Source organism: Triticum urartu, chromosome 4A (assembly GCF_056163025.1).
Source record: "Triticum urartu cultivar PI428250 chromosome 4A, HENAU_Tu73, whole genome shotgun sequence".
Classification (NCBI taxonomy): domain Eukaryota; kingdom Viridiplantae; phylum Streptophyta; class Magnoliopsida; order Poales; family Poaceae; genus Triticum; species Triticum urartu.
Genome location: NC_141876.1, coordinates 590550380 through 590622468, shown reverse-complemented (window position 1 = coordinate 590622468; position 72089 = coordinate 590550380). Strand labels below are relative to the sequence as shown.

The 72089-nt window shown below is 44.3% G+C and overlaps 3 protein-coding genes and 2 pseudogenes across 9 annotated transcripts; 2 read left to right on the top strand and 3 right to left on the bottom strand.

Annotated features, from left to right (window-relative positions):
• Nucleotides 1-31837: 31837 nt before the first annotated feature.
• Nucleotides 31838-34762, bottom strand: LOC147976936 (uncharacterized; annotated as a pseudogene).
• A 2055-nt stretch (nucleotides 34763-36817) lies between these two features.
• Nucleotides 36818-38834, top strand: LOC125554937 (uncharacterized; annotated as a pseudogene).
• Nucleotides 38835-40019: 1185 nt separating this feature from the next.
• On the bottom strand, nucleotides 40020-46682 carry LOC125553028 (uncharacterized). 6 transcript variants are annotated; one of them, XM_087519101.1, is made up of 13 exons: nucleotides 46550-46682; nucleotides 46062-46463; nucleotides 45591-45704; nucleotides 44602-44646; nucleotides 44131-44517; nucleotides 43577-43690; nucleotides 42741-42818; nucleotides 42279-42429; nucleotides 42131-42204; nucleotides 41196-41289; nucleotides 40887-41077; nucleotides 40724-40798; nucleotides 40020-40463 (listed from the first exon to the last, which is right to left on the bottom strand). In XM_087519101.1, exons 1-13 carry the CDS (start codon nucleotides 46589-46591, stop codon nucleotides 40437-40439), a joined length of 1794 nt encoding a protein of 597 aa, XP_087375227.1. In that variant the 5' UTR covers nucleotides 46592-46682; the 3' UTR covers nucleotides 40020-40436. The 6 variants fall into 6 exon arrangements, 5 of the variants coding, with proteins under 5 accessions (XP_087375227.1, XP_087375228.1, XP_087375229.1 ...); XM_087519102.1 differs by having other exon boundaries at nucleotides 43577-43687; XM_087519103.1 differs by having other exon boundaries at nucleotides 45591-45701.
• A 3574-nt stretch (nucleotides 46683-50256) lies between these two features.
• Nucleotides 50257-51053, top strand: LOC125553039 (uncharacterized). Its single transcript, XM_048716787.2, has one exon. It carries the CDS (start codon nucleotides 50351-50353, stop codon nucleotides 50621-50623), a length of 273 nt encoding a protein of 90 aa, XP_048572744.1. The 5' UTR covers nucleotides 50257-50350; the 3' UTR covers nucleotides 50624-51053.
• Nucleotides 51054-53264: 2211 nt separating this feature from the next.
• Nucleotides 53265-55961, bottom strand: LOC125553037 (B3 domain-containing protein Os06g0194400-like). 2 transcript variants are annotated; one of them, XM_048716785.2, is made up of 5 exons: nucleotides 55695-55956; nucleotides 55323-55589; nucleotides 54997-55218; nucleotides 54231-54342; nucleotides 53265-53588 (listed from the first exon to the last, which is right to left on the bottom strand). In XM_048716785.2, exons 1-4 carry the CDS (start codon nucleotides 55839-55841, stop codon nucleotides 54271-54273), a joined length of 708 nt encoding a protein of 235 aa, XP_048572742.1. In that variant the 5' UTR covers nucleotides 55842-55956; the 3' UTR covers nucleotides 53265-53588; nucleotides 54231-54270. The 2 variants fall into 2 exon arrangements, with proteins under 2 accessions (XP_048572742.1, XP_087375226.1); XM_087519100.1 differs by having other exon boundaries at nucleotides 55323-55961.
• Between the last annotated feature and the right edge of the window lie 16128 nt (nucleotides 55962-72089).

Here is a 72089-nt window from a genome sequence, read left to right as displayed (position 1 = left end):
AGGGGAATCCATCGCCATCATAATCATCAACCATCCTCCATCACCAATTTCATGATGCTCACCGCCGTGCCTGAGTAATTCCATCGTAGGCTTGCTGGACGGTGATGGGTTGGATGGGATCTATCATGTAATCGAGTTAGTTTTGTTAGGGTTTGATCCCTAGTGTCCACTATGTTCTGAGATTGATATTGCCATGACTTTGCTATGCTTAATGCTTGTCACTAGGGCTCGAGTGCCATGATTTCAGATCTGAACCTATTATGTTTTCATCAATATATGAGTGTTCTTGATCCTATCTTGCAAGTCTATAGTCACCTATTATGTGTTATGATCCGTTAACCCCGAAGTGACAATAATCGGGATACTTACCGGTGATGACCGTAGTTTGAGGAGTTCATGTATTCACTATGTGTTAATGCTTTGTTCCGGTTCTCTATTAAAAGGAGGCCTTAAGATCCCTTAGTTTCCGTAAGGACCCCGCTGCCACGGGAGGGTAGGACAAAAGATGTCAGGCAAGTTCTTTTCCATAAGCATGTATGACTATATTCGGAATACATGCCTACATTATATCAATGAACTGGAGCTAGTTCTGTGTCACCCTAGGTTATGACTGTTACATGATGAACCACATCCGGCATAATTCTCCATCACCGATCCATTGCCTACGAGCTTTCCATATATTGTTCTTCACTTATTTACTTTTTTGTTGCTATTGCTATCATCACTACAAAATACCAAAAACATTACTTTTACTACTATTACCTTTTGCTACCGTTACCACTACTATCATATTACTTTGCTACTAAACACTTTGCTGCAGATATTAAGTTTCCATGTGTGGTTGAATTGACAACTCAGCTGCTAATACTTGAGAATATTATTTGGTTCCCCTTGTGATGAATCAATAAATTTGGGTTGAATACTCTACCCTCGAAAATTGTTGCGATCCCCTATACTTGTGGGTTATCAAGACTATTTTCTGGCGCCATTGCCGGGGAGCATAGCTCTACTCTTTGAGTCACTTGGGATATATATCTGCTTATCATTATGAAGAACTTGAGAGATCCAAAAACCAAGATCTATCCCTCAACTACGAGGGGAGGTAAGGAACTGCCATCTAGCTCTGCACTTGATTCACCTTCTATTTTGAGTAAGCTTGTGACACCTACACCTACTTCTGCTATTCGTTCTGATATGTTGCATGTTATTGATGATGCCACTTCTGCTATGCATGATACTTATGATGAAACTACCTCTATGCCTGATACTACTATGCCACTTCGTGAATTTCTTGATGAACAACTTGCTAGGGCTAGAGAAATTGAAAATATTGAATCTGATGATACTGATGAAAGTGATGATGAAGAATCACTTGTTATTCCTATGGGTTATGTTTTTGATCAAGAAGCTTCTTTAGCTATTTTAGCTTGCAAAAGTAGAAATGAACTCAAAAGGTTATTAGCTAAATGGAGTAAGCAATCTCTAAATGCTAGAATGAAACCTGACCCTTTTTTTGCTACTTCACCTATCTTTGTTACTGATAAGGATTATGAATTCTCTGTTGATCCTGATATAATTACTTTGGTTGAATCTGATCCTTTTCATGGTTATGAATCTGAAACTATTGTGGCACATCTTACTAAATTAAATGATATAGCCACCCTGTTCACTAAAGATGAGAGAACTCGTTACTTTTACATCCTTAAAATATTTCCATTCTCATTAAAGGGTGATGCTAAGATATGGTTTAATTCTCTTGATCCTGGTTGTGTGCGTAGTCCCCAGGATATGATTTATTACTTCTCTGCTAAATATTTCCCTGCTCATAAGAAACAAGTTGCTTTAAGGAATATATATAATTTTGTGCAAATTGAAGAAGAGAGTCTCCCACAAGCTTGGGGGAGGCTTCTCCAATTACTTAATGCCTTGCCTGATCATCCTCTTAAGAAAAATGAAATACTTGATATCTTTTATAATGGACTAACCGATACTTCCAGAGATTACCTGGATAGTTGTGCTGGTTCTGTTTTCAGGGAAAGAACACTGGATGAAGCTGAAATTCTATTGAATAATATGTTGACAAATGAAAATAATTGGACACCTCCGGAGCCAATTCCTAAACCAACTCCGAAGAAGAGGGGTATTCTATTTCTCAGTCCTGAAGATATGCAAGAGGCAAAGAAATCTATGAAAAAAAGGTATTAAAGCTGAAGATGTTAAGAATTTACCTCCTATTGAAGAAATACACGGTCTTAATTTACCGCCTCTTGAAGAAACATATAATCTTAATCCATTACCTATTGAAGAACTACATGGTCTTGATAACCCGACACATGTAGTAAAGGTAAATTCTCTCTATAGATATGATAAAGCTGAAACCCCATTTACTAAGTTTGCTAGCCCATGCTTAGATGAGTTTGATAAATTTATGGCTAAGCAAGAAGATTTTAATGCTTATTTTGGTAGACAATTGAAATACAATTCAAATATGCTCGAACACTTGGGTGATTATATGGCTAATGTCAAAGGTGAACTTAAACTTATTAGTAAACATGCTTCTATGGTTACCACTCAAGTAGAATAAGTACTTAAAGCTCAAAATGACTTGCCAATGAATTGAAAATAATAATAATAATGATAATGCTATTAGATTTATGACTAGAGGTGGTAGAATGACTCAGGAACCTTTGTATCTTGAAGGCCATCCTAAGATAATTGAGCAAGATTCTCAGAGAAATAATATAGATGCACCTAGTCCTTCTAAAAGGAAGAAAAAGAAAAATGATAGGACTTTGCATGCTTCTAGTGATCCTACTGTTGAAACACCTGAGAATACAAATGATATTTCTATTTCTGATGCTGAAACACAATCTGGTAATGAACCTGAAACCAGTGATGATGCTAATAATAATGTTCATGATGATGCTCAACCTAGTAATGATAATGATATAGAAATTGAACCTGCTGTTGATCTTGATAACCCACAATCAAAGAATCAACGTTATGATAAAAAAGACTTTGTTGCTAGGAAACATGGTAAAGAAAGAGAGCCTTGGGTTCAGAAACCCATGCCTTTTCCTCCCAAACCATCCAAGAAAAAGGATGATGAGGATTTTGAGAGCTTTGCTGAAATGATTAGACATATATTTTTGCGTATGCGATTAACTGATATGCTCAAAACCAATCCTTATGCTGAGTATATGAAAGATATTATTACAAATAAAAGAAAGATACCGGAAGCTGAAATTTCCACCATGCTTGCTAATTATACTTTTAAGGGTGGAATACCAAAGAAACTTGGAGATCCAGGAGTACCCACTATACCATGCTCCATTAAAAGAAACTATGTTAAAACTGCTTTATGTGATCTTGGAGCCGGTGTTAGTGTTATGCCTCTCTCTTTATATCGTAGATTTGATTTGAATAAGTTGACACCTACTGAAATATCTTTGCAAATGGCTGATAAATCAACTGCTATACCTGTCGGTATTTGTGAGGATGTGCCTGTTGTAGTTGCAAATGTTACTATTTTAACGGACTCTGTTATTCTTGATATTCCCGAGGACGATAGTATGTATATTATTCTTGGAAGACCCTTTTTGAATACTGCAGGAGATGTTATTGATTGCACTAAAGGCAATGTCACTTTTCATGTTAATGGTAATGAGCACACGGTACACTTTCCGAGGAAACAACCTCAAGTTCATAGTATCAACTCTATTGGAAAAATTCCATCGATTATATTTGGAGGTTTTGAATTTCCTCTTCCTACTGTTAAGAAGAAATATGATATTCTTATTATTGGGGATGTGCATATCCCCGTTGAGGTAACATAGTGTTATTCGAAATTTCTCCGGTTCCATGTTATTTGGAATGAGTTCGTTAACAAGACTTGATCAACCTTGTTAGTGGATTCCTTTTCATGATCATGAGATGGATGAAACTAGAAGGCACAACCTTCTGTACCCCACTTTTACTTTCTGTTATTTATATTAAATAAAATAAAAACAAATATTTTTCTGTCTGTTATCTGATTATCTGTGCAATATAAAAATACCTCGAAAATAAAAGTTCACCAAATGCCCTGAAATTTAAATATGATTTTTTTCTAGAATATTTGAGAATATTGGGCACTGAGAACACGGCGGGGGGGGGGGGGGGGGGGTCAACCACCTGCCCACGAGGGTGGAGGGCGCGCCCTACCCCTGGGTGCGCCCCCTGCCTCATGGGCCCACGGTGGCCCTCCTCCACTTATCCTTTCACCCACACACTCCTTCTTCCTCCCCCAAACACGAATATATAGCTCAAGCATGAGTTCTAGCTCATTTTGCTGCCATTTTCGATCTCCTTGCTCAAAGCACCTCTCAAAAAACTGCTTGGGAAGATTGTTCCTTGGTATGTGACTCCTCCATTGGTCCAATTAGTTTTTGTTCTAGTGCTTTATTCATTGCAAATTTTTGCTGCTTAGGTGACCCTGTTCTTGAGCTTGCATGTCAAATTTATATGGTTCCAAGAAGTTTTGATGCATGATATAGGCCCTAGGCACTTGTAGGAGTAGTTGCTATCAATATTATTGAGTTTGGTTTACTTTTATTTTGAAGTTACTAAAAATTTTCAAAAAATTTCAGAGGAAGAAATATGCTTAGGAAAATGTTCCAAGGTGGTTCTTCAAGGAAGCAAGGACCCAGGCTTGCAATGCGTGATGCTGATGACGAGCCACCAAGACACACTCCAGTGCGTCCTTGTGAATGGCCTTCTGAGAAATTTATGGATCGAGCGGGAATTAAAGAAGAATTACGCATATTTGCGTAACGCTGATCTTGTGAGCTTCGAGGAAGAGAAGTGCAGCCAGTATCACAATCTCACTAGTTCCTTTGTGAGGAGGTTTGAATTTTCAACTTCACATAATTCTCCAACTGTCCTGTTTGATCTTTATGACAATTCATATACTATGGACTTAGAGGATTTTACCACTGCTTGCAAACTTCCACAATGGGGTAGTATAAGGGACCCTCGCAAATCTAAATTTAGAGATTTTCTTGCTAGTATAACTGTGGGGGAATCTAGAGATATAACACAAGCCACCATAGGGAGCATTCACTTTCCTGCTATACATTATTTTGCTCTCTTCATAGGTAGATGCATTAATGGTAAAGATGAGGCATGTCACATGTGTGTCCCTGACCTCAGTATTCTTCGGAGTGCTGTGTTAGGAGACAAATCTTATAATTTGGGAGCCATTGTTGCACGTAGGTTGCATCTTAATAGATTTAATGGAGATTTCTTTGGTGGAATTTATGCAACCCGCGTAGCTAATTTTCTTGGTATAGCCATACGCGAAGATGATATTGAATTACCTCCTGCTTATCTAAATTTTAATGGTATGGTTCACCACCAGTTTGTCGAGAGGAATGAATCAACTCTCCAGTATCGACTAATCTTTGACAGACGTCGTGCTGTCCATATTACTCTCCCTGCTCCTGCCTTCTTTGATCATCAGGCAAAAGGAAGATATACTATTACCAGAGAGGAGGCAGATGAGTACGAGAGGAGAGCGGAGGCCGCTCGTCGCCACGCTGCAGCTCAGCAGGCGATAGCCGCTGCATCTCAGTACGACCCCAACTATTATTATGGATATCTGCCAAGCCAGCCGTGGCCATAGACCAACTTAGGCCAAAAGCCTAAGCTTGGGGGAGCACGTATTTCCCACCGACATTACATTTATGCTCACACACTCATTGCTAGATGTCGGTGCTCATACTTTTTCATTGTATCATCCATGCTAGTTTATTTTCCTTTTTATGCCTTCTTCTTGTGTGTTTAATAAACCTTAAGAAAAACCAAAAAAAAATAGTTGTAGCTTTTAATTAGTTTACTTTCCAAGCTTGTAGTAGTAATTAAAAAGAAAACCCAAAAAGATTTCTCCTTCTTCTTTTGCTTGTTGGGAGCTTTCCCGTGTAAATAGTTTTATTTCTTTTCTTTCCTTTGGGGGTTAATAGGAGAAGACCATAATTAAATTGTTGAAGTGGCTCTTATATGCATTACTATTGATCTGACAAAAGAGCCCATATTGCCTTGTCTTCTCCTGTTTATTGAATGCCTGCAGATTCCAGCTTAGTCCAATGCACGTGCACTATTATTATTATTCACATCGTTCGGTCGTGCAAGTGAAAGGCAATTATGATGATATATGATGCACTGGCTGAGATGAGAAAAGCTGGTATGAACTCGACCTCTTTTATTTTTGTAAATATGATTAGTTCATCATTCCCGATTCAGCCTATTATGAATAAACATGTTTAAAATGACAACTAGAGATCATAGTTTCTTGTGCCATGCTTGATTAGCTATGAGTTATAATGGTTTACCTTGTGTGCCAACATGCTATTGAGATAGTTATGATATGGTATGATAGGGTGGTATTCTCCTCTGAATGATTTAAGTGACTTGACTTGGCGCATGTTCACGCATGTAGTTGAAACAAAATCAACAGAGCCTTCACGATATTTATGTTCATGGTGGATTATATCCTACTCATGCTTGCATTCAGTGTTGATTAATTTTAATGCATGTTCATGATTGTTGTCGCTCTCTAGCTGGTCGCTTCCTAGTCTTTTGCTAGCCTTCACCTGTACTAAGCGGGAATACTGCTTGTGCATCCAATCCCTTAAACCCCAAAGTTATTCCACACGAGTCCACTATACCTACCTATATACGGTATCTACCTGCCGTTCCAAGTAAATTTGTATGTGCCAAACTCTAAACCTTCAAATAAATATCCTGTTTTGTATGCTCGAATAGCTCATGTATCAACTAGGGTTGTCTGTATCTTCCATGTTAGGCGGGTTATTCTCAAGAGGAGTGGACTCCGCTCCTCACTCACGAGATAAATGGCTGGTCACCGGGATGCCCGGTCTCATGCTTTATGCAAACTAAATCAAAATAATTGCAAACAAAACTCCCCCTAGGACTCTTGTTAGTTGGAGGCACTCATTGTTTCGAGCAAGCCATGGATTGATGCTTGTTGGTGGAAGGGGGAGTATAAAATTTACCATTCTGTTTGGGAACCGCCTATAATGTGTGTAGCATGGAACATATTGCCATCTCTTGGTTGTTATGTTGACAATGAAAGTATACCGCTCAAAATATTATTCACCTCTGTTTCAAAACCGAGCTTTGGCACCTCTACAAATCCCTGCTTCCCTCTGCGAAGGGCCTATCTATTTACTTTTATGCTGAGTCATCTGAAGAAAATATGCCCTAGAGGCAATAATAAAGTTATTATTTATTTCCTTATATCATGGTAAATGTTTATTATTCATGCTAGAATTGTATTAACCGGAAACATAATACATGTGTGAATACATAGACAAACAGAATGTCACTAGTATGCCTCTACTTGACTAGCTCGTTGATCAAAGATGGTTATGTTTCCTAACCATAGACATGAGTTGTCATTTAATTAACGGGATCACATCATTAGGAGAATGATGTGATTGACTTGACCCATTCCGTTAGCTTAGCACACGATCGTTTAGTTTGTTGCTATTGCTTTCTTCATGACTTATACATATGTTCCTATGACTATGAGATTATGCAACTCCCGTTTACCGGAGGAACACTTTGTGTGCTACCAAATGTCACAACGTAACTGGGTGATTATAAAGGTGCTCTACAGGTGTCTCTGAAGGTACTTGTTGGGTTGGCGTATTTTTAGATTAGGATTTGTCACTCTGATTGTCGGAGAGGTATCTCTGGGCCCTCTCGGTAATGCACATCACCTAAGCCTTGCAAGCATTGCAACTAATGAGTTAGTTGTGAGATGATGTATTACGGAACGAGTAAAGAGACTTGCTGGTAACGAGATTGAACTAGGTATTGAGATGCCGACGATCGAATCTCGGGCAAGTAAAATACCGATGACAAAGGGAACAACGTATGTTGTTATGCGGTCTGACCGATAAAGATCTTCGTAGAATACGTAGGAGCCAATATGAGCATCCAGGTTCCGCTATTGGTTATTGACCGGAGACGTGTCTCGGTCATGTCTACATAGTTCTCGAACCCGTAGGGTCCGCACGCTTAACGCTATGATGACAGTTATATTATGATTTTATATGCTTTGATGTACCGAAGGAGTTCGGAGTCCCAGATGAGATCGGGGACATGACGAGGAGTCTCGAAATGGTCGAGACGTAAAGATCGATGTATTGGACGGCTATATTCAGACATCGGAAAGGTTCCGAGTGATTCGGGTATTTTCGGGAGTACCGGGGAGTTACGGGAATTCGTATTGGGCCTTAATGGGCCATACGGGAAAGGAGAGAAAGGCCTCGAAGGGTGGCCGCACCCCTCCCCATGGGCTGGTCCGAATTGGACTAGGGAGGGGGGCGCCTCCTTCCATCCTTCTCCTTTTCCCTTCCCTTTCCTTCCCTCCTACTCCTACTACTTGGAAGGGTTCCTAGTTCTACTAGGAAAGGGGGAATCCTACTCCCAGTGGGAGTAGGACTCCCCTAGGGCACGCCATAGAGAGGGCCAGCCCTCCCCCTCCTCCACTCCTTTATATACGGGGGCAGGGGGCACCCCAAAGACACAACAATTGATCTCTTGATCTCTTAGCCGTGTGCGGTGCCCCCTCCACCATAATCCGCCTCGGTCATATCGTAGCGGTGCTTAGGCGAAGCCCTGCGTCGGTAGAACATCATCATCGTCACCACGCCGTCGTGCTGACGAAACTCTCCCTCAACACTCGGCTGGATTGGAGTTCGAGGGATGTCATCGAGTTGAACGTGTGCAGAACTCGGAGGTGCCGTGCGTTCGGTACTTGATCGGTCGGATCGTGAAGACGTACGACTACATCAACCGCGTTGTGCTAACGCTTCCGCTTTCGGTCTATGAGGGTACGTGGACAACACTCTCCCCTCTCGTTGTTGTGCATCACCATGATCTTGTTGGAAATATGCCCTAGAGGCAATAATAAATTAGTTATTATTATATATTTCATTGTTCATGATAATCGTTTATTATCCATGCTAGAATTGTATCGATAGGAAACTCAGATACATGTGTGGATACATAGACAACACCATGTCCCTAGTAAGCCTCTAGTTGACTAGCTCGTTGATCAATAGATGGTTACGGTTTCCTAACCATGGACATAGGAGAATGATGTGATGGACAAGACCCAATCCTAAGCCTAGCACAAAGATCGTGTAGTTCGTTTGCTAAAGCTTTCTAATGTCAAGTATCATTTCCTTAGACCATGAGATTGTGCAACTCCCGGATACCGTAGGAGTGCTTTGGGTGTGCCAAACGTCACAACGTAACTGGGTGGCTATAAAGGTACACTACAGGTATCTCCGAAAGTGTCTGTTGGGTTGGCACGAATCGAGACTGGGATTTGTCATTCCGTGTAAACGGAGAGGTATCTCTGGGCCCACTCGGTAGGACATCATCATAATGTGCACAATGTGACCAAGGAGTTGATCACAGGATGATGTGTTACGGAACGAGTAAAGAGACTTGCCGGTAACGACATTGAACAAGGTATCGGGATACCGACGATCGAATCTCGGGCAAGTATCGTACCGCTAGACAAAGGGAATTGAATACGGGATTGATTAAGTCCTTGACATCGTGGTTCATCCGATGAGATCATCGTGGAACATGTGGGAGCCAACATGGGTATCCATATCCCGCTGTTGGTTATTGACCGGAGAGTTGTCTCGGTCATGTCTGCATGGTTCCCGAACCCGTAGGGTGTACACACTTAAGGTTCGATGACGCTAGGGTTATAGGGAATAGATATACGTGGTTACCGAATGTTGTTCGGAGTCCCGGATGAGATCGCGGACATCACGAGGAGTTCCGGAACGGTCCGGAGGTAAAGATTTATATATGGGAAGTCCTATTTTGGTCACCGGAAAAGTTTCGGATGCTATCGGTAACGTACCGGGACCACCGGGAGGGTCCCAGGGGTCCACCAGGTGGGGCTACCTGCCCCAGAGGGCTGCGTGGGCCAAGTGTGAACGGGGACCAGCCCCAGGTGGGCTGGTGCGCCCCCCCCCCACCAGGGCCCAAGGCAAAGAGAGAAGGGAAAAGGGGGAAACCCTAGGCTCAGATGGGCCTAAGGCCCACCTAGTGGTGCGCCCTCCCCCCTCTCTCCCCCCTTGGCCGCCCCTAGATGGGATCTAGGGCTGGCCGCCACCCCTAGGGGTGGAAACCTAGGTGGGGGCACAGCCCCTCCCTTTCCCCTATATATAGTGGGGGTTTTGGGCTGCCATACACACGAGAACATCTCCTTCTTGGCGCAGCCCTACCCCTCTCCCTCCTCGTCTCTTGCGGTGCTTGGTGAAGCCCTGCTGGAGTACCACGCTCCTCCACCACCACCACGCCATTGTGCTGCTGCTGGATGGAGTCTTCCCAACCTCTCCATCTCCCCTTGCTAGATCAAGGCGTAGGAGACGTCACCGGGCTGTACGTGTGTTGAACACGGAGGTGCCGTCCGTTCGGCACTAGGATCATCGGTGATTTGGATCACGACGAGTACGACTCCATCAACCCCGTTCACTTGAACGCTTCCGCTTAGCGATCTACATGGGGTATGTAGATGCACTCTCCTTCCCCTCGTTGCTAGATTACTCCATAGATTGATCTTGGTGATGCGTAGAAAATTTTGAATTGCTGCTACGTTCCCCAACAGATCTTGCGTGTGCGTAGGAATTTTTTTGAAATTGCTACGTTCCCCAACAGTGGCATCCGAGCCAGGTTTTATGCGTAGATGTCATATGCACGAGTAGAACACAAGTGAGTTGTGGGCGATATAAGTCATACTGCTTACCAGCATGTCATACTTTGGTTTGGCGGTATTGTTGGATGAAGCGGCCCGGACCGACATTACGCGTACGCTTACGCGAGACTGGTTTTACCGCCGTGCTATGCACACAGGTGACTAGCAGGTGTCAGTTTCTCCAACTTTAGTTGAACCGAATGTGGCTACGCCCGGTCCTTGCGAAGGTTAAAACAGCACCAACTTGACAAACTATCGTTGTGGTTTTGATGCGTAGGTAAGAACGATTCTTGCTAAGCCCGTAGCAGCCACGTAAAACTTGCAACAACAAAGTAGAGGACGTCTAACTTGTTTTTGCAGGGCATGTTGTGATGTGATATGGTCAAGACATGATGCTATATAGATGCACTCTCCTTCCCCTCGTTGCTAGATTACTCCATAGATTGATCTTGGTGATGCGTACAAAATTTTGAATTTCTGCTACGTTCCCCAACAGTGGCATCATGAGCTAGGTCTATGCGTAGTTTCTATGCACGAGTAGAACACAAAGCAGTTGTGGGCGTGGATATTGTCAATTTGCTTGCCATTACTAGTCTTATCTTGATTCGGCGGCATCGTGGGATGAAGTGGCCCAGACCGACCTTACACGTACTCTTACGTGAGACTGGTTCCACCGACTGACATGCACTAGTTGCATAAGGTGGCTAGCGGGTGTCTGTCTCTCCCACTTTAGTCGGATCAGATTCGATGAAAAGGGTCCTTATGAAGGGTAAATAGAAATTGGCATATCACGTTGTGGTTTTGGCGTAGGTAGGAAACATTCTTGCTAGAAACCTATAGCAGCCACGTAAAAACTTGCAACAACAATTAGAGGACGTCTAACTTGTTTTTGCAGCATATGCCTTGTGATGTGATATGGCCAAAAGGATGTGATGAATGATATATGTGATGTATGAGATTGATCATGTTCTTGTAATAGGAATCACGACTTGCATGTCGATGAGTATGACAACCGGCAGGAGCCATAAGAGTTGTCTTTATTTATTTATGACCTGCGTCTCAACATAAACGTCATGTAATTACTTCACTTTATTACTAAAGCGTTAGCCATAGTAGTAGAAGTAATAGATGACGAGACAACTTCAAGAAGACACGATGATGGAGATCATGGTGTCATGCCGGTGACAACGATGATCATGGAGCCCCGAATATGGAGATCGAGAGGAGCAAAATGATATTGGCCATATCATGTCGCTATTTGATTGCATGTGATGTTTATCATGTTTTACATCTTATTTGCTTAGAACGACGGTAGCTTAAATAAGATGATCCCTCACTAAAATTTCAAGAAAGTGTTCCCCCTAACTGTGCACCGTTGCGAAGGTTCGTTGTTTCGAAGCACCACGTGATGATCGGGTGTGAGATTCTAACGTTCGAATACAACGGGTGTAAGCCAGATTTACACACGCAATACACTTAGGTTGACTTGACGAGCCTAGCATGTACAGACATGGCCTCGGAACACGGAAGACCGAAAGGTCGAGCATGAGTCGTATAGAAGATACGATCAACATGAGATGTTCACCGTTGATCACTAGTCTGTCTCACGTGATGATCGGACACGGCCTAGTCGATTCGGATCATGTTTCACTTAGATGACTAGAGGGATGTCTATCTGAGTGGGAGTTCATTAAATAATTTGATTAGATGAACTCAATTATCATGAACATAGTCTAAATTGTATTTGCAAATATGTTGTAGATAAACAGCTCACGTTGTAGCTCCCTGTTTCAATACGTTCCTAGAGAAAAATTAAGTTGAAAGATATTGTAAGCAATGATGCGGACTAGATCCGTAGTCCGAGGAGTGTCCTCACTGCTACACAGAAGGCTTACGTCTTTGATGCACCGCTCGATGTGCAAACCCCTACAACGTCGTCTGTGGATGTTGTGAACACCTGACAGACACGTCCTCATGACTACTTGATAGTTTAGTGCACCATACTTTACGGCTTAGAATCGGCATTCGAATGACGTTTTGAACGCCATAAGACATATGAGATGTTCAAAGAGCTGAAATTGGGATTTCAGGCTCATGCCCGTGTTGAGAGTTATGAGACCTCTGACAAGTTCTTTTGCAAACAAGATGGAGGAGAATCGCTCAGCTAGTGAGCATGTGCTCAGAATGTCTGGGTGCTACAATCACTTAAATCAAGTGGGAGTTAAACTTCTAGATAAGATAGTGATTGATAGAGTTCTCTAGCCACTATCACTAAGCTACTAGATCTTTGTGATGAACTATGACATGCAAGGGATGGAGTTGATCCTGGAGCTGTTCGCGGTGCTTAAGACCGTAAAGGGTAGAAATCAAGAAGGAGCATCAAGTGTTGATGGTTTAACAAGACCACTGGTTTCAAGAAGGGCAAGGGCTAGAAGGGAAACTTCATGGATGGCAAACCAGTTGCCGCTCCAGTGAAGGAACCCAAGGTTGAACCCAAACCCGAGACTAAGTGCTTCTATTGTAAAGGGAACGGTCACTGGTAGCGGAATTACCCCAAATGCATGGTAGATAAGAAGGCTGGCAACTTCAACAAAATTTATACGTGTTATTAATGTGTACCTCACTAGTACTCCTGGTAGCACCTGGGTATTGGATACCGGTTCAGTTACTATTATTGGTGACTTGAAGCAAAAGCTACGGACTAAACGGAGACTGGCTGAGGGCGAGGTGACGATGTGTGTTGGAAGTGTTTCCAAAGTTGATGAGATAACCATCGCACGCTCCATCTGCCTTCGGGATTAGTATTGAACCTAGATAAATGTTATCAGGTGTCTACGTTGAGCATGAATATGATTAGATCATGTTCATTGCAATACGGTTATTCATTTAAGTTAGGGAATAATGGTTATTCTGATTACATGAATAATACCTTTCATGGTCATGCACCCTATGTGAATGGTTCATTGAATCTCGGTCGTGGTGATACACATGTTCATGCCAAAAGATGTAGAGTTAATAATGATAGTACCACTTTCTCGTGGCACTGCCGCTTAGGTCATATTGGCGTAAGATGCATGAAGAAACTCCATGTCGATGGATGTTTGGAGTCACTTGATTTTGAATCGCTTGACACATGTGAGCCATGCCTCATGGGCAGGATGACTAAGACCCCGTTATCAGGTACAATGAAACGGGCAAGTGACTTGTTGGAAATCATACATGCTGATGCGTGTGATCCAATGAGAATTGAAGCGTGCGGTGGATATCACTATTTTCTCATCTTCACTGATGATTTGGGTAGATATAGGTATATCTACTTAATGAAGCACAAGTCTGAAACGTTTGAAAAGTTCAAGCGATTTCAGAGTGAAGTTAAGAATCATCATAACAATAAGATCATGTTCCTACGATCTGATCAAGAGGGGATTTTCTGAGTTATGAGTTTGGCAATCACTTAAGACATTGTGGAATTGTTTCACAGTTGAAGCCACCTGGAACACCACTGGGTAATGGTGTGTCCGGACGTCGTAATCGAACCCTATGAGATATGGTGCGATCTATGATGTCTCTTACCGATTTACCATTTTCATTTTGAGGTTATGCGTTAGAGACAGCTACATTCACTTTAGATAGGACACCATCTAAACTCCGTTGAGACGACGTCATATGAACATTGGTTTGGCAAGAAACCAAAGTTGTCGTTTCTTAATGTTTGGGGCTGCGATGCTTAAGGCTTCAACCGGAGAAGCTAGAACCCAAACCGGACAAACACATCTTCATAGGATACCCAAAGGTGACAGTTGGGTATACCTTCTATCTCAGATCCGAGGGCAAATTGTTTGTCGCTAAGAACGGGTCCTTTCTCGAGAAGGAGTTTCTCTCGAAAGAATTGAGTGGGAGGAAGATAGAACTTGATGTGGTTGTCGAACCTTTATTTCAACCAGAGAATGATGCAACACAGAAAGATGTTTTCTGTGGCACCTACGTCTGTTGAATAGGAAGTTAATGATAGTGATCATGAAGCTTCGGATCAAGTTGCTATCGAACCTCGTAGGTCGACAAGGATATGTACTACTCCTAAGTGGTACGGTAATCCTGTCTTAGACATCATGTTGTTAGACAACAATGAACCTACGATCTATGGAGAAGCGATGGTGGGCCCGTATTCCGACAAATGGTTAGAAGCCATGAAATCCGAGATAGGATTCATATATCAGAACAAACTATGGACTTTGGTGGACTTGCCCGATGATCGGCAAGCCATTGAGATAAATGGATCTTTAAGAAGAAGACGGACGTGGGCGGTAATGTTACCGTCTATGAAGCTCGACTTGTGGGAAAGAGTCCTTTCACAAGTTCAAGGAGTTGACTACGATGAGAATTTCTCACCCGTAGCGATGCTTAAGTCCGTCGGAATCATAGCATTAGCTGTATTTTTCGATTATGAAATCTTACAGATGGATGTCAAAACAAGTTTTCTTACCAGTTTTCATAAGAAAAGTTGTATGTGATACAATAAAAGGTTTTGTCGATCCTAAGGATGCTAAAAGGTATGCTGGCTCCAGCAATCCTTCTATGGACTAGAGCAAGCATCTCGGAATCGGAATATATGTTTTGATGGAGTGATCAAAGCTTTTAGGTTTATACAATGTTCGCTAGAAACTTGTATTTACAAGAAAGTGAGTGGGAGCACTACAACATTTCTGATAAGTATATGTGGATGACATATTGTTGATCCGAAATAATGTAGAATTTCTGGAAAGCATAAACGGTTGTTTGAAGAGTGTTTTTCAAAGGAAGACCTGGATAAAGCTGCTTACAAATTGGGCATCAAGATCTATAGAGATAGATCAAGATGCCTGATGATACTTTCAAAGAACGCACACCTTGACATGTTTTTGAAGGAGTTCAAAATAGATCAGTCAAAGAAGGGGTTCTTACCTGAGTTGTAAGGTGTGAAGTTGAGTAAGACTCAAAGATTGACCACGGCAGAAGAAAGAGGAAGGACGAAGGTCGTCCCCTATGCTTTTGTCATAGGCTCTATACGGTATGCCATGCTGAAGTACCGCACCTGATGTGTGCCTTGCCACATGTCTGGCAAGAGGGTACAAAGGTGATCTAGGAGTAGATCACCGGATAGCGGTCAAAAATTATCCTTAGAGGAATAAGGAGATGTTTCTCGGTTATGGAGGTGATAAAGAGTTCGACGTAAAGAGTTACATCGATGCAAGCTTAACACCTATCCGGATAGCTCTGAGTAGAGATACCGGATACGTATAATGGAGCAACAATTTGGAATAGCTCCAAGTGGAATGTGGTAGCAGCTTCTACGATATAAAGTTTTGCGAAATACATAGGGATCTGAATATGGCAAGACCCGTTGACTACAACCTCTCTCACAAGCATAACATGATCAAACCCAGAACTCTTTGAGTGTTAATTACATAGTGATGTGAACTAGATCATTGAGTCTAGTAGACTCTTGGATGTTGGTCACATGGCGATGTGACCTGTGAGTGTTAATCACATGGCGATGTGAACTAGATTATTGACTCTAGTGCAAGTGGGAGACTGTTGGAAATATGCCCTAGAGGCAATAATAAATTAGTTATTATTATATATTTCATTGTTCATGATAATCATTTATTATCCATGCTAGAATTGTATCGATAGGAAACTCAGATACATGTGTGGATACATAGACAACACCATGTCCCTAGTAAGCCTCTAGTTGACTAGCTCGTTGATCAATAGATGGTTACGGTTTCCTAACCATGGACATTGGATGTCGTTGATAACGGGATCACATCATTAGGAGAATGATGTGATGGACAAGACCCAATCCTAAGCCTAGCACAAAGATCATGTAGTTCGTTTGCTAAAGCTTTTCTAATGTCAAGTATCATTTCCTTAGACCATGAGATTGTTCAACTCCCGGATACCGTAGGAGTGCTTTGGGTGTGCCAAACGTCACAACGTAACTGGGTGGCTATAAAGGTACACTACAGGTATCTCCGAAAGTGTCTGTTGGGTTGGCACGAATCGAGACTGGGATTTGTCACTCCGTGTAAACAGAGAGGTATCTCTGGGCCCACTCGGTAGGACATCATCATAATGTGCACAATGTGACCAAGGAGTTGCTCACGGGATGATGTGTTACGGAACGAGTAAAGAGACTTGCCGGTAATGACATTGAACAAGGTATCGGGATACCGACGATCGAATCTCGGGCAAGTATCGTACCGCTAGACAAAGGGAATTGAATACGGGATTGATTAAGTCTTTGACATCGTGGTTCATCCGATGAGATCATCGTGGAACATGTGGGAGCCAACATGGGTATCCAGATCCCGCTGTTGGTTATTGACCGGAGAGTTGTCTCGGTCATGTCTGCATGGTTCCCGAACCCGTAGGGTCTACACACTTAAGGTTCGATGACGCTAGGGTTATAGGGAATAGATATACGTGGTTACCGAATGTTGTTTTGAGTCCCGGATGAGATCGCGGACATCACGAGGAGTTCTGGAACGGTCCGGAGGTAAAGATTTATATATGGGAAGTCCTATTTTGGTCACCGGAAAAGTTTCGGATGCTATCGGTAACGTACCGGGACCACCGGGAGGGTCCCGGGGGTCCACCAGGTGGGGCTACCTGCCCCAGAGGGCTGCATGGGCCAAGTGTGAAGGGGGACCAGCCCCAGGTGGGCTGGTGCGCCCCCCCCCACCAGGGCCCAAGGCAAAGAGAGAAGGGAAAAGGGGGAAACCCTAGGCTCAGATGGGCCTAAGGCCCACCTAGTGGTGCGCCCTCCCCCCTCTCTCCCCCCTTGGCCGCCCCTAGATGGGATCTAGGGCTGGCCGCCACCCCTAGGGGTGGAAACCTAGGTGGGGGCGCAGCCCCTCCCTTTCCCCTATATATAGTGGGGGTTTTGGGCTGCCATACACACGAGAACATCTCCTTCTTGGCGCAGCCCTACCCCTCTCCCTCCTCGTCTCTTGCGGTGCTTGGCGAAGCCCTGCTGGAGTACCACGCTCCTCCACCACCACCACGCCATTGTGCTGCTGCTGGATGGAGTCTTCCCAACCTCTCCATCTCCCCTTGCTGGATCAAGGCGTAGGAGACGTCACCGGGCTGTACGTGTGTTGAACACGGAGGTGCCGTCCGTTCGGCACTAGGATCATCGATGATTTGGATCACGACGAGTACGACTCCATCAACCCCGTTCACTTGAACGCTTCCGCTTAGCGATCTACATGGAGTATGTAGATGCACTCTCCTTCCCCTCGTTGCTAGATTACTCCATAGATTGATCTTGGTGATGCGTAGAAAATTTTGAATTGCTGCTACGTTCCCCAACAGATCTTGCGTGTGCGTAGGAATTTTTTTGAAATTGCTACGTTCCCCAACAGTGGCATCCGAGCCAGGTTTTATGCGTAGATGTCATATGCACGAGTAGAACACAAGTGAGTTGTGGGCGATATAAGTCATACTGCTTACCAGCATGTCATACTTTGGTTTGGCGGTATTGTTGGATGAAGCGGCCCGGACCGACATTACGCGTACGCTTACGCGAGACTGGTTTTACCGCCGTGCTATGCACACAGGTGACTAGCAGGTGTCAGTTTCTCCAACTTTAGTTGAACCGAATGTGGCTACGCCCGGTCCTTGCGAAGGTTAAAACAGCACCAACTTGACAAACTATCGTTGTGGTTTTGATGCGTAGGTAAGAACGATTCTTGCTAAGCCCGTAGCAGCCACGTAAAACTTGCAACAACAAAGTAGAGGACGTCTAACTTGTTTTTGCAGGGCATGTTGTGATGTGATATGGTCAAGACATGATGCTATATTTTATTGTATGAGATGATCATGTTTTGTAACCGAGTTATCGGCAACCGGCAGGAGCCATATGGTTGTCGCTTTATTGTATGCAATGCAATCGCGCAGTAATGCTTTACTTTATCACTAAGCGGCAGCCATAGTCGTGGAAGCATAATTGGCGAGACGACAACGATGCTACAATGGAGATCAAGGTGTCGCACCGGTGACGATGGTGATCATGACGGTACTTCGGAGATGGAGATCACAAGTACAAGATGATGATGGCCATATCATATCACTTATATTGATTGCATGTGATGTTTATCTTTTATGCATCTTATCTTGCTTTGATTGACGGTAGTATTATAAGATGATCTCTCACTAAATTTCAAGATAAAAGTGTTCTCCCTGAGTATGCACCGTTGCCAAACTTCGTCGTGCCCATACACCACGTGATGATCAGGTGTGATAAGCTCTACGTCCATCTACAACGGGTGCAAGCCAGTTTTGCACACGCAGAATACTCAGGTTAAACTTGACGAGCCTAGCATATGCAGATATGGCCTCGGAACACTGAGACCGAAAGGTCGAGCGTGAATCATATAGTAGATATGATCAAAATATTGATGTTCACCATTGAAAGCTACTCCATTTCACGTGATGATCGGTTATGGTTTAGTTGATTTGGATCACGTGATCACTTAGAAGATTAGAGGGATGTCTTTCTAAGTGGGAGTTCTTAAGTAATATGATTAATTGAACTTAAATTTATCATGAACTTAGTCCTGGTAGTATTAGCATATCTATGTTGTAGGTCAATAGCTCGCGTTTAGCTCCCCTGTTTTATTTTTGATATGTTCCTAGAGAAAACTAAGTTGAAAGATGTTAGTAGCAATGATACGGATTGGATCCATGATCTGAGGTTTATCCTCATTGCTGCACAGAAGAATTATGTCCTTAATGCACCGCTAGGTGACAGACCTATTGCAGGAGCAGATGAAGACGTCATGAATGTTTGGCTAGCTCAATATGATGACTACTTAATAGTTTAGTGCACCATGCTTAACAGCTTAGAATCAGGACTTCAAAGACGTTTTGAACGTCATGGATCATATGGATGTTCCAGGAGTCGAAGTTAATATTTCAAGCAAATACCCGAGTTGAGAGATATGAAGTCTCCAACAAGTTCTATAGCTAAAAGATGGAGGAGAATAGCTCAAGCAGTGAGCATGTATTCAGATTGTCTGGGTACTACAATCGCTTGAATCAAGTGGGAGTTAATCTTCTAGATAAAATAGTGATTGACAGAATTCTCTAGTCACCATCACCATGTTAGTAGAACTTCGTGATGAACTATAGTATGCAAGGGATGACGAAAACGATTCCCGAGCTTTTCATGATGATGAAATCGATGAAGGTAGAAATCAAGAAAGAGCATCAAGTGTTGATGATTAACAAGAACACTAGTTTTAAGAAAAGGGTAAAGGGAAATAAAGGGAACTTCTAGAAGAACGGCAACCAAGTGGCTGCTCAAGTGAAGAAGCCCAAGTCTGGTCCTAAGCCTGAGACTAAGTGCTTCTACTGCAAAGGGACTGGTCATTGGAAGCGGAACTACCCCAAGTAATTGGCGGATAAGAAGGATGGCAAAGTGAACATAGGTATATTTGATATACATGTTATTGATGTGTACTTTACTAGTGTTTATAGCAACCCTCGGTATTTGATACTGGTTCAGTTGCTAAGAGTAGTAACTCGAAATGGGAGTTGCAAAATAAACATAGACTAGTTAAGGGTGAAGTGACGATGTGTGTTGGAAGTGGTTCCAAGATTGATATGATCATCATCGCACACTCCCTATACTTTCGGGATTAGTGTTGAACCTAAATAAACGTTATTTGGTGCTTGCGTTGAGCATAAATATGATTGAATCATGTTTATTGCAATACGGTTATTCATGTAAGTTAGAGAATAATTGTTGTTCTGTTTACATGAATAAAACCTTCTATGGTCATACACCCAATGAAAATGGTTTGTTGGATCTCTATCGTGGTGATACACATTTTCATAATATTGAAGCCAAAAGATGCAAAGTTAATAATGATAGTGCAACTTATTTGTGGCACTGCCATTTAGGTCATATTGGTGTAAAGCGCATGAAGAAAATCCATGTTGATGGGCTTTTGGAATCACTTGATTATGAATCAGTTGATGCTTGCGAACCATGCCTCATGGGCAAGATGACTAAGACTCCGTTCTCCGGAACAATGGAGCGAGCAACAGATTTGTTGGAAATCATACATACTGATGTATGTGGTCCGATGAATATTGAGGCTCGCGGCAGGTATCATTATTTTCTGATCTTCACAGATGATTTGAGCAGATATGAGTATATCTACTTGATGAAACACAAGTCTGAAATATTTGAAAAGTTCAAAGAATTTCAGAGTGAAGTGGAGAATCATCGTAACAAAAATAAAAGTTTCTACCATATGATCGCAGAAGTAAAATATTTGAGTTACGAGTTTGGCCTTCTGTTAAAACAATGTGAAATAGTTTCACTACTCACGCCACCTGGAACACCACAGTATAATGGTGTGTCTGAATGTCGTAACCATGCTTTATTAGATATGGTGCGATCTATGATGTCTCTTACCGATTACCACTATCGTTTTGGGGTTATGCATTGGAGACAGCTACATTCACGTTAAATAGGGCACCATCTAAATCCGTTGAGACGACACCGTATGAACTGTAGTTTGGTGAGAGACCTAAGCTGTTGTTTCTTAAATTTTGGGACTACGATGCTTATGTGAAAAAGTTTCAACATGATAAGCTCGAAGCCAAATCGGAGAAGTAAATCTTCATAGGATACCCAAAAGAAAATGTTGGGTACACCTTCTATCACAGATCCGAAGGCAAGATATTCATTGCCGAGAATGGATCCTTTCTAGAGGAGTTTCTCTCGAAAGAAGTGAGTGGGAGGAAAGTAGAACTTGATGAGGTAACTGTACCTGCTCCCTTATTGGAAAGTAGTTCATCATAGAAATATGTTCCTGTGACTACTACACCAATTAGTGAGGAAGCTAATGATGATGATCATGTAACTTCAGATCAAGTTACTACCGAACCTCGTAGGTAAACTAGAGTGAGATCCGCACCAGAGTGGTACGGTAATCCTGTTCTGGAGGTCATGTTACTTGAACATGATGAACCTACGAACTATGAGGAAGCGATGATGAGCCCAGATTCCATGAAATGGCTTGAGGCCATGAAATCTGAGATGAGATCCATGTATGAGAGCAAAGTATGGACTTTGATTGACTTGCCCAATGATCGGCGAGTCATTGAGATTAAATGGATCTTCAAGAAGAAGACGGGCGCTAATAGTAGTGTTACCATCTACAAAGCTAGAATTTTCGCAAAAAGGTTTTCGACAAGTTCAAGGTGTTGACTACGATGAGAGTTTCTCACTCGTATCTATGCTTAAGTCTGTCCGAATCATGTTAGCAATTGCCGCTTTTTATGATTATGAAATTTGGCAGATGGATGTCAAAACTGCATTCCTAAATGGATTTCTGGAAGAAGAGTTGTATATGATGCAACCGGAAGGTTTTGTCGATCCAAAGGGAGCTAACAAAGTGTGCAAGCTCCAGCGATCCATTTATGGACTGGTGCAAGCCTCTCGGAGTTGGAATAAACGCTTTGATAAGTTGATCAAAGCATATAGTTTTATACAGACTTGCGGTGAAGCCTGTATTTACAAGAAAGTGAGTGGGAGCACTACAACATTTCTGATAAGTATATGTGTATGACAATATTGTTGATCGGAAATAATGTAGAATTATTCTGCAAAGCATAAAGGAGTGTTTGAAAGGAGTTTTTCAAAGAAAGACCTCGGTGAAGCTGCTTATATATTGAGCATCAAGATCTATAGAGATAGATCAAGACGCTTGATAAGTTTTCAATGAGTACATACCTTGACAAGTTTTTGAAGTAGTTCAAAATGGAACAGTCAAAGAAAGAGTTCTTGCCTGTGTTACAAGGTGTGAAATTGAGTAAGACACAAAGCCCGACCACAGCAGAAGATAGAAAGAGAATGAAAGTCATTCTCTATGCCTTGGCCATAGGTTCTATAAAGTATGCCATGTTGTGTACCAAATCTATTGTATAACCTATACTTTTTTTGGCAAGGGAGTACAATAGTGATCTAGGAGTAGATCACTAGACATCGGTCAAAATTATCCTTAGTGGAATAAGGATATGTTTCTCGATTATGGAGGTGACAAAAAGGTTCGCCGTAAAGGGTTACGTCGATGCAAATTTTGACACTGATCCAGATGACTCTAAATCTCAATCTGGATACATATTGAAAGTGGGAGCAATTAGCTAGAGTAGCTCCATGCAGAGCATTGTTGACATAGAAATTTGCAAAATACTTACGGATCTGAATGTGGCAGACCCGTTGACTAAACTTCTCGCACAAGAAAAACATGATCACACCTTAGTACTCTTTGGGTGTTAATCACATAGCGATGTGAACTATATTATTGACTCTAGTAAACCCTTTGGGTGTTGGTCACATGTCGATGTGAACTATGGGTGTTAATCACATGGTGATGTGAACTATTGGTATTAAATCACATGGCGATGTGAACTAGATTATTGACTCTAGTGCAAGTGGGAGACTGAAGGAAATATGCCCTAGAGGCAATAATAAAGTTATTATTTATTTCCTTATATCATGATAAATGTTTATTATTCATGCTAGAATTGTATTAACTGGAAACATAATACATGTGTGAATACATAGACAAACAGAATGTCACTAGTATGCCTCTACTTAACTAGCTCGTTGATCATAGATGGTTATGTTTCCCAACCATAGACATGAGTTGTCATTTAATTAACGGGATCACATCACTAGCTTAGCACACGATCGTTTAGTTTGTTGCTATTGCTTTCTTCATGACTTATACATATGTTCCTATGACTATGAGATTATGCAACTCCCGTTTACCGGAGGAACACATTGTGTGCTACCAAACGTCACAACGTAACTGGGTGATTATAAAGGTGCTCTACAGGTGTCTCCGAAGGTACTTGTTGGGTCGGCGTATTTCGAGATTAGGATTTGTCACTCCGATTGTCGGAGAGGTATCTCTGGGCCCTCTCGGTAATGCACATCACCTAAGCCTTGCAAGCATTGCAACTAATGAGTTAGTTGCGAGATGATGTATTACGGAACGAGTAAAGAGACTTGCTAGTAACAAGATTGAACTAGGTATTGAGATGCCGACGATCGAATCTCGGGTAAGTAACATACCGATGACAAAGGGAACAACGTATGTTGTTATGCGGTCTGACCGATAAAGATCTTCGTGGAATATGTAGGAGCCAATATGAGCATCCAGGTTCCGCTATTGGTTATTGACCGGAGACGTGTCTCGGTCATTAACGCTATGATGACAGTTATATTATGAGTTTATATGTTTTGATGTACCGAAGGAGTTCGGAGTCCCGGATGAGATCGGGGACATGACGAGGAGTCTCGAAATGGTTGAGACGTAAAGATCGATATATTGGACAGCTATATTCGGACATCGGAAAGGTTCCGAGTGATTCGGGTATTTTCAGGAGTATCGGGGAGTTACGGGAATTCATATTGGGCCTTAATGGGCCATACGGGAAAGGAGAGAAAGGCCTCAAAGGGTGGCCGCACCCCTCCCCATGGGCTGGTCCGAATTGGACTAGGGAGGGGGGCGCCTCCTTCCTTCCTTCTCCTTTTCCCTTCCCTTTCCTTCCCTCCTACTCCTACTACTTGGAAGGGTTCCTAGTTCTACTAGGAAAGGGGTAATCCTACTCCCGGTGGGAGTAGGACTCCCCTAGGGCACGCCATAGAGAGGGCCGGCCCTCCCCCTCCTCCACTCCTTTATATACGGGGGCAGGGGGCACCCAAAAGAAACAACAATTGATATCTTGATCTCTTAGCCGTGTGCGGTGCCCCCCTCCACCATAATCCACCTCGGTCATATCATAGCGGTGCTTAGGCGAAGCCCTGCATCGGTAGAACATCATCATCGTCACCACGCCGTCGTGCTGACGGAACTCTCCCTCAACACTCGGCTGGATCGGAGTTCGAGGGACGTCATCGAGTTGAACGTGTGCAGAACTTGGAGGTGTCGTGCGTTCGGTACTTGATCGGTCAGATCGTGAAGACGTACGACTACATCAACCGCGTTGTGCTAACGCTTCCGCTTTCGGTCTATGAGGGTACATGGACAACACTCTCCCCTCTCGTTGTTGTGCATCACCATGATCTTGCGTGTGCGTAAGAATTTTTTTGAAATTGCTACGTTCCCCAACATCATCATCCTCTTATTAAAAAGCACAAGTTGGAGAGCACCGCTGTCATTTGCATTCATTACTGTTAGTTTACATTGAGTATGACTTGACTGGATCTCTTTTACCATGAATTACAATGTCTAGTCAGTCCTTGGTCTTTAAAGGTGCTCTGCATTTATGTTTTGCGGTCTCAGAAAGGGCTAGCGAGATACCACCTTGTTATATCTTATTATGATTGTTTTGAGAAAGTGTTGTCATCCGAGATTTATTATTATGGCTCGCTAGTTGATTATCCTATTGATATGAGTAAACTTGAGACCTATGCGTTATTGCGAATGTGGTTAGTTATAATCTTTGCTGAAAACTTGAATCTTGGCTTTACATATTTACAACAACAAGAGCAAACAGAGTTTGTAAAAGTTTTTCTTTATCACTTTCAGTTTGTCAACTGAATTGCTTGAGGATAAGCAAAGGTTTAAGCTTGGGGGAGTTGATACGTCTCCATTGTATCTACTTTTCCAAACACTTTTGCCCTTGTTTTGGACTCTAACTTGCATGATTTGAATGGAACTAACCCGGACTGACGCTGTTTTCAGCAGAATTACCATGGTGTTATTTATGTGCAGAAACAAACGTTCTCGGAATGACCTGAAACTTCACGGAGTAACTTTTCAGAAAATATGAAAAATACCTGCAAAAGATGAAGGCCAGGGGGCCCACCACCTCTCCACGAGGGTGGGGGCGCGCCTGCCCCCCTAGGGCACGCCCCCTACCTCGTGGGCCCCCTGTTGCCTCTTCGACTCCAACTCCAACTCCATATATTGAGTTTTGGGGACAAAAAAATCAGAGAGAAGAAATCATCGCGTTTTACGATATGGAGCCACCGCCAAGTCCTAAAACCTCTCGGGAGGGTTGATCTGGAGTCCGTTCGGGGCTCCGGAGAGGGGAATCTATCGCCATCGTCATCATCAACCATCCTCCATCACCAATTTCATGATGCTCACCGCCACAAGTGAGTAATTCCATCGTAGGCTTGCTGGACGGTGATGGGTTGGATGGGATCTATCATGTAATCGAGTTAGTTTTGTTAGGGTTTGATCCCTAGTGTCCACTATGTTTTGAGATTGATGTTGCTATGACTTTGCTATGCTTAATGCTCGTCACTAGGGCCCGAGTGCCATGATTTTAGATCTGAACCTATTATGTTTTCATCAATATATGAGTGTTCTTGATCCTATCTTGCAAGTCTATAGTCACCTATTATGTGTTATGATCCGTTAACCCCAAAGTGATAATAATCGGGATACTTACCGGTGATGACCGTAGTTTGAGGAGTTCATGTATTCACTATGTGTTAATGCTTTGTTCCGGTTCTCTATTAAAAGGAGGCCTTAATATCCCTTAGTTTCCGTAAGGACCCCGCTGCCACGGGAGGGTAGGACAAAAGATGTCATGCAAGTTCTTTTCCATAAGCACGTATGACTATATTCGGAATACATGCCTACATTATATCAATGAACTGGAGCTAGTTCTGTGTCACCCTAGGTTATGACTGTTACATGATGAACCGCATCCGGCATAATTCTCCATCACCGATCCATTGCCTACGAGCTTTCCATATATTGTTCTTTGCTTATTTACTTTTCCGTTGCTATTGCTATCATCACTATAAAATACCAAAAACATTACTTTTACTACTGTTACCTTTTGCTACTGTTACCACTACTATCATATTACTTTGCTACTAAACACTTTGCTGCAGATATTAAGTTTCTAGGTGTGGTTGAATTGACAACTCAGCTGCTAATACTTGAGAATATTCTTTGGCTCTCCTTGTGTCGAATCAATAAATTTGGGTTGAATACTCTACCCACGAAAACTGTTGCGATCCCCTATACTTGTGGGTTATCATAGAGCCGGCACCAAACAAGGGACACCTCCAGTCCTCGCGGTTACGCCCGCCTCAACAGAAGTCATCGGATAAACCGGAAAAGACTGGTAAGCCGACCGCTCAGCCGCCTGCTGAACCGCCTGCTCAGCTTCTTGGCGTATCCTGTCCTGGTTAACCAAATTGAGAGCTCCATCACGCACCGGGTCATGCCTGACCGGCTGGTCATGGCGCCGAGCGTTGCTTGAAACAGCTGCTGAATCCATGTGTCGGCTATAACTCGGACTCCGGCTTGGGCGAGGGGTCGAATGAACCCTGTCTCGGCTGTAAGAATACGCCTGCTGCTGTGCTAAAGCCGTCTGAAGAAGTTCTCTGACCCTTCGTGTTTCAACCGCCGTCGGAGAGTCGCCCTCCATCGGGAGAGCCGCCAATCGTGACGTCGCGGCGATCATGTTCTCCAAAGGGTTAGAATAATGACCCGGTGGCGTCGGTACATAATGAGGTGGAGAAGTATTCATCTGAGGAGGTTCCATCGCCCGTGGCTGATCCGGCGTCCCCGCCCTGGGTGTTGCAACATGGTTTACCTCCGGCGGGTTACTCGGGCCTGCATCGGGTGTGCGGAAGAGGTTTTTAGGATCATATGTTAGAGGTAGACGGGATTGAGCCTTCTAGTGCCTTCTTCACATGACCTCATTTGATGTGTTCATATTCAATGTAAGCTGAAAAGCCTCGGATTGAATCTGTTGTGCTCGAGCATCCAAAGTCGCCCGCTCTGCGGCCGTCCTGACGTCCTCCGCTGCTAGGTTTTCCTTGGCTTGTGCTACCTCCTCACGTAACCGTGCCACTTCCGTATCATGTTGATCCTGATCCGCCAGAGTAACCACGGCGGTTAACAGGGCTGTCATCCTATCCATGAGTTCCATCAACACCTGAGCCGGCGGGCGCACAGGGCCTCCTGCCCCGACTGCCGTTGATCTGGAGGTTATCGCTGATGCAGCTGTAGAATTTTGAACGAGTTGTGTGCCAGCCATGAAGATCCCCGCTCTGCTCGGCGGCTCAAAGGGGTCTGGAATACTGCTGCCATCGGAACAGCCCCCGAGCCCACCATCGTGCAGTTGATACAATGAATCTGTCTCACCCGTGGATGACTCACCATCAGATTGGACGGCCGTCTCACCACCAGACACAGATCTTTCAGAAAGTTCCCCTCCATGGATGCATCCCACGAAGGCACGCTTCACGGTCGGCTGAGCTCGGGCGGGTCTCGCACGCTGAGCCGTCTCGACGATGTCGGTGCAGATGTCCGGTTCAGGGCCTGGCTCGTCAATCCGGCCGATGAAGACGTGGATCCCGCCAAAGGGGACCCGGTACCCATACTCAATTGAGCCGGCGTCGGGGCCCCAGCCTGCGTCGTCGATGTAGAGCTTGCCGCGACGACTCTTGGTCATCCGGCCCACAGCATATCCCTTGAGCCCTTCGAAACTGCCCTTCAAGAACTCAAATCCACCATGCGCTAGCCCCACGGTGGGCGCCAACTTTCATGGAATTGTCACGGAAGATGTCCTAGTGAAAGGACTTAAGCATGGAGCCATCGCAACTAGGAAGCTTAAAGGGGTTAAAATGGGACAAAGGACACGAGAGTTTATACTGGTTCGGCCCCTTGCGATGAAGGTAAAAGCCTAATCCAGTTTGAGGTGGTATTGCTTATGTTTCGATTGCTAGGGAGTGAATCCGCTTGACCTAGCTTTCGATCTGTCTTTTTTTATCCTGAACCGACGCCCGGGTCGTCCCTTTATATACAGAGGATGACGTCCGGCGGCTCATAGAGTCCCGGCCAGCTCATAAACATTGTCCGGCTCGGTTTCTAACTATTCCTGCCTTACAATACAAGTCATGTACATACGGCAGTTTATCTCTACGGGCCTTGAGCTGCCTTCGGGCCCGGGCCTTATACTAAGCCTATCTGTGAACCGCCGTGCAATCTTGGGCTTCATTATGGTGAATCGTCATAGGGATGACCCGGCCCCTCCTGGGCGGGTCATGCCTAATAGTTATATCCCCAACACAAACCCTCCCTCGAAACCTTAATGGTTCTTGGAGTTGGATCAAAAGCACGACAAGGCGCAGGATGACAATCAACGGCTGTAAACGAACGAGAGGAAATCAAATCATTCCGGATCCAGCAAGTGAATCCGGAGGGAGGGGGATTAACACGAGGGGGTGGTGGAGGAGGAGGTAGGCGGTGGGGGGAAGAGGATGGGATAAGCCAGAGTTGGCCAAAGTGCTCTTCTCTAGGTCACCCTGCCCACGCGAACGCGTACCCTGAGAATACGTTTTCCTACCAGAGTCACGAATTTTGAAGCTGGGGCCCATCGCAACCTGAATAGAAATAGAGGACAACTTTTGGCCTGTCACTCTCACGCTGTTAAGCAGGTTATCGCCTAAATTCGAATTGTTCATAGGTTTGGAGGCCGTAGAAACGGCAACATCATTAGAGGATTCAATCAACGCACCGGGGAAATCCCTAATTCTATCCAAATTCGACTTACTCGCAGGTCCATAGGCTGTAGAAACGGCAACAACATTAGATGATTCAAACAGCGTGACAGGAGAAATCCTAGATTTATCCAAATCAACTAACCGAGACGACACACAATCCTTCAACACTTTGCACTGGATCCTCCGCGAATGCAGAGCCAACAAACGCGAACGAAAGTTGCTCAACAACTTGTAGATCCAGAAAAGAGAACACAACAAGAAGGATAGTACCTCAAGGGCAGCAACTCTCATGGCATTCTCTAGCTCAGCCCCACATCTTCTTGCAACTTCTTTCTGCTTGGCTATATCAGCCGTCAAATACTGCACCTGAGGTAATAGATATCATGATCTTGTCTGACTGCTTCAAGTTCACTCTTCAGACAATGGCATGTATCTAGACACGTCCATATCTAGACAATTTTAAGACAAGCTTTTTGGGACGGATGAAGTATTTTATAGTCATGCGATACATCAAGAGAAGGCTGGTAATATTCACACGCTTCCGATGTTCTATAGAAGATCCAAAGTGAAGGAAAATAATAATATTTGCACGCATCTTTTAATAATGTTATGCATACCTATACTATGGCTACTGCTCAGCAATCTATAAACGTCATTTACACACCAAAGTGGTTAACATAGGTAAACAAGGGAAGCACCAAAAATATTTACCATTAAAAGAACTTGCCTGGCAACCTTTCAGGCTACTGCCCTCTGCCTTTCCAGAATCCATGTTCTGCTCATCTCTCTCAACCTTCTCTATAGGAGATTCCACATGCTGCAAAACACAGAACGTCATAAAAGAAGCTCAGTTAATTACACTGATCCCCGATAATGTGGGGGTCATTTAGTCAAGCTATTGATGTGTGTGGCAATAAGCTGCAGCTGACTGTAGACAAACGGACGAAAATATCACAGCCAATCAGAATGCTGGTTGGCACACGTAGCAGCTTCAAGTGAAGACGGCAGGAAGATATAAAGTCATATAACATCTACACTTTGACTATCAAATGCCAAAAAATGTCGAGAAAGTTGCTCCTAGATAGTCCACTTGGATGGCACTTGTTGAAAGTCTAAAACACACCACATAATCCTGATTTGGTTAAGGATACTAGTACAAAATTGTGGTTACTTGCCCGAACACTCTGGTCATAAAGATAATAGTGCCCATATTTCAGGATGGAGTAAATAGCAAAAAACTACTAGTTTATAGTTTAGGGTTCCAAAAAACTACCACTTTTTAATTTTTCTTAGAAAACAACCAAACGAGCGGTCGGCTGTTTCAAAAAACCCAAACCCACAGTGACTAGCGATTTAACCGTTTTCCTGACAGATTGGGCCCACCTGTCAGCCCACGTGGCCCAGCGCATGGATGACGCAGCAGTTAACGGCCGTTAGCCGACCGGCCCGGTCGAAACTGGGGTAAATACCCCCTCGGTCGGTCGGGCGCACCCTGCTCACTCACTCTCTCCTGCTCTCACTCCCTTGCTCCAGTATGAGCTCGCTGCCGCTCGCCGTCTTTGAGGTCGGTCGCCGTCGACCTCCTTGCCGTAATGCCTTCCTGGAACGACGAGGAAACGAGCTCCGAGGAGGAGTGCGAGGTCATCAGCATGGACATGAGACTTATGGTAAGTTTTTCTTTGCCACTTAGGGTTAGGGTTAGGTGCTAGTAGGCCTAGGCTATAGCCATGGATCTTGCTGAGTGTAGTGTTGTTGTTGTCTTTGTGATATTGTTCTTGATTAGTGAGGGTGGGGTTTGATTGTAAGATTGAGGTAACCTAGGGTTCGTCTCTGTACAGTGTTAGGGTTCATGCTGATTTGGGGATTTTTGAGTGTTCAGGGTTAAAGAACAGTGCAAGTTGATTGTGGTATTGAGTGCAGATTGAAACCAGTGTTCTGTTGGTTATTTTGGTTGCAGGAGGAACCATACACCATTGTGGAGCCACTTTTATGTGGCCAACTTGAGCTTGCTCAACCCAAGTGCATTCTGCACCAAATGAGGCCTATTAAGCGTGTGGCTTTTGAAGGCATTTTAACAGGAACGCATTTCTATGGCTGCCCAGTCCTGGTTAGATGCCAATTAAGTTTTCTGCTATGGATGTTCACAGATGTTTGATATGATGCAGCAGTTTGTTTGATACTGAAGAAATAGTTGTGCTCTTCTTCTTGGGAGGTGGTACTAGTGTTGCTGAAGAGGTGTTGGTCCTGCTCTTCTTGAGAGGTGGTGGTGCTGCTATTGTAGCCTCAATGATGGTGCTCCTCTTCTTCTTGGAGGCTGATGTTGTACCTGGTGCTGCTACTGATGTGGAAGCAACCCTCTTCCTTGACCTAGAAGCTGTATGTGTTGACTCATTTGTTGTTGGAGGAACTGTTGGTGCAGGTGCAGAGGCAGCAGGTACCCTTGGTGGCCTTTGTGCAGTTGCAGCCATTGAAGAACCAACCTCAGAGTAGTTAGCTCTATTTTCCTACACAAGAAGATTAGTTAGCTCTATTTCCTACAAATGAAATGAATGTAACAATGCAATGCAATGAATGGAACTAAAGGACATACCTGGTGCTTGTTCATCCTCATCTGAAACTTTGGTTTCAATGGGTCACCACAGTTGTTGAACCTGTGCCCTTGCTTCTTGCAGTTGCTGCATGTCACTGTACCAATCCTAGAAGTATCCTTTTTAGCTGGCACCTCAAACATGCCTTTCCTCCTGGCAGTTTGTTTTTTACCTTTCTTTTCTCTAAAAACAGGTGGAGATATATCATCACCAGGTGTATAATGCCAATGGTCAGGACCTGGCACAGGGAATATTATGTGCTTATATGTTTCACAATACATGGGTTTCTTGAATAAAGCATTCACATAGTCTTCAGGATGTATCTTCACTTTCTGCATTGCAGCAATGGCATGACTGCATGGTACAGTTGTCATGTCCCATCCCTTACAGTCACAGGTCTAGTTGTTCAAATTAGCACAATATGTGTTTTCAGAGCTACTTGTGACTTGCCATATGCTTGGACCTGCCATGTATGCTTCACAATACTTAGCCCACTTCTTCCCATCTTCTAAAATCTCTGAATGAGTAGGTGTGATCACCCATCTGCATGACTCTGTCTTTTCTTTGATCTTCTGAAACTTAATCATCAGCTTTGTTCTTATGCCGTCTAACATAGTCCTGATTGGCTTGTTCCTAACATCCAATATCATTCTATTCAAAACCTCACTAAGGTTGTTTACTATCAGGTCTGTTTTTTGCACACAGTGTCCATTTTATACCTAGCCCATGTATGCTCTGGTATCTGTGACAACCACTGCCAAGCTTTTAGACTTTCTTTTTTCAAATTCTCCATGCCTAAATCATGACCATGTTTGGTAAAGGAATAGGCAGCCTGACCTTTGTGGAGAGTCAGGGAATAGATCATCTATTGCATTCAACAATCCCTGTTCAATGTAGTTTATTTTTTAAGTGTTACTACTGAATAACATTTTACTCATGACAAATGTAAAGGCAAATGTAAAGACTAAGTACAGAACAATACCTTCTACCTGTCAGACATAATTGTGTATTTGCCAAACTTATTGTCAGTTCCAATGACTGTTCTCAACTGTGTGAGAAACCAGGTCTAGCTGTCTATCTCTTCCTTATCAACAACACCAAAAGCTATTGGGAAGATGTTATTGTTGCCATCCCTCCCTGTAGCTGCCAATATCTGCTGACCAGTGCTTAACTTGATGAAGCAACTATCCAGACCTGCTAACATGATCACATGAGTGCCTAATTACATCAATGTAAAAATATCATATACATTTGTGTCTGAATACTTACCTATAAATGGCCTGCATCCATTCAGAAAACCCTCCTTGCATGCAAACAAGCAGTAAAACATATAGTGAAACCTTGGGCTAGGAGCTGGGTTTAGTGGGTCCTCATGTGTTATTACTATGCACCTACTGCCAGGGTTAGTATCTAGCACACACTGCAGGTAGTCCCTTATTCGGTGATACTAGAGTTTGTGATCTCCTTGCACAACCTCAACTGCTTGCTTCCTTGCCCTATATGCCAAGCTTTTAGGCACATGCACACCAAACTTCTTCTTTGTGTATGACATAATTGTGTCAACACCAGCTCTAGGGTTGGATCTGACTGTATCCTCACAAACCTTAGCAACCCAACTGACTGTCACCTTTGTGTTCTCTCCACTTGCTCCACAAGTGTGATCCAGGTTCATCTTCTTAATACTGAAAGTTGCCTCATGAGCTATCCTAGAGACAACTATATAAAACTCACAACCATGTTTTCTCTTAGAGCACCAAGCAATAACCCTAGTTGGTTCATTTCTGTGATACTCAAAATTCCTAAGAGCCCTCACATGAAAATTTCTAAGTGCTTCTCTGAACTGAACTACATTTTCAAAGAACAAATGCATTGAAAACTGCTGATGTGCATCAGGCCTGGATGGATCATACCATCTTCTCTCCTTCTTCTGCTTCTTCCTACTCTTCCTTCTAGATGGCAGCCTTGGAGCATCCTCTTCATCACTTAGGCCAAAATCACCTGGAAAACAGTACTCATCAGCTTTAGGGACATAATCTTCAAACTTGATGTGTTCAGGCTCACCATGAGACTTGCTAGTTGGGCTAGGTTTTCTAACTGGCTTAAGCTTTTTGGCTCCTTTTGTAGTTAGAGCAGCAGGATCCTCTGCTTTTTCATCTTCAGAAACAATTTGTTCTTCCTGCCAAAACTCAGAAGGTTCTGAGTTAGCTCCACAAAAGTGCTCTACAGTATCAGTGCCAGCCTCATCTTCACCCCTACACCAAGCTTTGTAAGAAATTTGCTGCCCTCTGTAATCACCCTTAAAGAACTCAAAATCTGAAGATGATTTGTCATCTTCAACTTCATCTTCTTCTTCTGGTACATCTTCATCATCATCTTCTTCATCTGCTTCTTGTTCTACATCTTCTTCTTCCACAACTGTTTTCCCCTTGTTCAAATTGCTGCTTTGCTGTGTGTTCAGGTAGGGCTCATCAGGGGTTACAGCTGGCAAACTAGCATTAGAGGCAGGGTACAAAACACCTTCTTGTGAAACTCTGTAAACAACAGGTTCACCAACATGATCAATGGGGATCTGTTCCTCAAGCATGATGTGATCCATATTAACATCTGCTGGGTTTGGATCAATGGCTTTTCTAACAATGATGTTCGGTACCTTCTTATCAACAAATAAGTCAAGCATTTCCTCTAATGCCTCCTCACTATCCAGGGCCTCCACCCCTCCAGCCCCTTTCCCTCTTCCTTTACATAAGTCAGAAAAGCATCCATTCCATAGCCCTCCAATGCAACCAATGCTAATATGGTCAAATAACTGATATCTGAAGAAACTGAATACTTTCTCTCCATATTATCTGTTCCTTGAAAATGTAGCCTCATGTCCCAAATCTCATCATCTAAGCTGTAGGATTAAATTGACAAACAATTATTTTTTAAGTCACTGAAACTTAAAACAATGACCAAATGCACTGAACATTACTGAATTTTCTTCTAATTACAGTGAATGCACTGACCAAATGAACTAACCAAATGCACTTTCTTCTACAATGACATAACCAATAAAATACAGTACCATGCCAAGAACAAACAAGTACTAACCCTAGTTCTAATTTGAACTAAACGTATGAAGGGCCCATAAATTTCTTACCTCACTCCACCAAAGGACGACGCCCAAGTGTGGCCGCCATCTGGATCCGCGTGGATGCACTTTGCCACTACCCTAGCCACGTGAACTGTCGGATCTGAGCTCGCCGGATCTACCTGAGCCGCGGGCGGTGATGGCTGCTGCGACCGCTGCGCCGGGAAGCTCGAGCTGCCTAGCCATTTGTCCACCTCTGAGTGTCCACCGCCCTCCTGGCCGGTGACGCCTTGGCTCAATAGCTCGCCGCCGACGCCATGTGGCTGCGCCGCCGCCATCGCCCACCTAGGTCACTGCGGGGGAGAGGAGGGGGAGAGGAGGGGAGACTGAGAGAGAGTGCGGCCCGACCGCCTACTTTGGTTCCGACCAGACCGGCCGGGCTAACGGCCGTCAACGGCTGCGCCGTGAGCGCGCGTGGCCTGACCGGTGGGCCAAGCACGTCAGGAAAACGGTTAAAACACTAATCTCTGGTGTTTTGGGTTTTTTAAAACAGCCGACCGCTCGTTTAGTAGTTTTCTGAGAAAAATTAAAAGTGGCAGTTTTTTGGAACCCTAGCCTGTAAACTAGTAGTTTTATGCTATTTACTCTTCAGGGGAGAATGGAGCTCAAAGCCGTTTCCCCTTGGAACTAAACCAAGAACAGTTGCAACTGGCAGTGACCATGCGTGTGTTTGTATGACATGTGTGAGGGCACAGGTGGGCTTCAGTTGGACATTGGCTTACCCTCCTTTCTCTCTCGTAGAGTCGAAATAGTACTGTCTCGGTGGCACAAGTCAGGATTTACGGCATGCTTCTCGAGATGGCAGAGTGGAGTGCCCCTCCCTCCCTATGTCACTATGTCAATACCTGGTCTTGAAATACAAATACCTGGTCGTCTGTACGGTTTTCCATGGTCACTTTCCGCAAGACTGCAGAGCCTTTCGATGTTTTTTCTCTCGACAGGAACTGACATGATAGCATCCTGGGCATTTCCACTTTATTGAAAGTTAACTACAATCTTTCTCAAGAAATTTGAGGGTTCGGTTAGAGATGCCCTTAATTGTGTGCACCAACCAATTCAGCCAAAACACTCAATTTACTGGAGAGATGCGGTTAATTAAAACATTTGAATGGATCAGATCGGTTGGCAACTAGGCAACAGATGAGATCATATCATACCGCCCATGCCATGCATCTAATTAAGCATGGTCAAGGCTTATCGTCTTACTATAATTTAAACACCTAATCCAACCGCCCACGTTACAACTAGCTGGCAGGAATCAAAAGGTAGAAAATTAAACTGGCATCAAGTCATTTGTTTATTTCCTGGGAAGTCGTTCTTGCCCATTTTTCCTCCGACAGACCTGGAGTTGGATCACTACATTGCCAGTAGACCGAACACACTCTCAAACTGCAACTGAAAAGCTCGATCTGCTACTCTCCAAGTCTCCATCGCCCTTGCTACACCCCAGCTTTCTGATCATCCTCCAAGTGATCCGGCTCATCGCTGCTCATCCCACCGGCTGGTCTCCTCCTCATGTAAGTCAAACCAAGCTCACTATATGTTCTTCTTCTAGATCCACATACCTTGTATCCCTATACCCTTGTATAAATGTGATAGCCATGGTCTATGGGTACGTAGTTTCTAATGTGGTTCACTCATTTGTTCGTTGCCATGAGTACGTCATGTAGCTAGATTTGGCAGAGCATATGAGTACATGTAGATACGGATATGTTGTTGTGAGCCGTTCTTATGTTCCTGTATGCTTTTCAGTGGACCACACATCAATGGCGGCAGGAGGAGGACTCGTGGTGCGTGTGTGGAAAGAATGGGGGATCCAGATCTTGGTTGTCGCCAGCTTCCTGCTGCAGCTCATCCTCCTCGTCTTCAGTGGGTTCCGGCGGCGCAGTTCCTCTGGCGTGCTGCTGGCCTTCCTCTGGCTGTCGTACCTGATGGCCGATAACATGGCGGTATATGCCCTTGGGCACATGTCCCTTGAAAGCAGGCCGGGGGATGACGGGCTCATCGCGTTCTGGGCAACCTTCTTTCTGCTCCACCTCGGTGGCCAGGACACCATCACTGCCTTCTCCCTAGAGGACAACCAGCTATCAGCTATGGAGGCGCCACCTGCTGACTCTCCTAGTGCAGGCATCGGGAGCCGGCTACGCCATCTACCGGTACATCATACCGGGTACCTGGAACTTGGTCTCAGCCACCATAGTGATGTTCATAGTGGGTTTCCTCAAGTACGGGGAGAGGGTGTGGGCTCTCCAAAGAGGCAGCAATGGCAATTTTGCTTTGTTGAAAGTTTACAGCAAAACTTCTCAAGAACGGGCTTACATCAAGGAGACGAGAGCTAAGATGGATAGAGAGGAGGAGATTCTATTCGACGCTCATTACATGTTCCATTTTTGTATGGGTTCATTTATCAACGTCAGCCTGGAAAGGTGGTCCACCGACACCATTCTCAGTTATTTAGACCCCGTTCTGCCTCTGCCGTATGAATTCAACATGGACATGTATGACCTGGTCGAGGCGGAGCTCTCCCTTCTGTACGACCTGTTTTACACTAAGGCGCAAGTGGTTCACAGTTGGCAAGGCTACTTGATCCGTTCCATCTCGCTGCTTGGCACGGTGAGCGCATTCTTGTTGTTCCGTCTCGACGACGGTAAAGGTGCTCACAGCAGAGTAGATGTCTCCATCAGTTACATGCTATTGGTTGGGGCCATCGTTCTGGAAACCACATCAGTGTTTGCAATTGTAGGATCAACATGGACGTGCGGCTACTTGCACTGTCAGGGATGGAACAGAACTAATGCTATGGTTTTGTGCATTCGACGACTTACCCAAGTGAGAAGCCAAAGAAAATGGTTGCACTCCATCGGGCAACATAATGTGTTGGATTACTGCACCCGTAACCAAACCAATTGGATGAACAGGATTGTAGAGGCAACTGCACTTAAAAAGTGGCGGAGAAAGGTGAAGTTCTCAGTCAATACAAAGATCACGATGAAGTTCAAGGAACAAGTGTTGGGACAGGTACGGAGAACAATGACTCGTTATTCTGAGACATGGAGTATCCTGGATGCACCGGGAAAATGTGTGCTAACAGAATACAGGCTCTTGGATGATATGGGCTTTTCTATCAAGGACAGGGATTTCGCCCATTGCATTCTCATCTGGCAAGTAGCAACCGACATTTACCTTTGCTGCTGTGATGACACCCAGCATCAAAGTAGGTGCCTCAACGCTGAAGAGGACGATAAAGTTCTTGTAGAGGCAATAAAGGTATTATCTAAGTACATGGGGTTCTTAATGATACACCCAAACTTGCTGCCCGGCGGAGTCCCAAGCAATTCTACCATCAACAATTTGGAGCAGTGGTGGAAGACCAGCAAATTTTGTACTAGCAAGGAGTTTGCTAGGACATTACTTGCCGATGAGAATGAGGACCCTAAGTTGAAGACGTCGAAGCCCTACTCATTTCTAGCTGCTAAGCTGCTTGGAAACAGAAGCAATTTGCCGATGCTGCAAGTCATCTTTGGGGTGTGGGTGGAGTTCCTGTGCTATGCAGCCTACCATAGCACCGGTATTTCCCACTGTATACAGCTTGGCAGGGGCGGTGAGTTCCTCTCTGTTATCCGCCTCGTCATCGATCACATCGAGCTATTTCACAAGCATATGGAGAAAGCTAACTCGTGATGACCACCTATATGTTGATTGATATGCCTCGAATGTAATGCAGTATTTATGCCACCCAGTTCTATTGGAATAATGACTGTTTTTTGTGAGCATGGAACACCATATGAGCTACTCTATCTATCTAATCTGCTATTGATTTCTATGCCTCGAATGTAATGTATCTATATGCTGCCCATTTCTATTGGAACAATAACTCTATTTTTGTGAGCATGGAACATCAATATGAGCTCCTCTATCATCCTTGTTGATGTCCCTTATTGGATTTCTTTCTCTTTTGTTTTCTGGAAAAATTAAAAGTGCTCCCGTACAGTTGTCAGTCACTGTACAGTTGTCAGCCGCTCCCGCGATTCGGTAGACCCTTTCCCGCAACGCTACTAATAGACCCTAGACCCGTGCTACTGCTAGGCTTTTCCCTAATAGTGTGCTTGTGTTGTTGATAAGTACTACTTCCTCCTAACCTTAGTTCAAAGCTATGGCACTTATTTTGGATCGGAGGGAGTACATAACTAGCAGTGGCCCTCACAAATGTGAGGATGTACTCTTTCTTTAGTGTGCTGAGATTGTCCAAGAAACAAAATTCCGTGTTTCATAACTACTCATATCATGCTAAAAAAAGGGGCAGCCCCAGTGCATGTAGCTCCCGCTTGCGCAGGGTTTGGGGAAGGGTCCGACCACTTTGGGTCTATTGTACGCAGCCTTTTCCTACATTTCTGTAAGAGGCCAGGCTCCCCTTCATAACTACTCATATCATGCTATTACAAATAACTAGCCAGGTGCCTGCGTAGTTGCACGAGAAACATCATTAATTATGTTAACCATTTTTTGGTACTCATAAATATATTTATTGTACTATCTACAGAAACAATATAGATTCATAACAGTTGCGTTGCTTATACATAATCTTACACCAATATGTTCATTATATTAGATCATTGTGTACATTTTCATGGAAATCACATGAAGATGTGACACAGGTTACTACGATAGTATTACATGGAATGGAAGGAAGGAATACAGTAACACTTTTTAAGATAAAATCATTCTATTGGTAATTACTTAATGAATTCGTTTTTGGGTGATACGTAGATGAATTCAGATATGGTATTTGGCAAGAAACTTTTAGATGCCTTTGGAACTTTTTGGACGTCCAACAGAAATTTGGTTATACATAAATTTGGGGTGATACTTATATTAGGTCTCATCGAACTGCCTTGAAGTCGTTAAATGTTGGGAGTAGGTGCGTAGCTACAAATGGTGGATGATGCTCTCTGAAATAGCGCGGCGTCGGACTCAGTTCCAGAAACAAATAATTGCTGTGATATAGTATGCCTTAGTTACATCACATTCGATCGGCATCGGCTAAATCTCATAGACCCTAACCGTGCCGCCATTAGTTTCAGGCTTTCGGCACAACTGCTGTCCGAACTATCTAGATAGATACATGGCGCACCCCTTCCCGAGGGAGCTTTTAGGTTTAGTAGAAGTAAACCAAGCGAACAGAAAACAAAATAAAAAATAGTACACAACTATTCTGTCCTGCTTCTACCCTTCTGTTGTCGGCAAAAATCAACCAAATATGTGCATCATCAGGATACCTCGTTCGTGTTATACACACCGGTGTTGCCGGGCGAATCGACACCGTTGATTAAGAGGCCCCAACATTGCTGCAGCACATGCCAATCCGGTCAGACCTTTGGCTTTGCATCAATCTTTGGTGGAAGAGGGCAGCCCCTGATTACAGCCAAGACAACGTCAGTTAGTCTCCCGATTCAACATAGCACAAAATAGTTCTCCATTGGAGATCAAAGGGTGCGGCTACATTGTTTATGCAACAAGTACGGATTAGCTAGTGAAAACACTGTCATTTCATCAGGAGTTAACAGAAACAAAAACTGCAGCAACTTCTGTTTCTCCAATACCGATTTCCCTTTTGCTTCCAAGCAACAGGATTGCACGATACATCGCTCAGAAAGGATTCAGTCGTCACATACCGTTAGTTTCTCATTTGCAGAAGCAAGCTGAATCTGCAACGTTCTTATTGTCTCCCTTTGCAACAGGCCTCCTTCCTACACGATTATATATAATATAATACCCATTTGTCAGTTGCTCGACGGCTTGTAGATCTAGAAAAGGGAAACACGACAGAAAAGATACCTCGAGGGCAGCAACTCTCCTCATGGCATTCTCTAGCTCAGCCCCACATCTTCTTGCAACTTCTTTCTGCTTAGCTACATCAGCCGTCAAAGACTGCACCTGAGCTAATTGATAGTCACGATCTTGCTTGACTGCTTCAAGTTCAATCTTAAGAAAATTCACCTCCTCCGCTAATTCGTTCTGTTTCGAGACTGCCTATTATTAAAGGATTTGATTGACGTCAAGACACAAGTAATGAAAAGAACTTGCCTTGAAACCTTTCAGGCTACTGCCCTCTGCCTTTCCAGAAAGATTTATCATGAAAAGAACTTGCCTTGAAACCTTTCAGGCTACTGCCCTCTGCCTTTCCAGAATCCAAGTTTTGCTCATCTCTCTCAACCTTCTCTATAGGAGTTTCCACATGCTGCAAAACACAGAACGTCATAAAAGAAATTCAGTCAGTTAGTTACACTGATATCTGACATAGTGGGGGGCGTCTAGTCAAGCTGTTGATATGTGTGGCAATAAGCTGTAGCTAACTGTAGACAAATGGACAAATAATATCACATCCAAGTAGAATGAAGGTTGGCACAGGTAGCAGCTTCAAGTGAAGTAAGTCGACAGGAAGATAGAACGATTACACTTTGACTATCAAATGCCAAAAAATGACGAAAAAGTTGCTCCTAGATAGTCCACTTGGATGGCAGTTGTTGAAAGTCTAAAACACACCGCACAATCCTGATTTCGTTAAGGATACTACAAAATTGTGGCCATTTGCCCAAACGGCGGAACACTCTGGTCATAAAGATAATACTCACAATATTTCAGGAGAGAAGGGAGCTCAAAGCCGTTTCCCCTTGGAACTAAACCAAGAACATGTTGCAACTGGCAGTGCCCTTGCGTCTGTTTGTATGGCATGTGTCAGGGCACTGACATCTGGGCTTGAGTGGGAAAATGGCTTTTACCCTCCCTTCTCTCTCGTAAAGTCGAAATAGTACTGTCTTGGTGGCACAAGTCGGGATTATGCATGCTTCTCAAGATGTCAGAAGTGGAGTGCCCCTCCCTCCCTATATAAGCACCTGATTTATACGGTTTTCCAAGGGCACTTTCTTCCGTGAAGATTGTGCAGAATCTTTCGATGCTTTTTCTCTCAACAGGAACTGATATGATAGTATCCTGGGCATATCTAGTACTTTATTAAAGTTAACTACATGCATTTTAGCAACAGAATACTAAAAGTAGCAAATGTATTTCAAGTTGCCCACCATTTTCTCGGGTCTATCCTTGTTTAGCGCCTGAGGTGATGATGCACTTGACCCTTCCTTTGCCAACTGTGTCTCTACATCAGATACCAATTCCGTTAGTGAGAGAAATAAACACTGAATATGAAGTTGAAAGGTTTCACTTTGCTACCATTCTCCACATACTGCGCATACTGCATCTTCGTTGATTCAAGCAAACTCCTGAATTCCATGATTTCAGCCGTGTCTGCACCTTCCTTCTCAAGAAGCCAGATGCAAGCTTGCAGCTTTTTAATGTTTTCTAACAGCTTATCCTTTTTCATCTAAAGAGTGAACAACCACAATTACTATACATCGGAATTGACAAATTTAAGGATGAGATTCAAAATATCACTGTTCTAAATAACAGCCATCCAAAGGGCTGCTTGTCCTATAAAGCTAAAAGGTGGGGTGTAGTAACTAAGAGATTCAAATATTACTGGTTTGCAACTATGTTGTCAATCCAATCAGATTCACTAATGAACGCAAGCAAAGGGCATAGATTGAATGTCGTTCAACCTGTTAAGTGAAACAAATCATTTACATAATACTACCAGTCAAGCACTAGTTAAACCAGAATCAAGCTATTCCATACCTCCCTCAGTTCCTTTTCAGATCCTGCCCGTATCCGTCTTTTCATCTTTTTGCGACGAGCACTTCTGGATGGGCCATCCTGATGAGTAACACAACATAGACATGTAAACAACTGTGACAACTGCAACAAAGTAACATTGAACTTCATCTCAATACTTGAATTTGGTCGCGTTTTTTAATAGAACATGCCGAGATAGTGTGGTTTTGTTTGATAAAGTACTGAATGGAATGGGTGTGGAGCTGTTCGTATACAACGTATGGATGGAAGAAAAGTACATTGAAGGACCAAACACCCTAAGCATGCTTAAAAAGGGAAACCCGAAACAGTGAATCAATACCTTAAATTTGTCCATGTTGCAAGAACATATATCGGTAAACGTGAAAGGGCAATAGTGCAAAAATCCAAAATAAATAAATAAAGGGACACATTAACTCTGATAAACCTATGATAGTGTACACCAATTTTGTTAAATGCTTTCACTTGGGTATTTGTTCTACAAACATGCAATATGTTTCTCAGTAAACATCATTGTCAGTCTTCCTAAGCTCCTAGTTAATAAGTTGGTCTAGTGGTCTAGTGAAATTTGTTTAAGAAAGTGTTTTAGTCTCAACTGTCAACAGTATCAAAATGATTGGTAATGACGTTCTAACGACGTAGCATAGATAGTTCCCACCACTCCAAAAATGAAGTAAAGAGCAGCGCCACAGATGAATTTTCAGTAACACACAGAATTCATCTATTTGGTAAATTTAATTATTGCCCCCTATTTTCATGTCAGATTGACATCACGGCAATTTCAAAATATGCACCCATACACAGTAGGAGATCTTTATCACCTTGTGATCAGTCTGGGTCTTTGCATCCCTCCTCCCACTATCCAACTTCTGCTCATCCCCCGGGATTGCAGGATCAGGTCTCTCCTCCACTGCAGCTGATAAAGTTTCTAGCTGCTGCAAAATGCAATGAAGCCATGAAAAAAAGTAGGTAAAGTTATTAGTTTCCCGCAGCGGTGAAAAGTGAGAACTACTATGCGCGTGCACTACACATTGCTATAGTACCACTTACAACAAAGCACCTCTTAGCGCTAGCAAACAAAAAGTCAAGTTGATGAAGGATGTGCATGCGCCAATTTCGGTCTAACTCGTTATGAATAGATAGTATCCAATTCCCTTAGTGCTAGCAAACTAAATCAAATTGGTGATAACAATATGCCTAAAATGAAATATATTACTCCCTCACCAGAGACAATTAATATGGATCGGAAAGAGTACCAAAAAATTAGCAAGAGCATGTCGTATAGATTGGTGAACCACTGAAACATAACAAATAGATCCCCAAGGTAATTCTCCCAAGAGCTCTAAAAATTCTAAAATTTGAAGTAAAGCAGCACCTCGCAGTTGCAGTTGCTGTAGCTTGGCCGATTCTCCAAGGACGGCCCATCGACTGACGACAACATTGACACCGCCTTCTCCCCTTCCTCCTTACCTTCCACGGCTGTGTCCGCCTCGCCTTGGCGTGGCCGCTTGGCGTGCGGCTGCTCCGCTAGGAGCTGAGTGATCGGCGGCGACCTTGCTCGAGGCCTAATTTTGGACTTCGGCGGCGGCGACTTCTCTGCTCGGCGCCTGCTGCACGGCGGCGGATTCGGTTCCTGGCGCCTGCTGGTAGAACACAGAGACACATGCCGGTGGAGGCTCCCGGACAGCTGCGGCGGCTCCAGGGAGCCGTGCAGCTTGGTCGCGCAGGATTCAACGGCGGCATCTGCGCCCCGCAGCTTGAGCTGGAGCAAGGGAAGAGGTGGTGTCAGTGGGGATCAGGAGGAATTGCATACCTCCCTCAGTTCCATTTTAGATTCTGCCCGTACCTGTCTTTTCATCTTTTTGCGACGAGCACTTCTGGATGGACCCTCCTGATGAATAACACGACATAGACAGGTAAAACAACTGTGACAACTGTACGAAGTGTCATTGAATTTCATCTCAATACTTGAATTTTGGTTGCATTTTTTAATAGAACATGCTGAGGATGGTGTGGTTTTGTTTGATAAAGTACTGAATCTGAATGGAATGGATGTGGAGCTATTCACATACAATGTCTGGATGGAAGAAAAGTAGCATGAGAAGGATCAAGCCCCCTAAACAGGCATCCAAAAGAAAATCCGAAATAGTGAATCAATACCTTCAATTTGTCCATGTTGCAGGAATACATAGCAGTAAACGTGAAAGGGCAACAGCGCAAAAATCGAAAAAATAAATAAAAGGACACATTAACTCTGATAAACCTATATGATAGTGTACACCCATTTTGTTAAATGCTTTCACTTGGGTATTTGTTCTACAAACATATACTCCCTTCGTTCTTAAATATAAGTCTTTTTAGAGATTTCAATATAGACTACATACGGATGTATATAGACATATTTCGGAGTGTAGATTCACTCATTTTGCTCCGTATGTAGTCCATATTGAAATCTTTAAAAAGACTTAAATTTAGGAACGGAGGGAGTAATATGTTCTCAGTAAGCATCATTGTCGGTCTTCCTAAGCTCCTAGTAAATAAGTTGATCCGTAGTTGTATAGTGGGAATTTATTTAAGAAAGGGTTTTAATCTCAACCACGTAGCCTCAGCAAGAGATTTTGATGTCAACTCTTAACAGTATAAAAATGATTGGTAATGGGGTTCCAACCACCTAGCATAGATAGTTCCTAACGCTCCAAAAATGAAGTAAAGAGCACCGCCACAGTTGAATTTTCAGTAACACACAGAATTCATCTATCTGGTAAATTTATTTTCATTTCTGATTGACATCAGGGCAATTCAAAATATGCACCCACAGCAGGAGATGTTTCTCACCTTGTGATCAGTCCGGGCCTTTGCATCCATCTTCTCACTACCCAACTTCTGCTCATCCCCCGGGATTGCAGGATCAGGTCTCTGCTCCACTGCAGCTGATGAAGTTTCTGGCTGCTGCAAAATGCAATGAAGCCATGAAATTATTAGTGAGAGCACCTACGGGCGTGCACCACTTACAAAAAAGCACACTAAAATCAAATACGCCATTTCGGTCTAAAATCAAGTTGATGAGTGATGTTCATGCGCCAATTTCTGTCTAACTCGTTATGAATAGAAAATCTCCAATCCCCTTAGCGCTATCAAACGAAATCAAATTGGTGATGGCAAGATGCCTAAATGAAATAAATTGCCAAGAACATTAGCAAGAGCATATCGTATAGGTTGGTGAGCCACTGAAACATCACAAAATAGATCCACAAGGCAAATCTCCCAAGAGCTCTAAAAATTCTAAAATTTGAAGTAAGGCAGCACCTTGCAGTGGCTGCGGCTCGGCCGATTCTCCACGGACGACCCGTCGGCCGACGACAACATTGACACCGCCTTCTCCCCTTCATCCCGACCATCCACGGCAGCCTCGGCCGCGTCCGGCTCGCCTCGGCGTGGCCGCTTGGCGCACTGCGGCTCCGCCAGGCGCTCAGTGATCGGTGTGGACGGCGGCGACCTTGATCGAGGCACAACTTTAGACGGTGGCGCCTGTGACCGGTTTCGACTGCTCGGCGGCGGATTCAGCTCCTGGCGCCTGCTGGCGGAATAGAGGGACTGGGAGGCATGCCTGTGGAGGCCCCCCTGCGCGGCCGGACGCGGAGGCTCCAGGGGGCGGTGGAGCTTGGGCGCGCGGGGTCCGGCGGCGGCGTCTGCGCCCCGCAGATTGAGCTGGAGCAAGAGAAGAGAAACTGGTGAGCGGGCGGCGGGGAGAAGCAGAGGCGGCGCCAGAGAGGAGCAGGAGGAGGAGAGCGTACGCTCGCGGGCGGAGTCGGCACAAGCGGCGGGGGGGCCGCCATGGCCGCAGCGATTCGCCGGAGGACGACGGCGAGGCAAGGACGACGACGGCACGGGAGACGACATGGGTAGCCCACAACAAGGCCCTCGTCAGGCCCGCGCGATAGCAGAGATACCGGGCCGGGCTCCTCTGCCAGCCTACTTCTCTCTCCGTCCATGGGCCGGGCTCCCCGATCCATGGGCTCTCGACATGGCTGAACCAGTTTTGGCTCATCCGGTTTATATTAAAAAAAAGACCCGATCAAAAACCTGAACTATTGTGCACACTTGAGGCAATAGCAGTAAGGGAAGGTCAAGCTCTGGCTGAGGATCTATATGAGAATTCAATTCAAATTGCATCAGACTGCAAGAGGGTGGTTGAAGATGTCCAGAAGAACTCAGCGGCTGGATATGGAGCTATTGTGCATGAGATAATACTTCGTGCAAACTCTTTTATTTCATGTAAAGTAGTTGATGAGTTTAGGAGCTCGAATTTCGAGGCTCACAATCTCGCTAGATATGCTTTGTCTTTAGGTTTTGGCCGTCATGTGTGGTTAGGGCAGCCAGGAGACCTTGATTTCTTTCCTGTAAACATTATGGACGATGAATAAAGCATGCGAGGTTGTCTAAAAAAACCTGAACAAGGTGACCCTGTTTATAAGGGAAACCGGGCTAAGAATCTTGGAAGCAAAATTAAACAAAGAAGAGAAAAAACGATTTCTCAAAAAAAAAAGGAGAGAAAAAACGAACACCCGGACAAGGCATGTATAGCTTGCAGACAGAAGCACCATCGCCATGAAAGACACTCGTAGATGTGGCGTGTCTGCGAGAGATCACAATACCGAAACTTTGCAGGCAGCCTAACGCACCGTACTTGCATGTATAAGTGAGCCCCACGACACAACTCAGGGTGTCCACAATCAACAAGTGCAACTAAACACAAACTTTGACCGGGAACTCTACCATGAAAAATTAGAACGATGTGTTGTGACGAACTTTGTGCTTTTGGTGGTCTTTCGGTTCATCTTTGTTTATTGATGGTGCAACATGCCTCCCCAACATGTACTGTTTGATGTGACATTTCATTGATATCAACCTACATATACATAACACATGTTTTTATTTAAATGATAATGGAAATAAAATTATACACTAAAATCTCCATGGAAATATGAAAGCAATACATATTGTCGATTATGATACATGTATAATGTACTTTCTTTAGTGACCGTTATTTAATGTATAATCAGCGCGCTTTCGGCTCGTTTCAATGCTTATAGTTGACGCTAGGTAGTCTATGGATCTAAATGTAAATTTTTATTATTTCTAGATTTGTTGTACTATCATGATTGACAATTAATAGTTTGGAAGTTCTCTCATAAAAAGGGAGGGGGGGGGGGTATGCCTAGGTTTTTTTTGTATGGAAGAATTTTATTTGTGGTAAAAATAATGCAATTTATGAACAGTGTTACTAAAAATGTCTATTTATCTGAATCGACAACATACTCCCGTAAGCATACATCACGCAAAGGAACATCACGCAATTGTGCGAGCTAGATTGTCCGAAATAAAGAATGTAATTTGCGTGAAGTTCTATTTGCTTGAGGAGTAGCAAACAAATATCATACATCCGGTGTGGCAAAGCCAAACCGCCTGTTGGCAGGGCTCAGTGATGTGATAGGTGCTCAATATATTCCCTTTTCCTCGTGAAAAATATATGTACATGTCATAGAAGATTCACATAATATACCTTGCATTTTTTAATGATTCAATGAGATAAACAATGCATCATGGCTGAGTGAGAGTGACCGGCGGGTCCCACCAGTTTTTGGAATATTGGCCAGATGGAGGGCCCAACCACGAGAGGGATTTATTCTAACAAGAGCGATGGCCACCATCGTCCATAGGGGCAAGCTGTTGCACATAGGAATTTTTCAGTTTTATAAGCTTTCGAATAATAGCAGGTAGGCAGCTAAAAAAATGGAATAATACGTAGCAGGTAGGCAGGCAGCTGGCACGCACCTGCATGCATGGTGGACAGCACGACGGGCGTCAAATAATTGCACCCATTGCTCTATACCCCGATAATTCAACCCGGAGCCCGGGCTCACATGAGTCCGGTGAGCAGTAGCTCAATTTAAAATAGAAAGTTCAAAAAAAATTCAATTTTTTTTGTGGTGCAAGATGTTTTTGTGCGTAAACTCCGTGCAAAATTTTATGAAGTTTGGACATTCGAGGAGCTCATAGCAAAGAAGACAAAATCAGGCATGGACAGTGCGATTTTCAAAAGTTTCTCGGACATCCGAAAATTGTTTTTTTTTTGCCACGAGCCCCTCAAATGTCCAAACTTCACAAAATTTTGCACAGAGTTCACGTACAGAAACATCTTGCACCACAAAAGAAATTGAATTTTTTGTAAACTTTCTTTCTATTTTAGATCGCGGTACTATTCATGCCCAGGCTCAGATCGGGCACCAAATCGCCGCTCTCTACCCTGATAATTCAACCCGGAATATCATTCCAAGATGAGAACATTGCCTCCGAACAGGGACGGAGCCAGGAATCTTAGTAAAGGAGGCCCAATAGAAGAGGTAAAATGTTGGAGGGTGCTGAACATCTAAATTTTGAGCATTTTGAGCTAATAATGAAGAGATGTTTATAGAAAAAATAAATTACCATGGAGAGGAAAAGAAACCACAAAAAAAGCTTACTCTCTTCACCTTTTTCATTTTTTTTTGAAGCGAGCATTCACCTTCTTCTTTCATTTGTGTATGTTTCTCGGCAACTCAGTCGGAGGTCGTCACAATAAGAAGAAATTGAAAAGAAGCAGCTTTGTGACGGACAAGACTGGGACTTTAATAAGATTACAAGCTTTAAAAAAAGCAAAACAAAAACAGAAAATTCAGATATTGTTTTAGGAAAAATGTTTTATGTTCATGTCGTTTTGTGTCTGTGTCAATGGAACTTTCACGCAATTGTGAGAGCCAGATTTATCTTTCTTCTTATCAACTCAGAAAGAATTACTCTCATATCACAGGTCTTAACTAGGACTAAGAGTTCAAGTTTCAGACCTGATATTAGTGCTCATATTTTTCTGCATTTATTTTAGGCCTTCCGGTGTTATGTGTTCAATGAGGGAAGATGTTTCCGTCAACTATAAATGCGTCGGTGGCGATTTTGTTAATTTCAAGATCTCAGAGGTTCTTATAAATATAACATGTGTGTGCGTGAGTTCGTAAGGATGAGGGTATTGCTGGTGTATGAGATGCAACTTTGGATTACTAGGGAAAAAAATGAACTAAAAGGACATGGCAATATCATAATCACGGAGACTATATCTAGTGGGAGACACGGTGGGACCCAACGAACAACATATTTTAACCTTTTTATAAAGCACCACAAGAAAATATCCACTTGCCAGGACGAAGAAAAAATATCCATTTTTCAAGAGGCCGCCAAGAGCAATCGGGCAACCACCTTCACCTTGGTTAATTAACAACGCCCCCGCTGACAGCTACTTAAGCCCTAATTAACAATCACAAACAACACCAAATCAAAGCTTCCCATACACAATATACATAGTGCGTGTAGCTATTAGGGTTCGAATTTGCATCTTCTTCTTTTTCTAGCTTAGCGAGTGGAGTGGCGCCTCTTCTCCGCCTATAAATGCCACCCCTGGGCGAAGCCTTGTGGAGAGAAATCTACCACCGCTCTCCCTCTTCCTCCCGGCCTGCACACGCACAAGCAGCGAGCCTTCCTCCTCCAGTCCTCATCTTTCTGCCATGAAGCCCCCTCACTTCACCGGGGAGGCCGCCGCCGGCGCCTCCTGGGCTCACGAGGTCAAGCAGGCCCTTCGTGACAAGCTCCGGTGGACACCCGCCGCGGGCACCACGGGCACCGGCGGCCACGGCGCCGCGAGGCCGCTGGCGGCCTCCTCGGCTGTGACCGCCGAGCCGGTGGCGCAGCCGGCCCACGGCGCCGACTGCCGGGGCTTGGCCGCCGCCGAGGACCCCATCAGGAGGGTCATGTTCTTGGCCCCCTGGGGCCACACATAAACGGAAAAAGCAAGTGCACGCGCGCACGGCCATGCCTTGGCCGGATCTGCAACTGCACCTCAACAAAAATATGGACTACTACGTACATATATATATGTGGCCGTATGGACCATGAACTGAACATGAACTCATCAAGGACCAATTAAAAACTGGGACTAGATCGGGAGAAGAAGAAGATGTGGTGCTTGAGTTATTTGTTCATTCATGTTTCTCTTGGGAGAGATGCATGCATGCATGCATGGGGAGATCTCGCCCTGACGGGTTCGTGCATAACGGCGTTGATGGGTTGTTGAAGCTGCGCAAGAGCTGCAGCTTTGTTGTAGCCATGAACCTGTTTTTCGTTTCTCTCCAGAAATTCTGTACCAAGGGCCTGTGAAAAGCTATGTGTGTATGAGACTATGAGCTAGTAAAAAGAACTGTTCCTCCTTTCCATGGCATGTCTCTTCGGTTGTTCCTTGCCCTGTTGGTTTCTTCTGTGCATCCAAAACCATGGTGTTAATTCCTGCAATATGCAGAGGAAGAACCAGCCATGGTTCTTAATTCTAGTATGTGCTGGTGTGGACTATGGGATGATCTTTCTTCCTTGTCTTGTCCTTTTGATCTGGAAAAGGTTGTTGGGAACCAGCCTGGATCCTGGAGTTCATCATGCTTTTCTTCAGGGTCCAGATCACAAGGGAGGGTACTCTTTGTCATATGCTTGTTGTGTGAGACCATGAGCATCTTTTCCATGTCTCCTCGTCTGGAGAAGGTTGTTGAAACGTGCTCATCAAAGACTAATGATCTGAGAAGTTCATGGCCTTCTTTCTCTCTGATCATGGTATTTTAGAGGCAATAATTCATAAGTAAACAAATAAGAAAAAGGAAGGAGACTTTGAATTCGATTCCTGTAAGAAAACTAGTGGACTGAGAATCCTATTCCAGACAGGAAAGTGGAAAAAAAGCCCCCCACTTGCAAGGACAGGCCAAACCTGGGTGGGCCAATCGCCTCGCTCGCTTTCCACGACACCGTATCTTATCTTCAGAAATCCACGGAGAAATTGGCAATGATATTTGCAACAACAAATTAAAAAAAGAGAAACATATATAACCAAGGTGCATGATAGGCTTTGATTAAGACACCATATGTACATCGAGTTTGTTGTCTAGCTTGTGGCGACATCCCCCAGAAACTGGACTTGTAGGGGTCATGCTTTCCTTCCAGATGTCTCCTATGCTCCCTCACAAGGCAGAACCGGATCAGAGATCCTAGGTTGAGCACATATTTGTTACCCTCCTTCAACCCCTTCGTCGAAGGAGGGTAACGAAAAGGAAGAAAATCGACTGTGATTCGCTTCCGATGCTATGGGTTTTCACACACAAAGAAAGAACTCTGCTTTTATGGGTTTTGAGATGATACTAGCTAGTCAAACTTTTTACAGAGCAAGTTGAGTAAGTTTGAGAACATGTCACGGTCTCTTGATCATACAGTTGCCCACCAACTGCGCACTGAACTGGAAAAAGAGAGCAAAAAATCAAATGGCAGCGCAGCTACACTTATCTTGATTTCTTGACTGAAAACGATAGTTCAACTTCTACCCCTAGCTAGTTCCAAGAGCCCAAAATTTTAGTGTACCTTCTCTGTCGCCTATCCCCTTTCCTTTCTTTTTTCAGGACACTATCACCTATTCAGTCCCAAGTTAAGCTGAAATGATATGCTAGAAAACTTCTGAACAATGTTGCAACTTCTTAAAACAGCGGTAATGTTTATGGATCCTCTTGCATGTACGTAGATTATCAGTCATCCTAGGAACCAGAGAACTATCCAGCTGTGTAGCCTGCAAACATCAAGCCACGCCTTCCTAGCACGAACACATTGCATCAAAATATGGTCAGTGGTGTCCTCCTCTTGGTCGCACAGGAAGCATGAACAAGGATGGATGTTCCTGCAGCCCTCTTCTCAGCCGACAATCAGAGGTCCATAGACGATAGTGAAGTGCAAGCCAAGTAATTTTTTTACAGTTTATAAGAGGCGCCCAAGATTTCCAAATAGCCTTGGCACAAGCAAATTTGAATATTTGATGGCCCCCTCGTTGAGCATCTGGTAAGCAAGCAGAGGCGAATGAATAGGCAAGTAGCAGTGCTGCTCCACTTCCAGAGCGCCACATCCTTCATCCTAGGAATCGCCTGAATCCCATAACTGAATGAAGTGCACCAAGCCCTTGGTAGGGAGCTCATTTGGCACATCCAGAAATGCGAATGTGCCGCCTCCCTAACCGGACTCCTGTACTAGCATTGACCTGAGCCGTGACGATTGGAGCAATATCGTCGGCGCATGTCCTATTGATCCGGCGATCATTTCAGAAGAGGACATTGTCGCCAGAACCCAACTTCCAATGAACCAAACTGCAGAAAAAGGCCTCCACCTTCAGATCCGAGGGCATGGGCAACCCACCCTTGCCAAGGTCTAGCAGCCAGATCTATGCGCTTCAGCCAAGCCCATTGCAGTTGGAATGCCAGACTCTGCAAGTTCAAGTCGATTACTCCCAAGCCACCAAGACACTTTGCCCTGCAGAATTTCTGCCGAGCCACCGGACATTTCCCACCATGAATATCGTCAGAACCAGCCCAGAAAAGCGCCCTGCAGCCCTCATCCACACGCTCAAGAACTCAAGGTCAAGAGGATGATCACTATCCAGGGGGTCCGTGTCCAAGAACTCAAGATCAAGAGGATGATCATTTTAGTAGCCAAAAACAAACAGGAACAGCCACGAAAAAATGCACTCGAGACCATCATCAGACTACAATCATATAATTCAACCAATACAAGGTCCGCACCACGCGCTGTTACCTGCTACTCCTATCAAACCTATGTTATAATGCAGGTCTGCTACAATGGCAGGGTCTGAGATTGCAACTCTACACGCAACCAGCACAAAATCGCGGTAGCCGATTCCAACATCAGCGGAGAGCGTGCTTCTCCTACAAACTGCAACAAAAGACATATTTGACATATTAACATCTATAAGGATAGATCAGAACCGTATACAAGAGAATTTTAATTGGTATTACTACAGAACTGCTGATCAAGTGAGTCTAAGGGGACCGACCGAGGCAAGACAGGCAGAACTTTTGCATGGTCCATCGGGTCTAAGACAACCTGCTCCTACGAATCAAGAAACACTATCCCGGCAGTTTTTACTTTCTACGCGCGCATCCAATATGTCAATTGGTTAGTTTGGGCGTTTGGCCACTGATGAGAATTCTCAAAGTTCGTACATAAACTGCAGTTCCTCGTGTATTTTCACGGCTAGCATAAGTAAGCAACAAAATAAGGTTGCAGTTTCACTTGTCAAGCTCGAAATCTCAAACCAATAGGGAAATGGGAGAAACGACCAGTGTGTTTTGTCAGAGCATCTAGCTCCAGTGCAGGACACACAGTCATGTTTGGCCATAACTCATAAGCAAGTGGGCTTGTGTTTTTTTTATTCGCGAACTGAGCTTGGCCAATTATGAAATCAATGCCTCAGCAAAAGATAAAGAAATATTTAATTCAAGTACACTTCAACCTAGGCAAACGATGGAAAGAAATTTAACCTATAGGAAACAATTAATGGTAAGAACAAAGTACCTGCTCCGATCAAACATTGTATTGGAAGCACACATCTTTATTACTCTTCATCATCAGAGTCATCGGAAGTTTGGTCGCTTTCATAGTCTGGGTTTGCTCTAAAAATGTAGACCTGCATCATTTACATAACTAATGAGGTTGCACGATATGCACTTGGCAGTGAGATAAAACAGCCTCCTGACGATTAGGCATTAAAAGAATCCCTTCCACTATCTAAAAAGATATGACTCTGGACAATTGAAGGCCTATGAATGAAATAAAATTCCTAGAGGCCCTTTCAGATCTGGTTGGAATGAAGGTATATACTGTAGGGATGCTGAGCAATAACATTGTTGCCTGCAAACTCTGTGTAGAATTAATTGGCAGTCCAAACAAGCCTAATTTCTCGTATATGAATAAGTAGACACAGCTCGCTAGTTTCAAACTTTCAATTATGGATATGGCATATAACCCACTTTATAATTTAAGCTAAGACATACCAAGGACTCCAGTATGTAGTCTAGTTATTCAGTAGACATACCAGGTTTTTCTCATGTATATAAACTTGAAACCAATGTTTCAACAGACAAACGCATTATTGAGTATGACACCACCAAGCAACTTTCAGGAATGTTTTAGAATCATAAGGCCACATTTGGAACACAGCGGTTCCGCAAAATTTTTGCTAGAAAACAAGTTATAAACGCACTCGTACTGAATGTGGAGTTCCTTAAAGTAAAAAGTCGGGCGTTTTTATCCGTGGAATGGAGGAGATGCTGAATCTCACCTTGAACTTTACCCTCTCCGTCATGTGGAAAACCAAGCAATCGCCATCGGCAAGGTCATGGTCGGCAGCAAACCGTCTCCACCCCTTGTCGAGGTAGTAGTGACAGTGTTTGCCCTTTCTGTGGGCATTGTACATCATGTGGAACTCGTCATCCGCCTCGTCCACCAAGACGGCTGCCTCATCGTGCGCCGGGAGATACTCGATGAAGTGCTTGGGGATTTGCTGTCATGATGCATATAACCCACCAAATCAACATCCAATCCGATCCAAGAACCACATTGCCTCACATCACATCCAGTGCAAGTTTCCTTGCTACAGTACTTTACCATCAGGATTGATCTGGTGGCGCATTCGTGGGACATGGGCCTGACGAAGGCGGGGCAGCGGATGCGGTGGATCCGGCGCTTGAGCTCCTCGGCCTTGGCGACGGCGCCGGCCCTCTCCTCGGCGGTCGGCGTTTTCGAAGCGGCATACGCCTCGTACACTCCACGGTAGTCGCGCTGAAGTGCGCCCTCGAGGTAGTTGGGCTGCTCCGGGAGGCCGGCGACGCGGCCGGACCGCCGGAGATCGCCGGGCTCCGGGGCCTTGCGCTTCTGCGACACCGGACGAGCGGACCAGTGATATATACGGGCACGGGCGAAAAGGAAACGGAAGACCGACCGGAGGCAAGGAAGAAGAAGGGAGAGGATCTGACGGACCGGCCTGGGCTTGGGGTTGGGCTTGGGCCTGGCGGCGGCCTCGCGGACGGCGGCGGAGAGGTGGTGCAGGCGGAGCTCCTCCAGCTTCCGGCGGTTCTCCTCAATCTGCCTCCGGCGCTGCTCCTCGTACGAGTTCGATTCCGCCATTTCCCCTTCTCGATTCTTCTTCTTCTTCTTCTTGGGTGTTTTCCAGCCGCCGTATTGTCTGCTCTTGCTCTGTTTGGGAGGAGAAGTGGACTGAGGAGGGAGAGAATGGGGAAAAGTGACGTGGCCCTAGACTCGTCTCTTCTTGACTTCTTGTTGACCGTGCGACCACACCTTTGCTTTTTACCCCTCCAAATTACTACTCTCTCCTATAGCTGGCCAAACGGGCCGGCCCGGCCCGGCATGGCACGGCCCATCTTAATCGTGCCTGGCCCGGCTTGGCCCGCCATGGCACGATTATTAGTCGGGCCGTGCCGTGCCGGCCCGCGTTCTGCCCCCTCCGGCCCAAGCACGGCCCAGGAGCCAAACGGGCCGGCTCGATGGCACACCAGGCACGCTGGCCCACTAGCCTGATGACCTGCTAGGTAGTTTCTTGGACTGATTTTGGCCCGCTGGGCTGTTTTTTATGTGTTATATATATATATATATATATATATAAATCTGGATAAAAAAAAGATAAATGGACCGTGTCGTGCCGGCCCGCGTGCCCAGCCTTCAGGCCCAGGCATGGCCCAAGGCAGGCCGCGTGCCTGGCACAGCCCGATTAGAGCGTGTCGGGCCTGGCCCATCACGCGCTTGCGGGTCGGCATGCCAGGCCCGGCCCATTTGGTCAGCTATACTCTCTCCATCCTAAAATACAAGGCATCGATTGACTTTTCTGATCTTCGTCACACAATTTTGACTATGACTTTATGTATTATATATCTACAAAATTAGTATATAAACATATGAAATAAAATTGTTTTAAAAGACAAATACGATAATGCCATTTATACATGTTTAGTCTACGACGATACTTGGTTCACGACCGTTGGATGATACTTTATCCTGTGGATGTGTTCCACTTCTTCATACACATGCGCGGTTGGATCGACTGGATCGTGCAACAATCGGTTGCACAGTGACATGTGTGTAGCGGCGCTCCATAAAAAATGATGGAGTACCCACCTTCTCAATGAAGCCTTCTTTTAGCGGGTTGCGCACATCCAATCTGCGCACTGGATGTGTTTTTTAAGACGTCCATGGTAGCTGGACTGTGGGCACGCACGGGCCACATTTCTGCAATGTTTTGCCCAACCATGCATATGTGTGTCGGGCGGCTTGATGTGTTTGTTGGGGAACGTAGTAATTTCAAAAAAATTCCTACGCACACGCAAGATCATGGTGATGCATAGCAACGAGAGGGGAGAGTGTGATCTACGTACCCTTGTAGATCGACAACGGAAGCGTTTGGTTGATGTAGTCGTACGTCTCCACGGCCCGACTGATCAAGCACCGAAACTACGGCACCTCCGAGTTCTAGCACACGTTCAGCTTGATGACAATCCCCGGACTCCGATCCAACAAAGTGTCGGGGAAGAGTTCCGTCAACACGACGGCGTGGTGACTATCTTGATCTACTACTGTCGCAGGGCTTCGCCTAAGCACCGCTACAATATTATCAAGGACTATGGTGGCAGGGGGCACCGCACACGGCTAAGAATATGATCACGTGGATCAACTTGTGTTCCTCTGGGGTGCCCCTGCCTCCGTATATAAAGGCTCAAGGGGGGGTGCGGCCGGCCTAGGAGAGGCGCGCCAGGAGGAGTCCTACTCCCTCCGGGAGTAGGACCCCCCCCAATCCTAGTTGGAATAGGATTCGCGAGGTGGAAAAGAGAGAGAGAGAAGGAGGGGGGCGCCGGCCCCCTCTCTCCTTGTCCTATTCAGACTAGGGGGGAGGGGCGCGCGGCCCAGCCCTGGCTGCCTCTCCTCTTCTTCCACTAAGGCCCACTAAGGCCCATATAGCTCCCGGGGGGTTCCGGTAACCTCCCGGTACTCCGGTAAAATCCCGATTTCACCCAGAACACTTCCGATATCCAAACATAGGCTTCCAATATATCAATCTTTATGTCTCGACCATTTCGAGACTCCTCGTCAAGTCCGTGATCACATCCGGGACTCCAAACAACCTTCGGTACATCAAAACGTATAAACTCATAATATAACTATCATCGAAACCTTAAGCGTGCGGACCCTACGGGTTTGAGAACAATGTAGACATGACCGAGACATGTCTCCGGTCAATAACCAATAGCGGGACCTGGATGCCCATATTGGCTCCTACATATTCTACGAAGATCTTTATCGGTCAGACCGCATAACAACATACGTTGTTCCCTTTGTCATCGGTATGTTACTTGCCCGAGATTCGATCGTCGGTATCCAATACCTAGTTCAATCTCGTTACCGACAAGTCTCTTTACTCGTTCCGTAATACATCATCCCGCAACTAACTCATTAGTTGCAATGCTTGCAAGGCTTAAGTGATGTGCATTACCGAGAGGGCCCAGAGATACCTCTCCGACATTCGGAGTGACAAATCCTAATCTCGAAATACGCCAACCCAACATGTACCTTTGGAGACACCTGTAGAGCTCCTTTATAATCACCCAGTTATGTTGTGACGTTTGGTAGCACACAAAGTGTTCCTCCGGCACACGGGAGTTACATAATCTCATAGTCATAGGAACATGTATAAGTCATGAAGAAAGCAATAGCAACATACTAAACGATCGGGTGCTAAGCTAATGGAATGGGTCATGTCAATCAGATCATTCAACCAATGATGTGATCCCGTTAATCAAATAACAACTCTTTGTCCATGGTTAGGAAACATAACCATCTTTGATTAACGAGCTAGTCAAGTAGAGGCATACTAGTGACACTCTGTTTGTCTATGTATTCACACATGTATTATGTTTCCGGTTAATACAATTCTAGCATGAATAATGAACTTTTATCATGATATAAGGAAATAAATAATAACTTTATTATTGCCTCTAGGGCATATTTCCTTCAGTGTTGGCCTCACGCGTTCGAAAGGCACCTGTCAGGACTCTCTGCCCATCCGGGCATGAGGAGCTAGCAGGGCGTTCATAACCCACAAGTTTATAGAAACTATCATAATCTTTTCGATAAGGGACAACTCTTTTGGCCGATTCTCACATAATCTTGAGAATCAGACCTTTCCATATATTTTTCAGAATCTTGAACTAGCTAGGTTTGTCAAAAAAAAGGTGGGCACAAGATTCTAGGAGAATCCGGGGAGGTCCAAGTCTCAAGATTCTAAGAGAACGGGCCAAAAAAATTGGGCCTAAAGTAAGAGTGTCGAACTCAATAAGAAGTAAAAAGAATTGGTTGATGAAAACTAATAAAAATCACTTTAAAAATTGCAAAAGATTATTGATGGTTTGTTTGATCACAAGACAAATTGCAAAAACATTAATAGTAACAAAAATATAATGGTGCAACAACTGTTAAATCATTAATTATGCTAAGGACAAGCCCGTGGTTATACTTATAGGGATCAAATCACTCTTGTGAACAGATGGGAGTTTTACCAAATTACTTTCAGCAAGTTGCATTGACTTACCGTTCATTGCTTTGATAGTTTACGGTGGAACCTATTATAATATGATGTTCTTACTTGAACAAACAACATACTTACGATTATCTCTCTATACAAAGATTCAAAAAATAAGAGAATAATTAAGATAACATTTAACCATAACAATAAACTTTGGGATTCCAATAGCCCCTCGTGCAACAGTTCATAAACTTAGGGTTCGTAATCTCTGTCACTCCAACAATCCACCATGAACAAAATAATCATACAATGCTCTCCTCTAGGCTCATGAAGGTAAAGTGATATGGAGTCGACATTCGCACATCACCACCAGTGAAATACATTACAACGTAATATCAAAACATGGAACTAGATTCATTTTCACAATATTAATAGCGATGAGGTTTATCCCATGTCCTTAAGAACATAACGAGCTACTCACAACACATCATATAGATCATGATCAGCGGAGAACAATCTGAACATATGAATCTTTCACAAATAAAACTTCTAAGCATCAACTACAAGGAGTAATCAACACCGGAAACTATACTCAACAAAGAATGTGAGGTAATAGTTCATTGATCGGAAAGCTAGGGTTGAGGGAGTTGATGGAGATGACGGTGCTCATGAAGATGTTGATGGAGATGATGATCGGTGTGTTGGTGATGACGATGTCTTAGAATTCCGCTCCCAGAGGGATGGATCTCCGACGGAATCGATTTGCTAGAGGGCAAAAGTCTTCCGCCTCGGTTCCACCTTGATATGGCAGCAGAAAAATCCCATAAAACCCCTAGTGTTTTTAGGTCGGGAGAAAAATATAGACCAAAGGGTTGTTGGGGAACGTAGTAATTTCAAAAAATTTCCTACGCACACGCAAGATCATGGTGATGCATAGCAACGAGAGGGGAGAGTGTGATCTACGTACCCTTATAGATCGACAACGGAAGCGTTTGGTTGATGTAGTCGTACGTCTCCACGGCCCGACCGATCAAGCACCGAAACTACGGCACCTCCGAGTTCTAGCACACGTTCAGCTCGATGACGATCCTCGGACTCCGATCCAGCAAAGTGTCGGGGAAGAGTTCCGTCAGCACGACGGCGTGGTGACGATCTTGATGTACTACTGTCGCAGGGCTTCGCCTAAGCACCGCTACAATTATCGAGGACTATGGTGGAAGGGGGCGCCGCACACGGCTAAGAATATGATCACGTGGATCAACTTGTGTGTCTCTGGGGTGCCCCTGCCTCCGTATATAAAGGCTCAAAGGGGGGTGCGGCCGGCCAGGAGAGGCGCGCCAGGAGGAGTCCTACTCCCTCTGGGAGTAGGACTCCCCCCCTTTCCTAGTTGGAATAGGATTCGCGGAGGGGGGAGAAGAGGAAGGGGGGCCGGCCCCCTCTCCTTGTCCTATTCGGTCCAAGGGAGGGGAGGGGCGCGCGGCCCATCTTTGGCTACCTCTCCTCTCTTCCACTAAGGCCCACTAAGGCCCATATAGCTCCCGGGGGGTTCCGATAACCTCCCGGTACTCCGGTAAAATCCCGATTTCACCCGGAACACTTCCGATATCCAAACATAGGCTTCCAATATATCAATCTTTATGTCTAGACCATTTCGAGACTCCTCGTCATGTCCGTGATCTCATCTGGGACTCCGAACAACCTTCGGTACATCAAAACGTATAAACTCATAACATAACTGTCATCGAAACCTTAAGCGTGCGGACCCTACGGGTTCGAGAACAATGTAGACATGACCGAGACACGTCTCCGGTCAATAACCAATAGCGGGACCTAGATGCCCATATTGGTTCCTACATATTCTACGAAGATCTTTTATCGGTCAGACCGCATAACAACATACGTTGTTCCCTTTGTCATCCGTATGTTACTTGCCCGAGATTCGATCGTCGGTATCCAATACCTAGTTCAATCTCGTTACCGGCAAGTCTCTTTACTCGTTTCGTAATACATCATCCCGCAACTAACTCATTAATTGCAATGCTTGCAAGGCTTAAGTGATGTGCATTACCGAGAGGGCCCTGAGATACCTCTCCGACGATCGGAGTGACAAATCCTAATCTCGAAATACGTCAACCCAACATGTACCTTTGGAGACACCTGTAGAGCACCTTTATAATCACCCAGTTACGTTGTGACGTTTGGTAGCACACAAAGTGTTCCTCCGGCACACGGGAGTTACATAATCTCATAGTCATAGGAACATGTATAAGTCATGAAGAAAGCAATAGCAACATACTAAACGATCGGGTGCTAAGCTAATGGAATGGGTCATGTCAATCAGATCATTCAACTAATGATGTGATCTCGTTAATCAAATGAAAACTCTTTGTCCATGGTTAGGAAACATAACCATCTTTGATTAACGAGCTAGTCAAGTAGAGGCATACTAGTGACACTCTGTTTGTCTATGTATTCACACATGTATTATGTTTCCGGATAATACAATTCTAGCATGAAAAATAAACTTTTATCATGATATAAGGAAATAAATAATAACTTTATTATTGCCTCTAGGGCATATTTCCTTTAGTCTCCCACTTGCACTAGAGTCAATAATCTAGATTACACAGTAATGATTCTAACACCCATGGAGCTTTGGTGCTGATCATGTTTTGCCCGTGGAAGAGGCTTAGTCAACGGGTCTGCTACATTCAGCTCCGTATGTATCTTGCAAATCTCTATGTCTCCCACCTGGACTAGATCCCGGATGGAATTGAAGCGTCTTTTGATGTGCTTGGTTCTTTTGTGAAACCTGGATTCCTTCTCCAAGGCAATTGCACCAGTATTGTCACAAAAGATTTTCATTGGACCCGATGCACTAGGTATGACACCTATATCGGATATGAACTCCTTCATCCAGACTCCATCGTTTGCTGCTTCCGAAGCAGCTATGTACTCCGCTTCACATGTAGATCCCGCCACGACGCTTTGTTTAGAACTGCACCAACTGACAGCTCCACCGTTTAATGTAAACACGTATCCGGTTTGCGATTTAGAATCATCCGGATCAGTGTCAAAGCTTGCATCAACGTAACTGTTTACGATGAGCTCTTTGTCACCTCCATATACGAGAAACATATCCTTAGTCCTTTTCAAGTACTTCAGGATGTTCTTGACCGCTATCCAGTGATCCACTCCTGGATTACTTTGATACCTCCCTGCTAAACTTATAGCAAGGCACACATCAGGTCTGGTACACAGCATTGCATACATGGTAGAGCCTATGGCTGAAGCATAGGGAACATCTTTCATTTTCTCTCTATCTTCTGCAGTGGTCGGGCATTGAGTCTGACTCAACTTCACACCTTGTAACACAAGTAAGAACCCTTTCTTTGCTTGATCCATTTTGAACTTCTTCAAAATCTTGTCAAGGTATGTGCTTTGTGAAAGTCCAATTAAGCGTCTTGATCTATCTCTATAGATCTTAATGCCTAATATGTACGCAGCTTCACCGAGGTCTTTCATTGAAAAACTCTTATTCAAGTATCCCTTTATGCTATCCAGAAATTCTATATTATTTCCAATCAGTAATATGTCATCCACATACAATATCAGAAATGCTACAGAGCTCCCACTCACTTTCTTGTAAATACAGGCTTCTCCAAAAGTCTGTATAAAACCAAATGCTTTGATCACACTATCAAAGCGTTTATTCCAACTCCGAGAGGCTTGCACCAGTCCATAAATGGATCGCTGGAGCTTGCACACTTTGTTAGCTCCCTTTGGATCGATAAAACCTTCCGGTTGCATCATATACAACTCTTCTTCCAGAAATCCATTCAGGAATGCAGTTTTGACATCCATCTGCCAAATTTCATAATCATAAAATGCGGCAATTGCTAACATGATTCGGACAGACTTAAGCATCGCTACGGGTGAGAAGGTCTCATCGTAGTCAACCCCTTGAACTTGCCGAAATCCTTTTGCGACAAGTCGAGCTTTGTAGACAGTAATATTACCGTCAGCGTCAGTCTTCTTCTTGAAGATCCATTTATTCTCAATTGCTTGCCGATCATCGGGCAAGTCAACCAAAGTCCATACTTTGTTCTCATACATGGATCCCATCTCAGATTTCATGGCTTCAAGCCATTTTGCGGAATCTGGGCTCACCATCGCTTCTTCATAGTTCGTAGGTTCATCATGATCTAGCAACATGACTTCCAGAACAGGATTACTGTACCACTCTGGCGCGGATCTCACTCTGGTTGATCTACGAGGTTCAATAGTATCTTGTCCTGAAGTTTCATGATCATTATCATTAGCTTCCTCACTAAGTGGTGTAGGTGTCGCAGAAACAGGTTTCTGTGATGTACTACTTTCCAATAAGGGAGCAGGTACAGTTACCTCGTCAAGTTCTACTTTCCTCCCACTCACATCTTTCGAGAGAAACTCCTTCTCCAGAAAGTTTCCGAACTTAGCAACAAAAGTCTTGCCTTCGGATCTGTGATAGAAGCTGTATCCAATAGTTTCCTTTGGATATCCTATGAAGACACATTTCTCCGATTTGGGTTCGAGCTTATCAGGTTGAAGCTTTTTCACATAAGCATCGCAGCCTCAAACTTTCAGAAACGACAACTTTGGTTTCTTGCCAAACCATAGTTCATAAGGCGTCGTCTCAACGGATTTTGATGGTGCCCTATTTAACGTGAATGCGGCCGTCTCTAAAGCATAACCCCAAAACGATAGCGGTAAATCAGTAAGAGACATCATAGATCGCACCATATCTAGTAAAGTACGATTACGACGTTCGGACACACCATTACGCTGTAGTGTTCCGGGTGGCGTGAGTTGCGAAACTATTCCGCATTGTTTCAAATGTACACCAAACTCGTAACTCAAATATTCTCCTCCACGATCAGATCGTAGAAACTTTATTTTCTTGTTACGATGATTTTCAACTTCACTCTGAAATTCTTTGAACTTTTCAAATGTTTCAGACTTATGTTTCATTTAGTAGATATACCCATATCTGCTTAAGTCATCTGTGAAGGTGAGAAAATAACGATATCCGCCACGAGCCTCAATATTCATCGGACCACATACATTTGTATGTATGATTTCCAACAAATCTGTTGCTCTCTCCATAGAACCGGAGAACGGTGTTTTAGTCATCTTGCCCATAAGGCACGGTTCGCAAGTACCAAGTGATTCATAATCAAGTGGTTCCAAAAGTCCATCGGTATGGAGTTTCTTCATGCGCTTTACACCGATATGACCTAAACGGCAGTGCCACAAATAAGTTGCACCATCATTATCAACTCTGCATCTTTTGGCTTCAACATTATGAATATGTGTGTCACTACTATCGAGATTCAATAAGAATATACCACTCTTCAAGGGTGCATGACCATAAAAGATATTACTCATATAAATAGAACAACCATTATTCTCTGATTTAAATGAATAAACGTCTCGCATTAAACAAGATCCATATATAATGTTCATGCTCAACGCTGGTACCAAATAACAATTATTTAGGTCTAATACTAATCCCGAAGGTAGATGTAGAGGTAGCGTGCCGACCGTGATCACATTGACTTTGGAACCGTTTTCCACGCGCATCGTCACCTTGTCCTTAGCCAATCTTCGCTTAATTCGTAGTCCCTGTTTCGAGTTGCAAGTATTAGCAACAGAACCAGTATCAAATACCCAGGTGCTACTGCGAGCATTAGTAAGGTACACATCAATAACATGTATATCACATATACCTTTGTTCACCTTGCCATCCTTCTTATCCGCCAAATACTTGGGGCAGTTCCGCTTCCAGTGACCAGTCTGCTTGCAGTAGAAGCACTCAGTTTCAGGCTTAGGTCCAGACTTGGGTTTCTTCTCTTGAGCAGCAACTTGCTTGCTGTTCTTCTTGAAGTTCCCCTTCTTCTTCCCTTTGCCCTTTTTCTTGAAACTAGTGGTCTTGTTGACCATCAACACTTGATGCTCCTTTTTGATTTCTACCTCCGCAGCTTTCAGCATTGCGAAGAGCTCGGGAATAGTCTTATTCATCCCTTGCATATTATAGTTCATCATGAAGCTCTTGTAGCTTGGTGGCAGTGATTGGAGAATTCTGTCAATGACGCAATCATCTGGAAGATTAACTCCCATCTGAATCAAGTGATTATTATACCCGGACATTTTGAGTATATGCTCACTGACAGAACTGTTCTCCTCCATCTTGCAGCTATAGAACTTATTGGAGACTTCATATCTCTCAATCCGGGCATTTGCTTGAAATATTAACTTCAACTCCTGGAACATCTCATATGCTCCATGACGTTCAAAACGTCGTTGAAGTCCCGATTCTAAGCCGTAAAGCATGGCACACTGAACTATCGAGTAGTCATCAGCTTTGCTCTGCCAGACGTTCATAACATCTGGTGTTGCTCCAGCAGCAGGCCTGGCACCCAGTGGTGCTTCCAGGACGTAATTCTTTTGTGCAGCAATGAGGATAATCCTCAAGTTACGGACCCAGTCCGTGTAATTGCTACCATCATCTTTCAACTTTGCTTTCTCAAGGAACGCATTAAAATTCAACGGAACAACAACACGGGCCATCTATCTACAATCAAACATACATAAGCAAGATACTATCAGGTACTAAGTTCACGATAAATTTAAGTTCAATTAATCAAATTACTTAAAGAACTCCCACTTAGATAGACATCCCTCTAATCCTCTAAGTGATCACGTGATCCAAATCAACTAAACCATGTCCGATCATCACGTGAGATGGAGTAGTTTCATTGGTGAACATCACTATGTTAATCATATCTACTATATGATTCACGCTCGACCTTTCGGTCTCCGTGTTCCGAGGCCATATCTGCATATGCTTGGCTCCTCAAGTATAACCTGAGTATTCCGCGTGTGCAACTGTTTTGCACCCGTTGTATTTGAACGTAGAGCCTATCACACCCGATCATCACGTGGTGTCTCAGCACGAAGAACTTTCGCAACGGTGCATACTCAGGGAGAAAACTTCTTGATAATTTTAGTGAGAGATCATCTTATAATGCTACCGTCAATCAAAGCAAGATAAGATGCATAAAAGATAAACATCACATGCAATCAATATAAGTGATATGATATGGCCATCATCATCTTGTGCCTGTGATCTCCATCTCCGAAGCACCGTCATGATCACCATCGTCACCGGCGCGACACCTTGATCCCCATCGTAGCATCGTTGTCGTCTCGCCAATCTTATGCTTCCACGACTATCGCTACCGCTTAGTGATAAAGTAAAGCATTACAGCGCGATTGCATTGCATACAATAAAGCGACAACCATATGGCTCCTGCCAGTTGCCGATAACTCGGTTACAAAACATGATCATCTCATACAATAAAATTTAGCATCATGTCTTGACCATATCACATCACAACATGCCTTGCAAAAACAAGTTAGACGTCCTCTACTTTGTTGTTGCAAGTTTTACGTGGCTGCTACGGGCTTAAGCAAGAAACAATCTTACCTACGCATCAAAACCACAACGATAGTTTGTCAAGTTGGTGCTATTTTAACCTTTGTAAGGACCGGGCGTAGCCACACTTGGTTCAACTAAAGTTGGAGAAACTGTCACCCGCAAGCCACCTATGTGCAAAGCACGTCGGGAGAACCGGTCTCGCGTAAGCGTACGCGTAATGTCGGTCCGGGCCGCTTCATCCAACAATACCGCCGAACCAAAGTATGACATGCTGGTAAGCATTATGACTTATATCGCCCACAACTCACTTGTGTTCTACTCGTGCATATAACATCAACACATAAAACCTAGGCTCGGATGCTACTGTTGGGGAACGTAGTAATTTCAAAAAATTTCCTACGCACACGCAAGATCATGGTGATGCATAGCAACGAGAGGGGAGAGTGTGATCTACGTACCCTTATAGCTCGACAACGGAAGCGTTTGGTTGATGTAGTCGTACGTCTCCACGGCCCGACTGATCAAGCACCGAAACTACGGCACCTCCGAGTTCTAGCACACGTTCAGCTCGATGACGATCCCCGGACTCCGATCCAGCAAAGTGTCGGGGAAGAGTTCCGTCAGCACGACGGCGTGGTGACGATCTTGATGTACTACTATCGCAGGGCTTCACCTAAGCACCGCTACAATATTATCGAGGACTATGGTGGAAGGGGGCGCCGCACACGGCTAAGAATATGATCACGTGGATCAACTTGTGTGTCTCTGGGGTGCCCCTGCCTCCGTATATAAAGGCTCAAAGGGGGGGGTGCGGCCGGCCAGGAGAGGCGCGCCAGGAGGAGTCCTACTCCCTCTGGGAGTAGGACTCCCCCCCTTTCCTAGTTGGAATAGGATTCGCGGAGGGGGGAGAAGAGGAAGGGGGGCCGGCCCCCTCTCCTTGTCCTATTCGGACCAAGGGAGGGGAGGGGCGCGCGGCCCATCTTTGGCTACCTCTCCTCTCTTCCACTAAGGCCCACTAAGGCCCATATAGCTCCCGGGGGGTTCCGGTAACCTCCCGATACTCCGGTAAAATCCCGATTTCACCCGGAACACTTCCGATATCCAAACATAGGCTTCCAATATATCAATCTTTATGTCTCGACCATTTCGAGACTCCTCGTCATGTCCGTGATCTCATCTGGGACTCCGAGCAACCTTCGGTACATCAAAACGTATAAACTCATAACATAACTGTCATCGAAACCTTAAGCGTGCGGACCCTACGGGTTCGAGAACAATGTAGACATGACCGAGACACGTCTCCGGTCAATAACCAATAGCGGGACCTGGATGCCCATATTGGTTCCTACATATTCTACGAAGATCTTTTATCGGTCAGACCGCATAACAACATACGTTGTTCCCTTTGTCATCGGTATGTTACTTGCCCGAGATTCGATCGTCGGTATCCAATACCTAGTTCAATCTCGTTACCGGCAAGTCTCTTTACTCGTTCCGTAATACATCATCCCGCAACTAACTCATTAATTGCAATGCTTGCAAGGCTTAAGTGATGTGCATTACCGAGAGGGCCCTGAGATACCTCTCCGACGATCGGAGTGACAAATCCTAATCTCGAAATACGTCAACCCAACATGTACCTTTGGAGACACCTGTAGAGCACCTTTATAATCACCCAGTTACGTTGTGACGTTTGGTAGCACACAAAGTGTTCCTCCGGCACACGGGAGTTACATAATCTCATAGTCATAGGAACATGTATAAGTCATGAAGAAAGCAATAGCAACATACTAAACGATCGGGTGCTAAGCTAATGGAATGGGTCATGTCAATCAGATCATTCAACTAATGATGTGATCCCGTTAATCAAATGACAACTCTTTGTCCATGGTTAGGAAACATAACCATCTCTGATTAACGAGCTAGTCAAGTAGAGGCATACTAGTGACACTCTGTTTGTCTATGTATTCACACATGTATTATGTTTCCGGTTAATACAATTCTAGCATGAATAATAAACTTTTATCATGATATAAGGAAATAAATAATAACTTTATTATTGCCTCTAGGGCATATTTCCTTCAAGGGTGTCGACAGATGGTGGACAAGGTTCTAGATTCTTTCTTTTGAAAATAATTTCATGATTTTTTCTGGTATTTTTTAGCTCCGGAAAATTGGTTTCTTCTGTGATACATTTTTGCTTTTGTTTTCCTATTTCCAGTAATTTCCTTGTAATTTTGCACTCTATGTGTTTCGTGCAAATTAAAGGAAAAAGGCATTAGAACTGAGTGAAAAATATTGATAATAAATAGTGATGCAAAATTGACATATCAGCTCCCACAAACTTAGACCCCAATTGTCCCTAGGCGAAATTTAAGCTTGGTAAATATGACCACGGGTTTATGAAGTGAGGGGTCGATAATAAGGAATATGGAAATGACAACATGATTATTTACTTTCATGATCACATACTCTAAATAGCAATCCCTTCTCACAAAACTTCTTATGAGGAGGTCATGACACCCTTTACATGCAAAAGTTAACAAGCTTCTTGATTATAACAAACAATGCCCTCAGTTATTAAACAATTGCATTCCTCCTATTCTTCCACAAGGGTTTATGTCAAAGTTGTTTGATCAACAAATATCACATGCTCAACTATATTTTAGTCTTTGCATAATTAGCTAGCACTCATGAGCAAATTTGTAGACAAATATGTTTCAACTAGACACACGGGAAGGTTTGAAGGTTAGCAAGTGGTTATAGCTTCTCAACTTATTTATTGCAAGGATAATGTCAACATTAATGAATAAACATAATTATGCACATCAATAGTTTATATGTTCATGGATCTTTCTCCACGATGCTATGTTAATGTACCAATAGTTTATAGTTTAAAGTGATCCACACATGGTGCTCCCTCTCCCGGCCTGGGTTGAAGCTGCGCAAGAGCTGCACCTTTGTTGTAGGCATGAAGGCATGAACCTATTTATTTGTTTGTCTCCGCAAAGTTTGTACCAAGAACCTGTGAACAACTATGTGTGTATGAGCTAGTAAAATAATCTTCCTCCTTTGGTTTGAGCATTGAAAATTTTACCATGGAGAAGTGAACCAAAACCCCACACAAACGAGCGTTGCGATACGTGGACTTTCGACAAATTATAGCCTAGCTTGTATGCCAAAAGCTAGATTTTGTATCCATGCTTGGAAAAAAACCTAAGTCCGGTTATATGAAACTGAATGTGTATGCAGGATTTGACTATGATTCGCTTGAAAGGACCGTGGGGGCTGTTATCGGAGATCACAATGGGATGTTCATTGCTGCAGCAAATGAAAAGTTAGAGATTTGCTATAATTCCTTTACATCAGAAGCTTTGGTAGTGAGATTCGGTTTGAACCTCGCACGTACTATGGGTTGTAGCAAGATTGAGATCAACTCAGACAATAGGGAAGTTGTTGAAACTTTGAATGATGGTAATTCTTCATCAGTGGCCAGTGCAATTTTTGATGACTTATTTTATGTCTCTTGATTTTAATCATGTGACCTATGATCATTGTAATAGCGAAAGTAATGAAGTAGCTAGCTCATGAACTGGCTAGAATCGCTAGATTGTCTCCTACTTCTGTCTGGATGGATTCAGCACCGGATGCGGTGGTTTCTATGCTTCTAAACGATGCAACATTGCTAGCGAGTGAATAAAGGAGGTGAATTTTGTCAACAAAAGAAAAAACTCTTCCTCCTTTCCATGGCATGTCTATCTGTCCAGTTGTTCCTTCTGTGCATCCAAAACCATGGTGTTAATTCCAGCAATATGCAGAGGAAGAACCAGCCATGGTGCTTCTAGTATGTGGTGGTGCTAATTAACTTGCTGGTGTGGGCTATGGAATGATCTTTCTTCCTTGTCCTTTTGGATCTGGAAAAGGTTGCTGGGAAGTGGGAACCAGCCTGCATCCCGGAGTTCATCAAGCTCCTGTTGGGTCCAGATCACAAGGGAGGGTGCTCCTTGCCATATGTTTGTTCGTTGTGTGAGACTATGAGCATCTTTTTCATGTAACCAGCCAGTGAAACAGTTCATCAAAGAATGACCTGAGGAGTTCATGGCCTCTCTCCTCCTGTAAACTTTCTTTTGACAGAGCGAATATATTAATATTGCGAAGATACCAACAACACCCAACGTCTGTACCAATAAGATGACAAAGACATCAAGGATACACACAACCAAAAAAGAAAAGAAAAAAGACCCTACCACAGTGATGAATAATCACTAGCATCATCAACACTCTAACCACCACACAATACAACACACGGAATACAAAAGAGGTTCTCCAAAAGCAACACCTCCAAAAAGAAAACAATGCACAAGCGTTGTCGTTGCCCGATCAAAGATATTGAGTTTTACCCTGAAGAAAGTCCGAGTTCACCCAAAAAACAATGCCTTCAGCCTTCAACAAGGTCATTGCCAGTTACAACCAATAAAGGCTAGACCTTGAATTTTCACCCTGATAATCGAGACTCGGTACTCGAGGAGCACGACCAAAAATGCAGCCCCCCAGTGTTAGCCGCCCCCGCTTGCCGAGGCCGCAGTTGCAAGTCACCATACACTTGGCACATAGTCTTCATCGCATCCAATACATCCTTCCGCCAAAGCTACAAGACCTTCAATCACAACCACCATGACTTTCTTCACCTCTACCAATGCCTTGAGAATCTCGACTTAGACTTGTCTCATGGCACCGATAAGAAAGTGAAGCTTTGCGACGCGCCCACTTGAAGCCGTGCTGGCTGATAATATGTGCGCACGCGACCGGAGTCTTTCCGATCTAGATATCCAGGGGCAAATAAGCCAATCCGTATAGATCTCCGATGGGGAAGACCGAAACTCGTCAGCAGCCAGATCCAAGAGGTTGACATGCGACAGAAAGACGACTTGGCGGAAGAAGAGTGCTAGGGCCAAACCACCAATATTAGGCCGAAGCCAGCAGCCCCCACGCCGCCCTCCTCTCGATCCAGACCTGGCCTCTCGACGCCGCCGACCCACGCCGTCGCACGCCAGAGAACACCACAGCCCCATCGCCGCCGCCCCGCAGATCCAACCGCCGCCACCCGCGGGCCATGGCCACACACGGGAGCACGCCCAAGGGAGGAGAGAGGCGCCTCAGGGGAGCGCCCCGCCGCCGCCATCCCCGGCCTCGCCCGGGCTTCGTTAGCGGATTGGGGAAGGAGGGCTCCTGGCGGCAGCGCTAACTATCGCCCCCCGTGTCGCCATAACGCAGCGACGCCATAACGCAGCGACGCGGGGGTGTTTTTTTCTTCGTTCCTGTAAACTAGTGAACTAAGAATCCTATTCTTTTTTGGGAGAAACTT

Bases quoted from the DNA above. Each gene is read 5' to 3' on its own strand.
- LOC125553028 (XM_087519101.1), bottom strand. From the start codon at position 46,591: ATGGCGGCCCCCCCGCCGCTTGTGCCGACTCCGCCCGCGAGC. The intron at 46,464-46,549 runs GTACGCTCTCCT...CTCTTGCTCCAG, and splicing joins TGCCGACTCCGCCCGCGAGC to CTCAATCTGCGGGGCGCAGA. The intron at 44,518-44,601 runs GTACGGGCAGAA...CCCTTGCTCCAG, and splicing joins GCAAAAAGATGAAAAGACAG to CTCAAGCTGCGGGGCGCAGA.
- LOC125553039 (XM_048716787.2), top strand. From the start codon at position 50,351: ATGAAGCCCCCTCACTTCACCGGGGAGGCCGCCGCCGGCGCCTCCTGG.
- LOC125553037 (XM_087519100.1), bottom strand. From the start codon at position 55,841: ATGGCGGAATCGAACTCGTACGAGGAGCAGCGCCGGAGGCAGATTGAG. The intron at 55,219-55,322 runs GTAAAGTACTGT...GCATCATGACAG, and splicing joins CCACCAGATCAATCCTGATG to CAAATCCCCAAGCACTTCAT. The intron at 54,343-54,996 runs GTGAGATTCAGC...TAAATGATGCAG, and splicing joins CGGAGAGGGTAAAGTTCAAG to GTCTACATTTTTAGAGCAAA.